General features: G+C 35.8%; 6 protein-coding genes, 1 long non-coding RNA gene and 1 pseudogene across 12 annotated transcripts; 4 read left to right on the top strand and 4 right to left on the bottom strand.

Moving 5' to 3' along the window:
* Nucleotides 1-14,811: 14,811 nt before the first annotated feature.
* Nucleotides 14,812-17,539, top strand: LOC122037188. Its single transcript, XR_006127553.1, has 6 exons — nt 14,812-15,132; nt 15,416-15,683; nt 16,643-16,731; nt 16,824-16,852; nt 17,043-17,114; nt 17,292-17,539. It is a non-coding gene; the product is annotated as an uncharacterized LOC122037188 (long non-coding RNA).
* Nucleotides 17,540-20,361: 2,822 nt separating this feature from the next.
* On the top strand, nt 20,362-20,540 carry LOC122039164 (annotated as a pseudogene).
* Nucleotides 20,541-21,504: 964 nt separating this feature from the next.
* LOC122037154 (ubiquitin-conjugating enzyme E2 4-like) lies at nt 21,505-26,265 on the top strand. Of its 3 annotated transcripts, none has more exons than XM_042596641.1 (6): nt 21,505-21,725; nt 21,816-21,895; nt 22,369-22,483; nt 22,639-22,691; nt 22,874-22,942; nt 24,365-25,728. In XM_042596641.1, the coding sequence occupies exons 1-6, from the start codon at nt 21,682-21,684 to the stop codon at nt 24,454-24,456; spliced, it is 453 nt and encodes a 150-aa protein (XP_042452575.1). In that variant the 5' UTR covers nt 21,505-21,681; the 3' UTR covers nt 24,457-25,728. The 3 variants fall into 3 exon arrangements, with proteins under 3 accessions (XP_042452575.1, XP_042452567.1, XP_042452561.1); XM_042596633.1 differs by having other exon boundaries at nt 21,514-21,725; nt 22,814-22,942; nt 24,365-24,471; XM_042596627.1 differs by lacking the exon at nt 24,365-25,728 and adding an exon at nt 25,985-26,265 and having other exon boundaries at nt 21,521-21,725; nt 22,814-22,942.
* LOC122037125 (protein LOW PSII ACCUMULATION 1, chloroplastic-like) lies at nt 25,872-28,680 on the bottom strand. 3 transcript variants are annotated; one of them, XM_042596626.1, is made up of 5 exons: nt 28,349-28,679; nt 27,382-27,957; nt 27,146-27,196; nt 26,779-26,943; nt 25,872-26,288 (listed from the first exon to the last, which is right to left on the bottom strand). In XM_042596626.1, exons 1-4 carry the CDS (start codon nt 28,579-28,581, stop codon nt 26,802-26,804), a joined length of 1,002 nt encoding a protein of 333 aa, XP_042452560.1. In that variant the 5' UTR covers nt 28,582-28,679; the 3' UTR covers nt 25,872-26,288; nt 26,779-26,801. The 3 variants fall into 3 exon arrangements, 2 of the variants coding, with proteins under 2 accessions (XP_042452560.1, XP_042452557.1); XM_042596623.1 differs by lacking the exon at nt 25,872-26,288 and having other exon boundaries at nt 26,672-26,943; XR_006127523.1 differs by lacking the exon at nt 25,872-26,288 and having other exon boundaries at nt 26,807-26,943; nt 27,028-27,196; nt 28,349-28,680.
* A 208-nt stretch (nt 28,681-28,888) lies between these two features.
* Nucleotides 28,889-31,416, bottom strand: LOC122037179 (60S ribosomal protein L21-1). The gene is made up of 2 exons (XM_042596646.1): nt 31,089-31,416; nt 28,889-29,269 (listed from the first exon to the last, which is right to left on the bottom strand). The coding sequence occupies exons 1-2, from the start codon at nt 31,323-31,325 to the stop codon at nt 29,012-29,014; spliced, it is 495 nt and encodes a 164-aa protein (XP_042452580.1). The 5' UTR covers nt 31,326-31,416; the 3' UTR covers nt 28,889-29,011.
* Nucleotides 31,417-31,726: 310 nt separating this feature from the next.
* Nucleotides 31,727-42,306, top strand: LOC122037113 (nuclear transport factor 2-like). Of its 2 annotated transcripts, none has more exons than XM_042596615.1 (9): nt 31,727-32,041; nt 32,132-32,263; nt 37,143-37,449; nt 39,529-39,785; nt 39,859-40,015; nt 40,394-40,512; nt 40,602-40,667; nt 41,165-41,240; nt 41,908-42,306. In XM_042596615.1, the coding sequence occupies exons 1-9, from the start codon at nt 32,003-32,005 to the stop codon at nt 42,066-42,068; spliced, it is 1,314 nt and encodes a 437-aa protein (XP_042452549.1). In that variant the 5' UTR covers nt 31,727-32,002; the 3' UTR covers nt 42,069-42,306. The 2 variants fall into 2 exon arrangements, with proteins under 2 accessions (XP_042452549.1, XP_042452540.1); XM_042596606.1 differs by having other exon boundaries at nt 32,132-32,266.
* Nucleotides 42,307-47,004: 4,698 nt separating this feature from the next.
* LOC122004454 (WAT1-related protein At5g07050-like) lies at nt 47,005-48,221 on the bottom strand. The gene is made up of 5 exons (XM_042559341.1): nt 48,078-48,221; nt 47,754-47,991; nt 47,518-47,676; nt 47,289-47,440; nt 47,005-47,143 (listed from the first exon to the last, which is right to left on the bottom strand). Exons 1-5 carry the CDS (start codon nt 48,200-48,202, stop codon nt 47,005-47,007), a joined length of 813 nt encoding a protein of 270 aa, XP_042415275.1. The 5' UTR covers nt 48,203-48,221.
* Nucleotides 48,222-50,940: 2,719 nt separating this feature from the next.
* On the bottom strand, nt 50,941-52,563 carry LOC122004445 (WAT1-related protein At5g07050-like). The gene is made up of 7 exons (XM_042559334.1): nt 52,496-52,563; nt 52,239-52,430; nt 51,974-52,153; nt 51,661-51,898; nt 51,434-51,592; nt 51,197-51,348; nt 50,941-51,079 (listed from the first exon to the last, which is right to left on the bottom strand). The coding sequence occupies exons 1-7, from the start codon at nt 52,561-52,563 to the stop codon at nt 50,941-50,943; spliced, it is 1,128 nt and encodes a 375-aa protein (XP_042415268.1).
* Between the last annotated feature and the right edge of the window lie 18,171 nt (nt 52,564-70,734).

Raw genomic sequence — 70,734 nt, 5'->3', positions numbered from 1 at the left:
TTGTGAGGACGTGTCCCGGTTAAGGGGACAGTAGGCGTCGGTTCAAGTTAGGTCCATTTCGGATCCCTAATTTGAGACCTTGACTAGTTCCTGGTCCTAGGAGGACAGGAACTAATTAATACTGCTCATTATTATTGTGCTAACATTTATCTTACAGGTTATCATTTTTGGTTACTGGACTAACGTTATTTTGCAGGATAAAGGAGCAAAAATTACCTTCGGATGAATAGTATTCGAAGGCGTCTTTAAACTTAATGAAAGACGCCTTTATACTGTTCATAGAAGGCACATTCCAAGGGTATGGAAGACGCCTTCCGCAGGATAAACTTTAGACGAAGTCGCGGTTAGAGGTCGTGCTGTTCGAGATCAACTTTCTCAAGTTGGAGGCACCTTCAATGGCTATGGAAGACACCTTCAATGCCCTATATAAGCCAGTCTCGAGGAAGATTCAATACACAATACTTATATGAGCTACTACGCGTCCATTTGATGTTTCGACTGCTCCGGACTCCTACTACGACTCAATTGAGAAGCTACTACACCCTATGACTGTTCTGAGAACTTCTGATCACGGCCGACAGACCAACATCGATACAAGAACAAGTCACTTCAATCCTAAGTGTCGGTAACATTTTTATTGTACTTAAATTCTACAAACGGAAAGTGCAGTCTGTTTAACTTCACCTCTCCCGGAGGTACCGGAAGAGGTTTTTAGTGGATTACTCATCGATAGGTCTGCGAGACCTGAGTCTTGGAGTAGGAGTCACTGAAGTCTCCGAACCAAGTAAAACCTCCCGTGTTTTCTTATGTTCTCATTCCACTTTAATTTTCCGCCATGTACTTAATTTTTAAAAAGTTTTTAAGACATGTGATTCCCCCCCCCCCCCCTCTTCACATGCATCTCGATCCAACAAGTGATATCAGAGGTAGGTTCTGATATGAATTAGTACAACCACCAATCAAGCCAGGGGAATCATTTTTTTTGTTATTTTTCACATTCTATTTGAATTGGTAAAACTTTACATGTTCAGATAACTTTTTGTTTGATTTTAACTTGAAGTTGGCGCAACATCTCTCAAGCTCTTTTATATTTCTTAATCTCAAACTCTACTATTCCAAGACCAAGTCTTGGCACCTCATTTAGTTTTCTATGTACAGCTGTGAAATGGCCCAAAATAAAGGATACAAGATCGTCCAACCTCCCCTCTTCAACGGTGATGACTTCCCGTATTGGAAGAAGCAGATGAAGGTATACCTAAAAACGGATTTCGACCAGTGGTTCAGTGTCACCAAAGGGTACAAAACACTAATGGACAACACTAGAATTCTAATGGACCCGAAAAATTAGAATCCTGAAATGAAGAAAAAGTATAAATTGACTTTAAGGCCCTTAACACAATCCAGTGCGAGCTAACAAAAGAAGAGTTGAATCGCATCGGCCCTCACGAAAACGATAAAGAGTTATTGGACAAACTCATAGAACTACATGAGGGGACCAACGACACGAAGGTAACGAAAAGAGACTTATATCTAAATAAATTGTTTAATATAAAATTATTGGAAGGTGAGACTGCCAGTCAGCTGCACGCGAGGATAAAAGATATCCTTAACGGACTTCACATCATCGGCCACCAGATGAGGAACCGGGATCTAATCAGGTATGCTCTAAACGCATTTCCTCAAAATACATTGCGGGAATCCATTGTGGATGCCTATAAGATTTCGAGGAATTTGTCAAAATTAAAATTAGACGAACTATTTTGTGAATTGGAGCTACACAAACAAACTAACGCTAAACTCAAGAAAGATATTGCTCTTATTGCAGGGACATCAAAAGAAAAGTCCAGAACTAAACCTGAACCTGAAATTGAGTATGACCAAGACTCACAGGATGAAGAACACCTGGTGAACCTGGTAAGAAAGATGTTCACCAGGAGAAAGAAGAATTTCAGTTAAAAAGGACCTATAAAAGATCAACTCCACCTCCAATTCTAACATAAAGAATGTGACATGCTTCGGATATAACAAGAAGGGGCACTACAAGACCGATTGCCAGAATCTAAAGAAAAAGAAGGCCCTCAAAGCGGCGTGGGATGAATTGTCCAAAGACTAATCAGATGGTGGAGAATTGTAGCACACCAACTACCTCGTGCTGATGTCTTTCGAATTAGAATCGGAGAACGAATCAGAAAATAGGTCTAAACCTGAATCGAGCCATGAGTCCACACTCATTTCCGAAGGTTCTGATGAAGTATATGTTGGACCCCGTGGTTGTTTTGATGTGATCAACTAAGTTAGGTTATGTCTTATTTGTTATTTGATCCCTGTGTCTAGCTAAGTGTGCAGGAGCTTAGGAGCACAGGAAGTCGAGCGGAAGACACGGCTAGCGAGAAGGACGACACGGGAAGGGAGCCGACAGACTCGGTGCGTCAGAAGGACGAAAGAGCTGCGGAAGAGTACACCGGTGGATGAGAAGAACGTGAACAACCTTCGAGAGACGAGAAGCTGGGATGGAAGCCTGCTCGAGGAGAAGGTCAGAAATTGAGTTCGGATGAGCCCTATTTCGGTTGACCGAAAAGAAGGCAAAAGGAGGTGGAAAAGCTAGCTTGATGCGCCTTCAACGAAGTGTTGAAGGCACTTGCGTTGCCTGTAGTGCTGGAGGCGCCCTCATGGCCTTAAGGGCGCCTCCAACCATGTCCGAGGCCTCCTCAAGGCCATTGGAGGCACCTCAGACCCAGTCTAGTGACCGTTTTCACAGATGGATAAAGTTTTATCCATCTACTCGGCTGGAGGCGCTCTCAACCTCTTTGGAGCCACCCTCAAGGCTCGAGATAAGTTTTCCAGGAGCTATATAAAGGTCCCTGGAGTTAGGAAATTAATGAATCAACTTTGAATCAATTCCTAGCAACTTGTAAGAGTTTTTAATGTGTAAAAGACTTCTCCGCCTTCAGAGAAGGAAACTTTTCTAGTGCGCTTGTTCAACCACCTTGGATTAACAACCTTCTTAGTTGTAACCATGTCAACTCTTTGAGTCTTCTTTCTTGGTCAACGGAAAGGCGGAATTTCACCTGCTCAGCGTTTTGCGGCCCCAGGAGGTAAGTCGGATTGGAAGCTACGACTCCGCCAAAGACCTCTAGGAAAAATTCCTAGAGCTCCACGAAGGCACATCAGAAGCGAAATTAGCAAGGCGCAACATCCTCCGGACTCAGTTGACTAATCTCCGGTTGAACAACGATAAAAAGGTTGCGCAACTTTAAGCAAGAATTAAGGAGTTGATAACACAATTGAACAACCTCGGAGAATCGATAACAAACTGAGACTCGATCCGATACGCACTCAACACCTTCCCAAGGTCTCCAGAATGGGCGTCCTTAGTAGATGCATACTACATCTCTAAGGACTTTGAAGTAAGTACTTTAGAAAATATGTTTTCTACATTCGAACTTCACGAGTCTCAAATTGCAGAGCCTAAACAAGTACAGAAGCCAAATCTCAATATTGCCCTACAAGCCAAAAAGGATGATCCCGACTCTGAAGCGTCGATCGATGAAACTGAAGCAGCGCTATTGGTAAGGAAGTTAAATAAATTTATTAAAACTAATAAATTTAGATCGCAGTCAAGGAAACAACAACGCAACAAAAGGACGATCCGATGTTACAACTGCAACGAAGAAGGGCACATCAAGGACGATTGTCCGAAACTAAAGAAAAGGGACAAGGAGAAGTCTCAAAGGCCGACGTCCTCGAAGCGCAAGAGTCTGAAGGTTACATGGGATGAATTGTCATCCTCGGAATCAGAAGTCAAAGCATTCTCGGGATTAGCACTGATGGCCAACCATCTTTTCGAAGAAACTAGCTCGGAGATGAGCATAGATGAAGAGAGAGGATCATCAGAAGAAGAAAGTTGCGATGAAGGTGGTGCATCAGATATAGAGGTAAGTGAGGTACATAATCTGACTCCCAAGTAGTCCTTTCAATTCATAAAAGTTCTCACTAAAGACTTAGTTAAATTAGAAAAGGAGAATAATGAGTTGAAGTTAAACTTAACGAAAGCATGCTCACTAGAAATGTACAATAATTTAAAATTACAGAATGAGAAATTGAAAAATAATTATGCATGCTTAAATAAATTCCCAAAATCAAAATGCAAGTTATATGGAAAATTAAACTAGTACATTAGAAAACATCAGGGACAACTTAAGAAAGTTCCCAAAAGTTATGTACCCCCTAAGTTCTTGATTAATCTAGTAGGAAGGAATCTTTACTGGATTCCAAAATCTTTTCTAGACTAATTTTTTTTTAATTTCAGTGAGAAAATTAAATGTTAATTTTTTTTATGAGGCTTTGTCTAAGAAAGTGGTTGTTGCTCCAATAACCAAGAAGGCATAATGCCTCGCCACGACTTGGAAGCCAAAATATTGAAATAAAATGTTTAATCAACTTTTTGTTAAAGCATTAAAATTAGAATTAAATAATGCTTTAAAATTTTTTTCAAACATTTAAAAAAATTATTTTTATACTTAGAAAAATGATTCATGCATAAAATTTTTACTTAGAAAAATTCTCAAATAATATTTTTTTTCAAAATTAAAATTTCTTCTGAAATTAGAAATTTTTGTTTAAATCTTACCTAAGTTTCACTTAGAAAATTTTCAAAAGAAAAATTTTTTAACATAGAAATTATTTTGAGATTTTTTTAAACTTAAACTTTTCCTTAGAAAACTTCTACTTGAAAATTATGACCCCATTTTTTTTCTGTGATCGAAGGGGGAGAGAGAGAAACAAATTTAGGGAGAGTTAGTTTAGGGAGAGTTAAAATTTTAAAATTTCTTTTTCTTAGTGTTGCAAATTCTTTTATTGCAACCTTTCTGCTTAAAATGTTAGTTTAGTAATTTCTTTAAATTACTATTTGTTTGTTTTTTTCCCTAACTTGAACTTGGGTTGATGCATATCAAAAATGGAGAGATTGTTGGACCCCGTGGTTGTTTTGATGTGATCAACCAAGTTAGGTTAGGTCCTGTTTGTTATTTGATCCCTGTGTCTAGCTAAGTGTGCAGGAGCTTAGTAGCACAGGAAGTCGAGCAGAAGCCGCAGCTAGCGAGAAGGATGACACAGGAAGGGAGCTGACGGACTCGGTGCGTCCGAAGGACGAAAGAGCTGCGGAAGAGTACACCGATGGACGAGAAGAACGTGTGCGACGTTCGAGGGACGAGAAGCCGAGACGGAAGCCTGCTCGAGGAGAAGGCCGGAAATTAGGTTCGGGTGAGCCCTATTTCGGTTGGCCGCAATCATCCAGGCAATCAGAGCTTCGGATGACAAAAAGAAGGCAAAAGGGGCTGGAAAAGCTAGCTTGAGGCGCCTTCAACGCGCCTGCGCTGCTTGCAGTGCTGGAGGCACCCTCATGGCCTTGAGGGCGCCTTTAACCATGTCCGAGGCTCCCTCAAGGCCATTAGAGGCCCCTCAGACCCAGTCTAGTGACCTTTTCGTAGATGGATAAAGTTTTATCCATCTACTCGACTGGAGGCGCCCTCAACCTCGTTGGAGGCGCCCTCAAGGCTCGAGATAAGTTTTCCATGAGCTATATAAAGGTCCCTGGAGTTAGGAAATTAATGAATCAACTCTGAATCAATTCCTAGCAACTTGTAAGAGTTTTAGTGTGTAAAAGGCTTCTCCGCCTTCTGAGAAGGAGACTTTTCTAGTGCATCTGTTCAACCGCCTTGTATTAACAACCTTTTTGGTTATAACCATGTCAACTCTTTGAGTCTTCTTTCTTTTCTGTTATTGCCATTATTTCTTTTATTATTGTTGCTAATTTTTGAGTTGAAAGTTTGAGGAGGGTATTTTCATTTACAGGCAATTCACCTCTCCCCTCTTGTCGGCCCCGCTGCACCAACAATATACTTTACTTTAAGCAAAAGATTTTTCAAAATTATTACATGTTTAAATAAGAAATTAACTAACTCTAAAAATTATATAAATGAACTAACAAAATAAAATAACAAACTTAATGAATAATTAAAATCAAGTTCAACAACTGAACCAATTCAAGCTGAAATCCCAACTCAAGTTGCAAAACTTGAGGAGGATAATCTCAGATTGAAAAATGAAATAATTGAACTAAAAGAATTACTACAAAAATTCACAACTAGATCCAAGTATCTCGACATGATACTTGGGTTACAAAAAGCTGAGTACAATAAGTCCGGACTCTGATACAAGTTCAGCTCAACCAACAAATCCTTTATATCATTAGTTAATCAAAATAAGACCCAAACTAAAGCTTGGATTCCAAAGCGTGCCTAACCACGCAAGTAGGAATCAACCAATATTATATACCTAAAAATGAGATCCATTACATAAAATCAAATCCAACTAAAACCTTAAAGTTAAACCAAAATAAATCTTCAAAACAAAAATTCTAAACTTAAAAATGAAATAAAATCAAACAAATCAAATTACCACTATAGTTATAAAAGTAATCGACACACACCCAAAACTTAAAAATCAAACTCAACAATTCAGGGGGAGGCTCCAAATTAGTTAGCACATCCAAAGTAATAACCTATCTGGATAATTTGTACTAGCCTAAATAGGGATAACAGTTTAACATAACAAATGTACTGGTAAAATTTTGGATGATAGTAGGTTAGAGAAACTCTGTCTAAGCATGTCTAGGAAGATATGACTTCGACCTGGTGCATTTGACTTAGTGGAATGCAACTAACTAAAGCTACCCCTTACAAATCCGAACTAGTTAGACCAAGGTTTTGTACTAAGTTCAGTGGACAAGACTATTTGAAAAATCTCGAAGGCATGGTAACTCTAATGATGTCCAGGTGACTCACCATAGCCTAGAAGTTTATCCAAAGAATATCTGTTTATTGAACCCAAAGCTAAATCTGAATCTAACACAAAGTTAAACTAAACCCTGAAATTAAAATTAACTCATCTCACAAAATTATAAGATTCCATGATTGAAAACGTAAATCGGGTGATATGATTAAGGACTTTAAAATTATATTTAAAATTAAAAATTTAAAAATCAAACTTAAGACTTAAAATTAAGATTAAACTTAAAAACTAAAATTAAAAATTAAAACTTAAAGTTAAACTTAAAATTAAAACTTAAAGTTAAACTTAACTTATTCACCCTAATCAAATTCCAAATCAAGTTTAATCTAAATTGGTTTTTAACTCCTACCTGTTATAGGAAACCAAGTGGATATTAGACAGTGGTTGTTCCAAACACATGTCTGGGGATCACACCAAATTCACTCAATTAACATACAAAAGCTTAGGAATAGTTGCATTTGGAAACAATGACAAACTCAAAGTAATTGGGATAGGTAATATTGAACTTAAAACCAATTTTACTATTAAGAAAGTATTACTTGTTGAAAATCTCAAATACAATCTTCTTAGCATTAGTCAATTGTGTGATTCTGGATATAAGATTAGGTTCCTATCCTCTGAATGCTTGATTCAACACATAGATACCCCTACCATAAAACTAAAAGGGTTTAGGAAGGACAATATCTATGCAATTTGTTGGCGTAGCGGGGCCGACAAGAGGGGGTGAATTGCCTAAAATAGAAAAAATAAAACCCCTTCCCGATACTTAGACTTAAACTAGAAACACAATTAAAAATAGAATTAACAACTTAAAGAAATAAGTAAAAGATAACTATTTACTTGATTACAACATAGTTGGTTGTTAATCCAAGACGGTTGAAAAACTCACTAAGAATCTCCTTCTATAAAGGCGAAGAAGCCTTTTACACACACTAAAAGCTCAGAAATAACTACAAAAGTGATTATAGAAGTTGTTCTTCTATTTCCTAGCTCCAAGGGCTTTTTTATAACTCCTGAAAATTCTATCCGTAGCTTGAAGGCGCCTCCAACGAGGCGCAGTGGATAAAGCTTTATCCACTGCCAACGATAACTTTTCCTGGTCGAAGGCGCCTTCCATGCTCATGGAGGGCGCCTTCCATGCTTACGGAGGGCACCTTCCATGCTCATGGGAGGTGCCTTCCGTCTGAAGGAAGCGGAGACGCACAAAGTGTTGGAATGTATACTAAAAGCCTATTTTTTTGTATAAACATTTATTTAAAAATAAGAATCACATTGGTCAATATCTATATTTATATGCTAAGTGTTGTTGTTCAATTAATTTATATTATAGATAACATGGCGTGTGATGTCACACACAGAAGATCATGTTATCAATTCCTTATAAATTATAAACAGTAACTCACGATTGAGATGGAAAGGAACAAACCATTGAAATAGTCATAGTGTAATTAGGTATTAGTTTATCTTGACTGATAAATTACACTAGTACACTCTGAGTATATTGAGTAGAACCATTTAAGGTAAGTTCTTTTTTTATATTGACTTAATAAAAGAACAAGACCTTAGTTATTATGGAAGTATGTACTCTTAATCCTAATAATAACAAGCACATATATTTAGTATTTATTTATTTGACTTATCAAAGGGTGAAATTTAGCTCGATAAATCAAAAGACCCGATAAGTTGAGAAATAATATTACTTATAGTGTGTGTTGTTGATTATAGAAGGAAACTACGCCCTATAAATCTAGGTTGATAATGTCCTCAAGAGGAGCTCATAAGGATTATCATGTTAAACCCTGCAGGTGGACTTAGTCCGACATGATAATAAGGTTGAGTGGTACTACTCTTCGACTAAGATATTAATTAAAGTTAGTTGTTAGTAACTTAATTAATTAGTGGACATCTGCCATTTTAAATACAGGGAGATTAACACATTCATGATAAGAAGGAGCGCAAAATTTATTTTGGGATTGATGCGGTAGTTCAATAATAATTCATTAGTGGAATGAATTATTATTGATGAAATTAAGTTGGGTGTTCGGGGCGAACACGGGAAGCTTAATTTCATCGAGAGATCAAAACCAATTTCTCCTCTCGGTCCCTATCGTAGCCTCTTGTATATAGAGAATTATATCTACCTATACCCACTTCCTTACCCAACCTAAAGGGGTCGGCCAAGCTAACTTGGAGCCCAAGTTAGGGCCGGCCAAGACCAATAGGATGAGCTAAGTAGGTGGCCGGCCAATGCTTGGAACCCAAGCATAAGTGGCCCACCCTAAGCAAATTAAAAGGATTTTTATTTTAAAATTTTTCTTATGTGGATTCCATGGTTTTAAAAGAGAGTTAAAATTTAATTTTTTTTCCTTTTATAGCTTTCTACAAAAAAATTAAGAAAAGATTTGATATCTTTCCTTATTTGTATATTGAAAGGAAGATTTTAATTTTAATAAAACTTTCCTTTTTGTAACCATGTTCATGATTTAAAAAGAGATTTTTAAAATTAAATATTCCCTTTTATAAGTTTCTACCAAAGATTAAGAAAAGATTTGATATCTTTCCTTATTTGTAGATTGAAAGGAAGATTTTAATTTTAAAGAAAACTTTCCTTTTTGGAAATCATCCACATGTTTAAAAGAAAGATTTTAATTTATAAATTTCCTTTTATAACCAACCATGAAGGGAAAAATTATTAGAGTAATTTTTTATAAATTTCCGGAAACAAATTAGGAAGTTTAAATTCTTGTATTATTAAAACTTTCCTTGTTTGGAGCTATGAGGTGGTCGACCATTATAATTAAGAAAAGGAAATTAGTTTTAATCAATTAAATTTTCCTTTTCATGGCAAAGAAAATAAGGAAGGTTTTATTTAAAATTTTCTTATTTGCCAAGACCAAAGATTATAAAAGAGGGGGTAGGGGTGCCTTCATGGGTGCTACCTCTATTCTATTTTCCTCCCTCTCTTCCTTGGTGGTGGCCGGCCCTAGAGCTTCTTCTTCTCCTCTTATCTTCTTCTTTAGTGGCGGATTTCATCCCTCTCTTGGAGCTCTTGTTGGTGGCCGGTTCTAGCTAGGAGAAGAAGGAGAGATAGGAGGCTTTGTTTCTTGCATCCCTTGGAGCTTGGTGGTGGTGGCCGAACCTCTACATCCTTGGAGGAGTTTTGGTGGCTGAAACTTGGTGAGGAAGAAGAAGGGCTTGGGTGATATCATCTAGGTAGATCGTTGCCCACACAACGTCTGAGATAAGGAGAGGAATACAGTAGAAGATCAAGAGGTCATTGCATACAAAGAAAGGTATAACTAGTAATTATTTTCCGCATTTTTCTTTGTATGAATTCCAAACACAAGAGACATATGATTCTAGAGTTTCGAATTTGTGATTCGAGATTGTGTTTTTTTTGTTTTTCGAATTTGTGATTCGATTGTTCCTTTTGGTTAAACCTAGAGTTATATAAGGAAATTAAATATTAGATTTCTTTAAAAGATTTTGTCTAGGCGGTGGTGGATGATCCCATACCCAAGAAGGGCTAGTGCCTTGCCATGCAGTCCTGGAAGTCAATTTTAGAAATTAATATTTAATTGAATTTATAACATAGGTGGATTTGGATCAATAATGTTAAGCATCATTTGCGATCCAAGTCTAAACCATTAAGAATAGATAAGTTAAATTTGGAATCAATAATGTTAAGTTCCGTTTGCGATTCCGAATTTAATTTCTAAAGAACACAATAGGTTGTTAGGAAATGTTCGATACTTATACAAAATTTTTGTACAGTGGAACCGGTACGATCTTCCTAGGACCAACCAACACAGGGGTGCCTTGGAGGCGCCTTCAATGCTATTTGAAGGCGCCTCCAGCAACGTATGCCTAGCTCCAAGCCTTCTTTTGGATTTTTCGCTGCTCTAATCGCCTTGGTGATTTCGATAAATCGAAATATGGCTCACTCGAACCCAATTTTTGACATTCTCCTCGAACAAGCTTCCTCTGTGGCTTCTCGGCCCTTGAACGTCGCGTATGTATTCTTGTCCACCAGTGTACTCTTCCACATCACCTCATCCCTCGGATGCACTGAGCCCGTCGGCTCTCTTCCCGTGCCATCCTTCTCGCTAGCTACGTCTTTCGCTCGACTTTCTATACTCCTAAGCTCTTGCACACTTAGACACAGGGATCAAATCAAAACAGGACCTAACTTAACTTGGTTGATCACACCAAAATAATCACGGGGTCCAACATAATCAACCTAACTTATTCCTCACTTGAGTGTCACTTGACAAAAAAAGAAGAAACCTGGTTATGACATAGAAGAATGTCACACACAAACTTTATAAATCTAAGTAAATTAAATGGATTAGTTGAGGCTTACTAAAGTTATCCAACTTAGACTTAACAATTTGTAATGCCTGTCAACAAGGAAAACAAACAAAGTTAACTCACAAATCAATAAATTAACTTCAAACAAATTCTATAATAGAACTATTACACTTGGACTTATTTGATTCCCATGGAATCAAATCAATAAATGGAAGCCTTTACTGCCTGGTAATAATAGATGATTAGTCTAGATTCACCTGGGTAAAATTCTTAAAAAATAAAGATGAAATATTTGAAGTCTTTAGTAATTTTTACAAACAAATTGAAAATCAAAAAGACAAAAAAAAAATTAAATGAATCAGAAGTAATAATAGAGGTGAATTTAGAAATCATAATTTTAATCAATTCTGCCTTGAAAGTGGATATTATCACGAATTTTCATGTCCTAAAACACCCCAACAAAATGAAATAATAGAAAGAAAGAACAGAACTCTACTTGAAGCCTCTAAATGAGTATAAACTACCAAAATATTTTTGGGTAGAAACTGTTAGCACAACCTGCTATATACAAAACAGAATCACAATAAGTAAAACTTATAATAAAACCTCATTTGAACTCTATTATAATAAACAACCTAATATTAAATACTTTAAAGTATTTGGATGCCTAACCTACATAATAAATACAAGAGAACACTTATGAAAGTTTACCTCAAAAGTAGAAAATAAAATCTTTGTAGGCTATTCATCGAACAGTAGAGGTTACAGAGTATATAACAAAGTCACACTAAAAATTGAAGAAACCTCAAATGTAAAATTTTAGGAGACCAATCAAAACTTAGAACAAATTCAGATTCAAACTATTGATTTTGTTTGAGGTCAAGGGGGAGCCAGTGAAAACCTAAGTCACGAATACGAAGAAGAAGAACAACCTCAAGTAAATGAACCTACTAGAACGTTAAGGGCTAACCCAAAACATCTAATTGACCAAATAATTGGTGACTCAGGCCTAAGAGTTCAGACTAAATCATTCTTTAGAAATTTAAGTCAAATATCTTTGATCTAAAAAATTGAACCCAAAATGATAGTAGAATCCTTACTTGACCTAGACTAGATCATAGCCATGTAGGAAGAACTAGCCAGTTTGAAAGAAACGAAGTTTGGGACTTAGTACCACCACCTAATAATAAAAAGGTAATAGAAACAAAATGGGTATTTAGAAATAAACTAAGTGAAAATAGAAAAATTATTAGAAACAAGACTAGACTAGTGGCTAAAGGGTATAATCAAGTAGAAGGACTTGACTATGATGAAACATATGCCCCAGTAGCTAGACTTGAGTCTATTAGAATGCTACTTAGCTATGCAACTCATAAAGGATTTAAGCTTTATCAAATGGATGTTAAATCCACCTTTTTTAATGGGCTAATAAAAGAAGAAGTTTATGTAGGTCAACCACTTGAGTTTGAAAGTTTAGATCATCCTGACTATGTTTTTAAACTTAAGAAAGTCTTGTATAGTCTTAAACAAATACCTAAGTCCTGGTATGAAAGGTTGACCTCCTGCCTAATTTCCAAAGGATTCAACCAAGGATAAATTGATCCAACTTTATTTGTAAAATCAATCAACCAAGATATCTTTATAGCCCAAATATATGTTGACGACATAATCTTTGGTTTAACCAATTCAGAATTTTTACAAGAATTTATAACCTTAATGGAATAAGAATTTGAAATGAGTTTATTAGGTAAACTAACTTATTTTTTAGATTTATAAATTAAACAAACTAGTGAAGGAGACTATGTTTACTAACAAAAGTATATTAAGGAATTACTTAAAAAATTTGGAATGAAAACACCAAGGAAATAAAAACACCAATGACAACTAACACAACCTTAGATAATGACCTAAATGGAAAACCCGTAAATCTAAAATACTATAGAAGTGCAATAGGTAGTCTTTTATACTTAACCATAAGTCGACCTGATATTATATTTACGGTTAATATGTGTGCTAGATTCCAAACTTGTACTAAAGAATTCCACTTAAATAACGTAAAAAGAATTTTCAGATATCTAAAAGGAACATCAAATGTAGGAATTTGGTATCCTAGAACACTCGACTTTGAACTCATAGGTTACTCTGACTCAAACTATGCTGGCTGTAAACTAGACCGTAAGAGTACAAGTGATGAATGCCAGTTACTTGGACCATCACTTGTCAACTAATTTAGTAGAAAACAACATTGTGTTGTCTTATCTACTATTGAGGCAGAATATATAGCAATACGAGAATGCGTTGCATAATTATTATAGATGATGCACACTCTAAAAGATTTTAATCTAAACTTTACAAATACAAAGTACTAATTGATAATGTTAGCTCAATTGATTTAACAAAATATTCTGTGCATCATTTAAGAACCAAACACATCGAAGTTAGACACCACTTTATCAGGGATCATGTCAGTAAAGGTGACATTGAACTCAAGTATATTAAGTCCAAGTCAAACTTAGCTGACATATTCAGCAAACTCCTCCTTGAAAGTGAATTTAGCAACTTACGTCGATAATTAGGAATGTGTTTCATAGACTAGGACTAATATTTTCAAAATTATTTTCAAATCATTTATAAATTCTAGGGTAAATTTTTTTTCTTACATTTATCTCAAAATTCTCTTATTTTTAGAATTTTTAAAATCAATTTTAACCTTAGTCTATATCAACTCCAAAAAAAATATGTACCTATAGATTTAAGACTTGAGCATCTCACCAACACATTAAGGCTACCTTGTTTGTGTATTACCAAACTTAGAAAGGGGTGAGATGTATAGGTAGATTGCCTGGACTTAAGATATTTACACTACTAGAAAACTAGCCTTTTGAGACAACAAGTTTAAGACAGTGACAAAATTTGTCTCAAATACTAAGTAATTAAGACAGTAATAATAGATGTCTCAAAATTTTATATTGAGACATTAAATTTAAGACAGTATTTAAGATTTGTCTCAAATTCAATTAATAAGACACCTAATTAAGACGGTTAAAAATATAATTATATAAGACATTCAAATAAGACGGTAAAAAATATCTGTCTCAATTTATCTTGAATATGATTCATTGGAACGGTTGCGATAACCATCACAGACTTTGCTATTCTAATTTCATATCATTTCATAGAATGATCGCGATGTGGATGTATATACACAATAATAACATTAGAAAAAAACATTTACAAATTTAACTTAATTAAAATTTTTAATTATAATTTGTGATTAAACATTGATAATTTAAGAATTATGAAAATAAATTATATTAAATATTTAATGACATACTAACCTTTTATGAATATGTCTAAAACACTACCATAATAATAAGAATAAATAATAAATTTATTATATATAGAGAGAGAGGATGATGATATTAATTACAATTAATTAAAATTTAATCTAATTACATTTATTTAGGAAAATAATAATAATATAATTAATAGTTAATATGAAAATAAATTTATATGATTATATAGAATTTTTTTAGATTTTTTAAAAATTTAAAATGAATTTTTATATTATATTTTTTAATAATTATATTTTAGAAAATAAATTATTTTATCAAAACTAAAACTAAGTCCTAAATTTCTATTAACACGTCTCGTCTTCTCATCTTCTCACGCGTCGAAACCTAAAAGCCATCGTCGTTGTCGTAGTTTCTACCGCCGCTGCTGCCACCGCCTTCGTCATCTTCTTCTTCTCACCTTATCGTGCCCGCCCGCCGCTACCGTCGCCGCTTCCACCGCAGTTTCCTCCGCCGCCGTTGCTGCCTTCTCTTCTTCTTCTTCTCGCCCTGTTGTGCCTGCCCGCCGCTACCACCGCTTCCACTGCCTTCTTCTTCTTCTTCTTCTTCTCGCCTTGTCATGCCCACCCCGTGAGTTGCCCGATCAGGCCACGCCGGAGCGCCGATTCATCCAGAGGTAATCATGGCTCTATGTTTATATAGGATATATGCCTCTAACCTCAAATTATGCCTCCGACAGCTTTTTTTTTCTGGATTTTGATATAGGATATTGGACTTGGAACAATTTTTAGAGATGAAACAATAAATCAATTTACATGGTATTTTAATGTCCAAAAATGATGCATTTTTGGAACCTCTAACATAGTTTTGGAAATTTTGATTTTTGGAGTTTCTTTATCTAGTTATGAAAGACCAAACTACATAAAAATTTGTTTTGATTTTTGTCTCTGGTACTGCAGCTAGTTGGTAAAGATGCATTTGCAGAAACAGATAAGATTACCTTGGAGACTGCTAATCTTCTGTGTGAAGATTATCTTGCCCAGAATGCATTTACTCCATAAGTTGTATTTGACACAATCAGTCATTGGCATAACTTTACCATAATTGTTTTTGTCTCGTCAAGTACCAATCAACAACTTCTGCAATAGAAATGACAAGTTCTACCCATTCTACAAATTAGTTTGGATGATGCGTAACATTATTCACTTCAACACTTTGGCGAATCAGGTACTCATCTGCTCTATTATACTAATTTGTAGTAATTTATGATCTATTGTTTTGATTATTAGCTTATCCTTGTTGCTCTGATTTGATGCTCAATTGTGACCCCAACATTAGTCAGTTGACCTCCGAGTATAATAGTGCCCTTTCATTATCAGACTGACATGTAACTTCATGTGCTAACAACATTGAAGTATTGTCAAGTTTAATCAGCATTTTATTACATCATTAACAATTTTATCCTGTGATGGAATATAGCATATAGGTTAGAGGCCTCCCAAGAGATCACTCATCCTAAAATTGCACCACATGGAATGTGACTCCAAGTTGATGAGCTTCCTATGAGATCACCCATTCTGAAATTGTACCATCCCAAGCACACTTATAACTAGAAAGTTCTTATATAGAAATGAACCAATTCCACCAAAATACGTGTCATTTTAGAGAATACATACATACATAATCCATTTAACTCAAGTCACACCAATGGACCAGTCCCACCTTTCTAGTTTTTGTGTGTTCTAGGTTCTAGGTTTTGTTCCTACCAGAAATATGTTAGAAGCCACCTTGCCCAAGCTCTTTGTTTTGACTATCACTTCTCACCCTCCTCTGACCGTATCATTAATAGGCTCACATGAATTTGTGGGATAGTTAATTCAGCTTATGATATATTTTACCATTTACATGAAAGAACTGACCAGCTATCATATCTAACTACTAGTCCAAAATACTTGAGCTAAGCTAAAATTAATAGTAGCTCGCTCATCTAAATTTATGAAGCTTTTTTTTATCAAACCACAACTCACAAGATAATTTGAATTGTCGCAAGATTTTCTATTACAATCATATATTGGTCTCTTGTTTCACTTTTCAACTAGTAGTCCAAGACTTCCAAACTACTTCCTGTTTTAAATCTCGTGGATCAAGATTTACAGTTGTTGTATATTTTATTATTTTTTTACTAGGTCGTCGAGAGAGGAGCAGGTTCTGATGGTCAAAAGATCACTTATAGCATCATCAAGCATTGATTAGGTGACCTCTTCTATCGATTAGTGTAAGTAGTAGACCTTTAAGACCCTATTTGTGCAAGTTGGTCGTAAAGTGGCTGCTAATTGAAGGCTCGATTATGTTGTTTGCCTTTGTCAGGTCCCAAAAGTTTGAAGACCTTGCCGAAGGTGAGGAAGCTCTTGATATACGTACACTATTTTTTTATTTAGATTGTAGATAATACTATTTTACATGTATAAAGATTGGGTAACCAACAGGTACATTAGTAGTTGTTTTCACAAGGTTTTTTTGGTTTTATTAACAATTTTGGCTATATAGTGTACATATTTTTATGTTGTAAATAAATCTATTTTACAGGTGCAACAACTTGAAAGGCACAAAGATATTGATAAACACATGAACCATCATTTCTTATTACGAGATGAAGAGGTTTGTTTAACTTGGGGCTATTTGTGTTGTGTATATATATATATATATAGTTTCAAGAAAGAGGATTATGTGTTAGATGATGAGATTTCTTATTGAACAATTTTGTTTATTGATTTTTCTGAACAATATATATTCTAAATCATCTTTATCTCTAATAAGAATTTTTTTAGTGTTCAGGATTATGATGACGAAGTATTATAGAAGTTATCTCCAGATGACGAGGAGTTGTTCTTTATGTTTTTTCTTCTGTAACTTTCATGAGAATATTAGTTTTTTTTATTATCAAATTAATGATGGATATGTAGATATTTTTATTATTGGATGAATGTTGACATGAAACCTATGTATTAACTTGTAAGTTAAAAAATATTAGAATTTTGTTTATGTATATCACTTTTAATTTATGAAAAGAGAGTTTTTCCTTTTGTTTTGAAATGATAATTCAATAAATCGGATCGGATCTAGATTAATTTGTATAGTAAATGTTCTTTTAAGATTATTAATTTTTGTTATAAATGATGCATCTAACAAATTAAAATATTAGAGACGACAATTTACTGTCTTCACTTCTTTTTGAGACGGCACATTATCGTCTTAATTTAGTGTCTTTAGTTATTTTTCACAAGATAAGACATAACATTTGAGACAAAAAATAACTGTCTTAAATATTTTTGAGACAATTGAACAACCGTCTCATCATCGTCTTAAATAACATTTGAGACGATACAACTGTCTCAATATTTTTTTGAGACGCTTGTATTGGAGACGGCTACATTACTGTCTCATAGACGTCTCAAAAGCATTTTGAGACATCAAATTTATAATTTAAGACATATTTTGTTGTGTCTCAAAAAGTGTTTTTTCTAGTAGTGTTATATCAGTGCATCAACATAAGTCTGGGCGTTAAATATCAAATTTATAGTGATCAACTTAAGTAATCCATGTTAGTCAAACACTAACTAGATAAAAAAACTTAACCTGACTAACCAAGTGAACACTGTTATTTTCTGATAGTTAGTTAATAATTAACGGTTAGACAGTTAAGGATAATTTATAGTTGATTAGATTAATTTGAAATAATATCGAATTCAGGGGGAGGATATTTAAAAATGACTTTCAAATTTTTACTTTGAATAGATATTTTAAACATACTTATATTTTTCAAAAACATTTTTTCAAAATATTTCTAAAAGATGTTTTTCGAAAGCACACCTATACTTTTCAAATTTCTATTTTGAAAATCATTATTGACATATTTTGAAATATTCAATGTTTTACAAAATTCTGATGATTTTGAAAACTGACTACTTTAATTTTTGCAAACTGTTTTTAAACAAACTTGAAAAGTTTTTTCTTTGAATTTTTTTAAAAAAGATTCACTTTTGTGAAAAATTAATCTTTTAACACTTTAAATCTTGAAAAAGGTTCATCCCTAATTTTTTTTTGCAAAACTTATTTATTTAAAGTTTCTTAATAACTATTTAAACTTTACAATTAGTTTTTTAAAAAACCTACAAGTGTTTTGCAAACCTTCATTTTTTTTTGTAAAGTACATCCCCCATAACTCTGAACCTTATTTTTGTCACCTATTTTTTGAACAAGTTTTTGTTTCATTGTCTTAATTATTAACTCATGTCTTTTTAATGAATGTCAAAAGGGGAGGGTTAGAGATTAAGTTAGCAAATAAAAGAAAAATCAGAATAACTTAAACCCAACAACAAAAGCTAATTTACTCATATTTTTTATGCTTACTTTGTATATTTTTTCCCAACTTAACCTAGGTTATCATTGCATCGAAAAGGAGGAGATTGTTGGTGCAATTTTCACTAACGATCTAACTCAAGTTTTGATGAATGACAAGTAAGTTAAGTTAGGTTCTGTTGTGATCTAACCACATGATTAAGTGTGTAATACGAAGTCTAGATAGGTCGACGGGCCGACCGGATATTTGGCAGGAAATCCAGCTAGGTTAACGGGCCGAAACGATAGCCGGTATGAAGTCCAGATAGGTCGATGGACTGACCAGATATCTGGCGAGAACTCCAGCTAGGTTAACGGGCCGACTGGATAGTTGGCATGAAGTCCAGACAGGTGTACGGGTTGACCGGATGTCTAACAAGTTGGTAAGTTAAGGTAAGTCACTGGAGAAGAGTGACCTTGTGAGGACATGTCCCGGTTAAGGGGACAGTAGGCGTCGATCTAGGTTAGGTCTATTTCAGATTCCTAATCTGAAACCTTGACTAGTTCCTAGTCCTGAGTGGACAGAAATTAATTAATATTGCTCATTATTATTATGTTAACACTTTTCTTGCAGGTTATCAATTTTGGTTATTGGACTAACGTTGTTTTGCAAGACAAAGGAGCAAAAATTATCTTCGGATGAACAGTGTCCGAAGGCGCATTCAAGTTTAATGAAAGGCACCTTCATACTGTTCATAGAAGGCGCCTTCCGCAGGATAAATTTTGGACGAAGTCACGGATAGAGGCCGTACTCTTCGAGATCAACTTTATCATGTTGGAGGCGCCTTCAATGCCCTATATAAGGCAGTCTCGAGGAAGGTTCAATACACAACATTTATACGAGCTACTACGCGTCCATTTGAGGTATCGACTGCTCCAGGCTCCTGCTGCGACTCTGTTGAGAAGTTGCTGCACCTTACAACTGTTCCGAAGACTTCTGATCGCCGCTGGCAGACCGACATCGATATACGAACACACCACTTCGATCCTAAGTGTCGGTAATATTTTTATTGTACTTAACTTCTACAAATGGGAAGTGCAGTCTGTTGCACTTCACCGTTCTACTTTGTACTCAATTCCCTCTTCCGGAGGTACCAGAAGAGGTTTTTAGTGGATTACTCATTGATAGGTCCGCGGGATCTGGGTCTTGGAGTAGGAGTCACCGAAGGCTCCGAACCAAGTAAAACCTCCCGATTCTCTTGTGTTCTCATTCCGCTTTAATTTTCCGATGCTCACTTAATTTTTGAAAAGTTTTTCAGACACTTGATTCACCCCCTCTCGCGTGCATCTCGATCCAACCGAATGCCTCTCACGGTTGTGCAAGGTATCATTCTTTTATATATATATATATAAAATAATTTTAAAACTTATTAGTAATTTTATCTGGTTGTTTTTTATATAAAAAATATGTACTGTCACGGTTCTCTTTAGTCCCACATCTTAATATTGACAACACCGCAGGCGGAGAACTTTCTATAAATACTTTGGGCCGACAACATTAGAAATCATACCTTTCTCAACCTTTTTGCTAAGATCAAGTGTAGTATTTGTTCTTATCAGTTTAATATCTAATATAAATAATTAAATTAATTTTTTTACGAAGGAGAGTCCGTTACAGTAGCTTGTTGTGGGGGTTTCGAGTATCGCTCTTGGGTTGCACTATTGCATGGGTCTAGTGCACCTTACCAAGTCCAATTTATGGGCTTGAGTACTAATTTACACGTATTCATATATTATATTACATATGCAATGCGTGTGTGCGATGACTAGTATATAGAATAAATAAATATAATTTATCTAAAATTTTTAATATATATATATATTAAAGAATTCCGACCGTATACTAATTTACACGTATTCATATTTATGGGCTAGATCGCGGCCGGATTCCAACTGAATGGTGGCTAGAATCGGTCGTTTTGTGGCCAAAATCGGTCACGACGCTAGCGAAAGCAGCACTGTTGATTCCGGCCACGATTCGTCCGGAATTCGATCGTGATCGGATTCAGGCAGGATCGCGGCCGAAATTCGGCCGTTTCGTGGCCAGAATCGATCGTGACGCTAGCGGACGCATCACTGCTGATTTTTGTCATGATCCGGTCGAAATCCGGCCGCGATTCGGCTGGAATCCATTCACGATCTGGTCAGAATCCGACCGCGATCCAGTCGGAATTCGGTCACGATCCCACCAGAATCCGATTGCGATCCGGCCGAAATTCGACCGGAATCTGCTCGCGATGGAATTCCGACTGGATGGCGACTAGATCGCGGCCAGAATCGCAACTGAACCGAACCCTTGGGGTTCAGATTCCTTGTAGGTTGTAGTTTTGGTTTGGGCTGGCGACGGGAGGCCGTTGTCGGTGGGCGCATGTCGACGATGGGTGGACGATGGCCGGGCGTCTAGTGGAAGGCCGGCGAGCAGACGGTAGTCAGTGGCTTGGATATATATATATATATATATATATATATATATATATATATATATATATATATATATATATATATATATATATATATATATATATATATATATACACACACACACACAAAGTTTTGGACACATGTGGAAATTGTGAAGTTTAATTGTAAAACTGTATTTGTTGTTAGTTTGGAGTGGAAATGTGGAATCCCTTGGATTTGCCTTTAAAAAACGCATCTCTGTTTTACTTTTAGCGTGTCTTGCTTCCCTTTGTCGTCTTGGAAACCCTTTTTCCTGATTTGCTCGCCTTCTTTCAAAGAAGAGAAGGCCCTAAAAGGAGGAATTTTTAGACCGACGCGCCGATCTCGTCCCCTTCGCCTCGCGATTTCTCGAGGCAGCTGGATCAACATGTCGTCCCCCAGCAAGCGCCGCGAGATGGACCTGATGAAACTGTAGATCTTTTGAATAAGAAACCGGCTTCATCTGATAAATATCGAATTTCTTTGGGTTTTCCCATTTTGATTTTGGGGGGGTTTTTGTAGGATGATGAGTGACTATAAGGTGGAGATGTTGAACGATGGGATTCAGGAATTCTTAGTGGATTTCCATGGCCCCAACGAAAGTATGTTTTCTGTTACTTGTGAATCTAATCGTCTTGTTTCGGTTCTTCAGGATCTTCTGATTTTTTTGGGGAGATTATTTTCGCCTGTGGATCTGTGTTAACTGAGAGGTTACTGATAGCAAACATCGAAAATCGTGTGGAAGATGGACTAGAAACTGCCTCCACCTACAATTTCTGATTTCTTTCTCCATTAATATCTTGTTTATTGTTCAAGACGTTCAGAGAACGCACTTCTTCATTTCTAAGTTTTGATTCCTCCTTTTCAAAAGGGGAAAGAAAAATCCTTTTGGTAATAGTGTTGGTAGTTGTGGTTTCTTGATCAACTACAATTCTTTAGTTCGGGTATGCAACACTTCTAATTAATCTTCTAATGGGTGCTTTATGTAGTTTTCTATCAACGCTCTTTGATTACTACGATTACTTTTTGGTGTAGTTCACTGTTGATCAGGTAAGTTGGTTGTTGCTCATGACAGGCCTTTATCAAGGAGGTGTTTGGAGGGTAAGGGTGGAATTACCAGATGCTTATCCTTACAAATCTCCGTCCATTGGATTTATCAATAAGATGTATCATCCTAATGTAGATGAGATGTGAGTGTACGTGTTATTTTGTGTTAATTAATTGTTTTTCCAAAATCATGTCTCAATGTAGCCAACTGTTGTTGTGTTAGCAACATATTTTTATTCAACAAACTTTTAGCACTGGACTTTTAGGCAATTGACTGGTTTGTCCTGCAAATTTACAGGTCTGGTTCAGTTTGTTTGGATGTAATCAACCAAACTTGGAGTCCCATGTTTGGTAATATAACATTCCCCTTACTTTTTTCATCCTACTTTATGATTGGCTCATATGGAGTGTGCATAATAGAAAAATAGCTGATTCTGAGTATGTTATGTGTACTAATCTGCAATATCTGCCAGATCTTGTTAATGTATTTGAGGTTTTTCTTCCACAACTCCTTTTATATCCAAATCCTTCAGACCCATTAAATGGGGAGGCTGCAGCATTAATGATGCGTGATCGACCTGCTTATGAGCAGAAAGTGAAAGGTAATTTTGTGCTTTAAAATATTCTATCATAGACTTTGGATACTAGTTGCTTGTTTCTAATCCCTTCGATATCAATCTCCTTTTTGCTTAGTTTCCTATGAAGTTGCAGTTGGAATGAATTTTGGATTGGTTTTGAAACAGAGAAACAACACATTATGTGACGTCCATAGCCTTCTCAACGTAGTGTTTATTCATTTAAACATGCAGGCAAGAGTATATGAACTGCTTTGAAACCTGGATACTAATTTGGGAAGCTATCACTTAAGATGCATTTTCCTCGAATGAGACTAACCTGCAAATGAATTTCAATGGAATCAGCTCCAAAACTGAAAATCAAAGTTTGCAACCTGTATAGGATCCCGTAGGTTTAGATTTGCTTCCCAGGTCCCTTGGTGACCTATTGGAACTTCAGTAAAGATGGAGAATGAATGGAAATTTTGTGAGAATATATGCTTTTATATTGAAACTCAAGCAACTATGTTCTGTGGGTCAAACCAGCCATGATTTCCTCAACTGTTGGAACCCAACTGGAATTTAAGGTCGACCTACAAAAATCTTAAGTTGCCTCAGCCAACCTAGGGTCAACTCACAAGACCCAACTTAATTTCTATAGGCTTAGGCATCCAAGCTTGTCTACCTATCGACCACTTTTCTTAGGTTGACCTATCAAAAAGTTCAGGTTATGCTACCCACCTTCATCCTAAAGGCTACATTTGATCGGGGCTACCTAAGTCTTAGACTGCTTACTACTAGGATGAGGTTTCCCAGATAACAATTCCTACCTACTAAAAAAATAAACACAAAGGATCACAATCCAAACACATTGGCATGGGTGTTTGGGTACATCTCCAAGATTGACAAAACATCCTTGAACTTGAAGCTCCACACAACTCCATGCTCAGTTCATTGAGTTCATTGTCTATGGTAGATCACCTCAATCTCCAAAATCTTGAACCTCTACACATTCAAGGAGATTATCAAAGACAAAAGCTCCTAATTTGAAGTGCATTGCTAAATCATCAATAAAATATGATTAGAGATCTAACCATAAAGGTGAAACCAATGTTCCAACACTTGGTGTTGTGATGCTTCATAGAATTGTTTAGCAAGTAAACAAGATGGAGTTCTAAGTTGTTTCCTAATTGATCATGTAGTTTATAATACGATCTGCCTTTTTGCCTAGAGGGAATGCTTTCTTTTTGAGAAAAGTTAAAATGAATCACCTGTCCAAATATTATAATATAGAAAACTTCAAAAATACATATAGAAACCAAGTAATAGAATGACTAGAGTAGGAAAATACAATCAACAAGCTATGAGTATCAATTATTTGGGATCGGCTACATTGATCTTATGCTTCAATTAAACATTAAGTAATTTTTATCCAGATCTAAATAGATTTTTTCTCTTGTCTCCCTTTAGGCCTTTTACCCCTCATGCCGTCAACTCTAATCTATTTAACTCATTGTCAACATCAAGTTGTGTCTCCCAAATATTTGAGATCAGGTACATGAATCTTATTACTCCATTAGACAGTTTATCAATAGTATCACACTAGTGGTATCTGAATTTTTAAAATAATTTTTCTTTATGTTTACGAGAATTTTGTTTGATTTCTCTCTTTACACTTCACATATTCTACTATAATCTATTGACTTGTAGTAAAAGAATTTATTAGTCATCTTTGACATATTTTCTCTCAATTAATCATGCATTAGAGCAACACCTAATAGTATGTTTTTTATTGCAACTTCTTTAGTAACTCTAAAAATCCATTGTTGTCTCTGTTATACTATTGTGCATGTTTCTAAAAGTCCATTACTTGACAAAATACAGATGGTCATATAGTCTTACTCTTATCTGTTTTATTTTAGTTTAAAGGACACATGTCAATCACACATCGTCAGTTTGCTTTCAGTCTATCATTTTCCTTGCTAATTATCGCATAGGACCACTAAAACATCAAAATCAGTTAGACTTGGCTCAGGAACAAATTCAATCGATAAATAATTTATATTTTTTAATTTTTTCAAGTTGATATTAGGTATCTAGCATACGTCGACTAATCCTAGGAGTGATTTGCCCGACTCACAAAAATTTTTCAATGGCTATCAGAATAAATCGGGAAGTGCTCGCAGCGGACAACCCATTAATCTAACGTTTTTAGGTCAATCGGCCAAAAGAAAAATCTATCCATTAATTTGTCGAAACTGGGACTCGATCCTTAGATGTTTGGGAAATTGAGAAAACGTTCTGTCACTTACAATTGCCGACAAATAATTCAATCATTGGAGTAAAGGTGAAACCATCACTTTAGCGGTCTTTCCAAGGCAATCTCACACTCTCTGGAATGAGATAAATCATAGGGAACATTTATCCTAGCACAACGATCCTTTGTATGGGAGGTCAGACACCTAGCAAGGCATTTTGTATCCATTAAGAATTGCCCCCAAGATCTATTAGAGCAACTATTCATATAAATACCAATTGCGTCAATCTGTGGGGGTAACGTAAAAAAAAAAGATAAATCCAGTTAGTCTCATCGACTTGCCCTGGGTTGATTGGCCCAGTCCTACGGAGTTTTTCCACCGGCTATTAGGTAAATCGGGAAGCACTTGTGACAGGCGACCAAAAAGCCCAGCATCTTTTGGTTACGCCTCATTTGGAGGAAATTTTTTTACAAATTCATCATAGTTGGGGATTGAACTGTGGATGTTTGGATAACAATCCGAATAATTACTTGGGGGTAAAGTAGATGACACGACTCTTGTTTCATTACAATTATTAAATTTCAAACACAAAGTTCCTTTGCTTGTTTTAAATACTTGGAATTAATTAAAATATCATTCTACCTGAATAATAAAACTTGAGAAAGGGACGGTAACGAACTGTTGTTAATCTAATTCTCATCCTTTACTATGCTGTGATGGAATGACGGGCTAAATCGGAGCTGATGCATTTAATGTTCAGTAGAAAATGTGATGATGCTGACTTGTTCTTTTACATCTTTAGTTTCTGATTCCCCTTTTTAATATCATCCAGAATACTGTCAAAAATACGCCAAGCCTGAAGATGTAGAGGCTTCCCTGGGAGAGAAATCAAGTGATGAAGAGCTGAGCGAAGATGAATACGATTCTAGTGATGAACAAGTGGTCGGGAAACCTGATCCTTGATGAACATTGCCTGTTGATTGTACATTGTCTCTGTACCAGCTACTGGAAATATCAAACTCTTCATTTCATGTGCCGCTACTGTAAATAAGCAATACTAATCATCAAGTTGTTTATGTCTGTTGGATTAATGGATCTAACGATCATTGAATATTTGATGCATCACGTCATCATTTCTGCAATCAATCAACAAACATTATTAAATCTTTCCATCTCTATTAAAAGAGCAAGGCCACAGTTTGACTTGATCGTGAAATGCCCTAAACACTGTTTAGGGAGATGCTCGACTTTAGTTTTTCTTGTTAGTTTTAATTGCGTGTGGCTTTTCTTCTTGATTCTGTGGAAGCGTTTTCATTGTTTTCAATCTTCTCTCTATATAAATAGTTTTACTCGAGTTTAACAAGTCTGTACAGCAATTAAAAAAAAAGAGCAATGTTTTTCCTGCAATTAGGCATTGTGAAGCTGCTCTACCAAGTTTCTTGTTTCACGATTTATATTAATTTTAGGTTCTGAATTGTGTTTCTTAATGTGAGCTTTCATATTCATAAGACGGAGAGAATGCTTAAACAGTCACCATTTATAATCAGATTATAAACATGAACTCCACTGACAAGAAGGCAAATCTCCAGAGGAAGCAAAAAAGAAAACTGATGCAGGTTAACTAACCATCAGTAAGGAGAGAATGAGATCTAAAGGACTCTTCCATCCATGCCATCAAGAAGACCTGTCCAAAGCCCTCGCACTGGTGGCAACTGTGCAACTAAAGCATTCCAAGGAGGGTAGCCAACACCACTACCCCGAACTCGTCCATCCATTCGCAAAGAGAGATAACTGCAAATTGAATGATTAAGGACAGAACTCGGCCAAGTTAAAAGTATAAGCTGCACAATCAGTAGTAAGAACAAAGAAGCTTACTCATGATGGTAGTTGATGAAACTTTGCAAGACTAGACAGACAAATAAAGGCACATAAACAGATGTTCCTCAATTTTTCCTAGAGACTGGTTAGAGATAAAACAAACTAGAAAACTCACACTGGAGACCCGAGTTCGACATTTGCCAGCTTCTTTTGTTCCTCCACCCATCTGCATGATAAGCACAAGGAGGGTTAGTTCCTGGAACTCAAAAGTGAAGGTGCAGCACAACAAACACGTTTCATTCTCTGAAGGATCAATTCTTAGCACAGAAACATGTATAGGATGCACAAACTTCCGTAAGGCCAAATTTTCTGGAAAAACCAAAACTTCAGCTTCCAATTACTATCCCTTACTTGGCCCACTCAGAAGTGTAAAGAGGAGTAAGCTGCCAAAGCCTCTTCTTTCTGTCGTCAACCTTCTGATCCTCATCACCAATCTCTTCAAACTCAAATGTGGGTACATTTCCATCTGTAGCGAAAGGTACGATGAGAACTCCTCGTTCCACCAGTCCTTCGACATAGGGTTTACTACGCAAAAATGAGTCAGTAATGTATGAGGCAGGACCAGCAAGAATGACCAGACGTGCAACTCCCCTTAGATCACCAATTGAGATGGTTTTATTGTCATCCACCCGCAGCTTCAGTTTTGAGAGGCTCTCCTCTCTAGATAACTTTGCTATCTGAGCATTTTTAGCATTGTTTTCTCTTGTATAAAGAAATCCAAAGAATAGAACAGCTCCAAGATCTATCCCAAAACTCTTCAGCATCTCAGGGAGATTTGCTGCTCTTGATGTATTGCCTAGAGCAGGAACCAATTGCGCGAGTGAGATCAGTCCTCCTAAGGAACCACTCGCAATGAACACAAGATAGAAGAACATCCGCACCGTACGAAAAGGTGAGAGGACTTCACTTCTGATCTTTGCTGTTGAACTGTATTAAAGAAAGATGAAATTTAATCGCAAGGAGACATTACTTTATGAATTATATAAATAGCCATTATTCTTTGCACACTTTGCAGAGTATAAATTCATATGTAACACAGCGAGATAAAAAAAAAAATATATATATATACAAGGAAAATAGAACTAATTGAAATCAACAATGGAAAGAAAAGACATTTGCAGCAACTAAGATTCGTGAATGAAAATCTAACGGAAAGTAGAACTACAAATAGTTCACAGTGACTTAATAAATCTTCTAATGAGTTACAAAACGCGCCACAATTTTCCATGAAACATGGGTAAAAAGCCCTATTAAATTTTCTTGTCCCAGAATTACAGATATAATTTGCTCGAAACAGAGACGAGGATCTAAGAATTACCTGATCTCAGTTGAAGGAGAGGGTTTGTTGGCAGCTGAGAGGCGGATATAGCAGGGCCGCCGTTTCCTGATCAAGCGAAACCGCAGCACCGGGGAAGAGGGAAAAACAGAAGAGGAAGAGCCCCTCCATCTTCCGATAGATTGAGATGTTGGAAGCGGGGAGTGGGTAAAGTGGCGAAGGCGATGAGGAACAGCGTTTGAGGCGAGGAAAGAGACGAGCGCCGCAGCAGCCATGGCCGATCTCTCGGCCCGCTCCTCCTTCCCCGGCCACGCACCGCGGCAGCTGAAGTACGTCGTGTGGCTAAGGTTTTTGTGTCATATAAAAATTGTGGCTTATATATATATATATAAACATTTTAATTAACAATTTTTTTCTTTTTAACTGACAACTTTTTAAATTGAAATAATCATCAAAATATTTTGTTAAAACCATCTTGCGTAATGGAATATCGTATCATACACTATCAGAGATTCAAGAGCAAGTTTGGTTAAAGCAAGAAGGATATGACATCATTATAAAGAAGAACAAATAACCCTAGTCTTTCCATGATCAACAAAAATAAGAGCGAAATCAAGCATTCAGATACATTAGGTTCGATATTATTAATCTCTAAAATTAACAAGACTGAAAACCGAGTCTTTGGATCGGAACAAGGATTCGATACTAATAGCCACCCTTGAGGTCGTTGACCACATCATATGGAATAGGTGTGACAGTCTCAAGTGTAGCACCTTCCACCATGAAGCCAGGCTTAGGGCCTTCTGGCTGGCGCTTAGTGCTGATGATTTCACCTCGTGCCTTTGCTTCAGCCTTCAACTGGTCGTTCTTCTTCACCCTCGCACGGAAGTCTTCTTGGCACCGGGAAGGCAGTACATGCTCCACGCGGACATGAATTCTCTTCCTGATAATCCGATTTCCAACCTACAAAGACAAGACAGTTGTTTCGCCGTCGGTGTGAAGCATTGGACAGGAAAGTGGGAATCTAGTTAAGCCACCTACTTTGCGGAAAGGGATACTATGCACCTCGTATGTAAAGCAATCTCACCACAGGACTTATTTAGAATCATCAATTTACTTACATGTGTTACATGGAGACAATATTTTTCACCCTAAATTCAAAACAACAGACGGACGCAGCGAATGCAATATAGCTTCAAAAGAACCTATCTTCAGAAAGTTATGAGAACCAACAATGGTCAAGAGGAAAGTATTAATCAACTGCAATAATAAGCAAACAGAACTAAGCTTGGATTATGAAACAATTAGGCTAAAGAGAAGGGAGTTCAAGGACAGACTTGGATCATGGAAAAGAATTTCTTGATGACCGGATTAAACTAACTTACCTAATAGTAAAAGGATAAGACCTCAAACCAACATTGATCAAAACCAAGACAGACTTACTAAACACCTATGAGCTGATTGGAAAAATTAACAGAACCAACTAAATCATCTTTGCATTTTTTGTCTTAAAAATGTTAGATGATGACATAGGTGTCAAAAAATATGATTGACTGAAATAAAATTAAAATAAATAGTAAAAGTTTACAAGCAAGGAGGGTATAAAAAACACTGGAAATTTAGTGCCTTAATGATATAAACTCCACTAACAGCAATATACTCCTCATCCTTATAGTTGATCCAAGGTAACATCTACATGTCCACATTTTCAGTTAGCATCATAAAAAAGACAGCTTCATGACAAAGGCATTTCCTAGATTCTGTTCCATATAAAAAACTTCTTTAAAGGCTTCTGTGAAAACCTAATTACGAGTGACAAAGGCCATCTTCAACAATGTGGCAATAAGACAAAAATGAAGAAAAAAACGCTTTGTTTTGGACCTAACTACTGAAAAAACAGAATTCAGTTCCTTAATAGAAAGGGATTACTTACTGTGATTCAAATCTTGTGTTCAGAATAACATGGGATGGAAATGAGCATTTCATTCTAAAGATACTTGACTAAAATATTCAGGAAAATGTAATTTCTTGTTTACGGTGCATGTCTCATGCCCAGTCCCAAGAGGCAAAGAGAGTCATGTTGCTCCTCTGGGTGATGGTATATGAAAGAGCTCACAAAGAAACTCCTTTAACTGTCTATTTGGCATTAAATTACTAATATATAACCATTATGCACCATAATTTTCTTGGAACATACAAACAAAACTTGATTGCTCTAACAAGTAAAGAATATTTTCACCAAGAAAGTTCCCCTTATCAAGATTATGCAAGTTACTTGGTCAAAGAAGAACAAATAAGTAAGGGAAAATAAATTGAAATTTTAGAAAACTTTGACAATTAGGATGCTACTTCCTGAATTTGTATGGTACCCAATGAAGTAATTCACTAAGATTAAAAAAAAAGACCTGAAATTCCAATACATATTGTTATTTGTACCAAACAATATGGCGTTGTTGATACAAATCGGATTCAAGTTCATGGATGAGAATTGATGAAATTTGAAATTCCTCCTTTAGAAGTGGTGCCATTTTCAAATAAATTCCTAAAATAAATGAGTATCAGCAGTTTGACCAACTTCGATCAGTCCTACATCCAGGCATTTCCCATTGCTGCGCCTTTCCAGCAAAACATATCTTCTACGTCTTATGAAATGAAAATTTCGTGTCTACTTATATTGTAAAGAACACAATCGAGAAATATTATTATTCACATAAAAAAAAGTTTTCTTGGAAGCATAAATAACCAGAAACAAAACATGGATAGCGGAAGAATGAGTATAGACCTGCTTGTTTATTTCGACGCCGATGGCGCGCTTAGTGACGTTCCAGACCCTACCGGTACGACCGTGGTAGAACTTATGCGGCATGCCTTTGTGAACGGCACCATTCACCTTGACGTCAACATAATCTCCGATCTTGTAGGTACGAAGGTAGGTGGTCAGGGGGATGTACCCCTTCTTCCGGAAAGGACGGGAAAAGAGGTCCCTAGTGCGGGAACGAAGCCCATGACCAGCCGGCATCCTCTTCGGCCTTCTTTGCTTTTGCCTTTGCGATGTACCGCCAGCTGCGGCCTTGAGGACGAAGAGTGGAATAGAAAGAAGAAGCTAGGGTTATCTATGTGAAGCAATTTATATAGAACTGTCGATCATGGACGATATTGGGCCCTCTCGGCCCGTCAAACGGGCTGGAAATGTTGCTTGAAATAAAAGGGAACTTTTTCGTGTTGCCTCTAAAATTTATTTAAGGGAAGTTTCTTATTGCACTATTTAATCTAGTTTTTTGGCCGCGTAATTTTAAAATGGAATATAAACGACATGCGTAGCACGTGCATGCGAGTGGGTTCAATTGGTGCTTGAGCGGGCACCACCAATCCAACGGCTAGCGTCGCCCAATCTCCGGCCGATCTCGTCACCGATCCCCACCGTGCTACCTCGAGATCTCTCTTTCAACTTGTGGTGAAGCCGAAGCGGAGACAGCAGGGAGAGAATCGAAGGGGCAGTACTCCCCCATCTACTCTACTCGGTGGAAGCGGTGGAAATCTAGAGCGGATCAAATAGTCTCACTCCCCCCCGGATTTATCGTCCGTCATTTCTTTACCTGGAATTATCCGATCGAATCCAGAAAGTGGTTTTGTGGTTCGATCGCTGTGTTCTGTCGTCTAGGGTTGCAAGATCGATCCTTTTTTGCATGCGGAGCGATGGCTTCTCTGTACCCGGCTCACTTTAGTGCGGTTCAGGTACTCCAATCGAGTGCATGGAGTGCGTTTCGGGGAGGTGTTTCTGCCTTGCTTTTTTCGAGTCTCCGCTTGATTTCTTTATTGATGCAGGTTGGCGCGTATTTTTTGGAGCATTACTATCGGATTCTTCAGAAGCAGCCGGAACTAATACACCAGTTCTACACGGAAGGGAGTTCCATGGTGCGTGTTGATGGAACTGCAACCGAGTCGGCGACTGGGATGGTGGTACTATTCAGAAAATCTGAGCTTTTTTATCCCCTTTTGATTCATTGGATGGATTCTCTTCTCTCTGTATATAGCGCACTGGAAAAGTTGTGTCTTCACTACTGCATGAGAACAAAAAGATTTCTCAAATATGAGATTTTGGATGAGTATCTAATTTTAGTGTAGTATTTATTTTCACTCGTAGCCTTTTCGGTAAGGTTCTTTGCAATCTAGATCTTTTACTCTATGCTTTGGGATGATTTGCTTTCCAACAAAGCACAAGTTTTCCAAGTTATGGTATTCATAGGTTCCTATTTATGTTTTTGAGTTATTTTATTCTTAGAGATGCAGTTTTCTTTAAAAAGGCGCATTGATTTCTCCTAAATGAAGATCATTATGGATTTGTGCAAGAGCTGTCAATATTGTTAATATTGGGTGCGACATTATAATAGATCATAGCATGCCTTGAAACATGAATTCTATACTAAATGATTTAATATTTATGTGAAAAATATGATGGAAGCTAAATTGAGATGAATTTATGCATAGATCAATCTTTCAAAGCCTTTGAGCATTTAACTGTATTTATATCATGTAAGTTGTCTCCTTAGGAAGTGCACTAAGTTCATGTAATTGCATCAGATATTTTAGCTAACTTGTATTACTTTATTCCTTTGATAATGCCAAAAGTTGATGACTTGATTTTGACACCATAACACGAGTTTCACCCTTGATTTACTCATCAAACACTTAGGGTGTGTTTGGTTCAGGGATATCACAAATAACCAAGGTTATCCAGCTACGATAATCTAGGATAATCATGTTTGGTTTGAGGTTTTTCTGGATTCTGAAGTTTTTCTCGATTTGAAACGTTAGCAAACGACATCAATCTCAACATTGATCCCGGAATCAAAAGCCATGGGTCACCCAAGGTTTTTCTCGATTTTGGAGGTTAAGCAATTTTTTTCCAAAATTACTCTCGGAAGGATCGGAGTTGTCGAGCGAGATGGGTGGTGCCAGATCGGCAACAGGACGGTGCGGAGGTGACAACAAGTAATTCGTTGCAAATCTTCGTGTGGCGTGCGGAGGAGTGGTGGCCGGAGGTGGCAGCGGCGGGCAGGTCGGATCGGCAACGGGCGGTGTGGCAGTGGGCGGCGGGTGACAAGTAGGGCTTTTAATGAGCCGAGCCAAACTTTGGGGTGTTCAAACTTGTTTGATAAGGTAATCGAGCTGAGCGAACTAAAAATGAATCAAGTTTTTGAAATGATTGTTCAATCTTGACTTGATTTATTTTTTATGAGCTTGAGCTTGTTTGAAGCTTGGCTTGAGCTTAGTTCGTTTAGATATCGAGCTCTCAATTCAAGTTTGTCTTGAGCTTGATTCGTTTAGATGCTATCGAGCTTTCAATTTAAATTTGTTTGATTGTTTAAAAATTTTAGTTGTTTGATTGGTTATTGAGCTTGATAATTCAAACTTACTTGTTTATTTTATTTTATTACTTATTTAGCATATTGATAAGAGTTTTATTCGGCTGGCGACAAGTTATTTTCTTTTATTACGTATTCATTTACAGCCCTAGCGACAAGTTGCGGCTGGCGGCACGCAGCCGGCAAGTGGGCGGTGGCAGTAGAGGAAGATGACAATGGTTTTTTTTAAACTTAGGTATTTGATTAAAACGTTGGTTAATTAAATCAATCAATTCCTAGCTATAGTTAGAATAAATTAAATAGACATAATCTAGAGCCCAATAAAATTATCTAAAAAATTCTAAAATAATAAAAAAATATCCAATTTTATTTATTTATATATATCACTATTAATAATAATAATATTATCATTATTAAACCAAGGACAATATGGTAAAATATTGTATTAGGTTATGTACTAAAACTTTCAAATAAATGAGGTTTTATTGCATTAAAATTGAACCAAACATCCTCGGGTTATGTTCCATTCCTTATAACCTTGGTTATGTGACTAAGGTTATGTGTGATAACTACCAAACACACTCTTGGCTTAATTAATATAGACATGTTTCCAAAATAATGAATAACTGAACCTAATATGTTTGTTTACGAAGACATAATTGTTGTGGTTCTGATATAACGGGGTGCTAGTTTTAAAACACTAATGAAGTCCAATGGCCATACCAAAAATTATACATGCATCAATGCAAATTATAGGCGAAACATTAAACAAAGGTCTTGGTAATGTGACAAAAAAATAATGATCCAAAACCGAAAGGGAACTTAAAATTTTCATTGAATGATTATGTTGATCAACATAAAGTTATTAGTATTTCTCAAGATTTTATCACACAATAGTTCTAATGGCAAAGTACTATTGACTATTCATTCTTTCCCTGCTTACATAACTGCAATAATTTAATCATCCTTAATATATTCTCAACTCTAAGCTTTTGGTATATTAAAGTCTTATTTATTTGTTTGCTCAAGATATAGAAGCAAAATGAATGCCTGTGCTTTTGGAGCCTCGGTCTTTTAATTTTTCAATTATTCTTTATTCAAGGGGAGCCTTGGCGAAACAATAAAATTGCTGTCATGCTACCTTGTGGTCACGGGTTCGAGTTGTAGAACAACCTTTTGCAATAAAGTTGCGTATTCAACTTAGTTGTTTAGCTGAATTCATAGATTCTCTCTCTCTCTCTCTCTCTCTCTCTCTCTCTCTCTATATATATATATATATATATATAAAGTTTTGTGTATGTATGTATGTATATATTGCAATATTTCCTCTTTTGATTAAGTAAACCATGGTGGGATAGTCAGCTGATCTTTATCGGGATCGGTGATTAACACCAACCATGTCTGATCCATTTTTTTCTTAATTTCATGGGTAAATGATTGAAACTCTAAGGGGTAATGGGGAAAAGACTTGTAAAACATATGATTGGTTAGATCACAAAGTAAATTGAAGAATCAAACTTGAATCAGCAAAGAGTTGGATGAATCAATTTCAAATCATTGAACTTTCGTGTACAACAAGGAACTAAAGAAGAACAAGACTAAATCGAGAAGAAATTGAAATGTTATATCAAGAATACTGTCTCAGACAATGGAAGAGGAACCTTCATCGGATGGGATTGGTGGAGCAATAACATAGCATAAGAGTGACGCTTTGATGCAGCATGGGGAGGAGTTACAGCAATGAAGCATTTGAGGGGGAGCAGGAGCGACAAACAATTTGAGGGGTATTCAAGTGGTAACAAAGCTGTTTTTCAGCAGCACCCACTGCCATCAACATTCTGTGGGTGGTATCAAATGCGTGTAGGCAACATTTTTTTAATACATTAAGTATATAGATAGATATATATCTTATGTTATGTGTGGCGAAGAATTCAATTTTTTCGGCCCAGCAAAAGTAGCAAGTAAAGAAAATAATGATTACTATGTTCTATCTTCAAGAGTAGTCATTATGGCAAATATAATATAGTAACTATATTAGGGAGAAGTTTAGTGTCCCTTAAATGTATGATATCCTTGCTATAATTGGTCAGATTTGATTCTTTCCATAATTTTGGTTTGATATTATGTTAAAATGTAATTAGCATATATAATAATATACGATAACAATTTGATTGTAAATTAAGTATAGTTGTTAAATTAATGGTATTTGCTATTAATAACTTATAGTATTGACAATTTGATCATGAAATCATTAATTAATCATTAGAAATGCTCCTATACTAATACGGTATAGAGATATGATAACTAATCAGTAAGGATACAAGAACAAACATCTAAGAATTCCGGAACAAGAAGGATTAGTCCATCTAACTTAAACTCAGGTTTAAGATTAAACAAAAACATAAAGCTTCAGCTAATGTATTGAGCATTAAGGCTATTGTTAATGTCAGCTAATAGTGTTTTGGCCTGTTAACTGAGTTCCAACTAGCTAATGAGCAACCTTGACTAACTTGTCCCCATCTCATAATAACTTCTCAGCTTATCCACCTTATTACCCATTTGGGCATTCGTTAAATTGTTGCTTGATAAAGGAGAAGATGAGTTAAAACTGAATTGATTAAAGTGAGCCGACCACCTGAGTGTCTATGTTGTGAGGTAGTCAATCTGTTTTCAACTTTTTGAATGACTGGTCTCTAAAAATCTTACTTTGGTTTCATATGATCAAGCATAAAACTCAAGGGCCTAGTATTTTTAATTTAATATATTATATTGCTATCTAATATATTTTTAATTTAATAATGTTATACTCATGTTTATAAATAAATATTAATGCATAACCTTACGATTTATAGTATATTTGGATGAATAAGTTGAAGGATGGATGGATGAATGAAGGGATGAATCTATATGCCCATTTGTTCAGTTGTTTGGTTGAAAGGATGAATCAATTAGTTGGGATAAGTCGAGGATAAAGATTCCAATTTGACCTTGTTTTTTGCCTGCCAAATTGGGCTAACCAAGGGAGGGGCAGAAAGGAATGATTAACTAATTACTAAACTGAAGCTACACTTCTTACACAGACAAATTAAACATAAGTTTGTTGTCTTCTCGTGGAATTCGCTTGCACTTCGCCACCACATATTCATAAAGTATTCCCTCATGCATCGCTGCTTGCTCCTACATTTTTTGCTGCCTAAGCACCAATTTCTGCTGCCCACAGCATTAATTTTCGCTGCTTAAAAAATAACATTGATTAATTAATTGCATGCCCACATGTTTGACGTGTAATCTTCATTTGGAAATGTAATCTAATTGTCATATCTTTTGCAGTAGTAGTTATCTGATTATTATGTTTCAAGTAATTGTATATTGCTCCATTCATTCGTTCATTTTTATTTTTTTTCGACTTCCTTGGATAGACAAGGTGTAAATCTGTACTACTGACTTCCTCATGTGGTAAAATTTTGCAGCAAATTCATAATCTTGTCATGTGCCTGAATTTTAAGGGGATCGAGATTAAGTCTGCCCACTCTTTGGAGTCTTTGAATGGTGGAGTATTGGTGATGGTTTCTGGTTACGTGCTGTTGGAGGATTATAGTATTAGGAGGAAATTTGTGCAAACCTTTTTCCTTGCTCCTCAAGAGAAAGGATACTATATTCTCAATGACATTTTTCACTTCCTTGAGGAGGAACAAATTTATGAGCACCCAGCAGCCCTTGTGTCTCAGACGGTCTTTGAATCCAAGTTAAACATGTCCAGTCCTGTTCCAGAAGCAGGTAGTATTCTGTTTGTGAAAATCATGTCATTTTCATTCTTCATGGACGCAATGTTTAATGAAGGGGAGCCTTGATGCAATGATAAAGTTGTTGCTTTGTGACCTAAAGGTCATGGGTTCGAATCCTGGAAACAATCTCTTGCAAAAAGTAGGGTAAGATTGCGTACAATGGATATTTCTCCGGAATCCCGCATGGCGGGAGTTTCGTGCACTGGGCTGTCTTTTTTTTTTTTATTTTTTTTTATGGACACAATGTTTAATAGACCAGACTAGATTTCCCATCTGCTTGGGATCAAATTTGCTGGGATTCCATTTCTTTTCCTATTTTCTCTCAGGTTGAAAAATACAAATACTTATTATGGATGTAAAACTCTGTATATGAATGAAGATATGCTATATTGATATATGACATAACCGTGATTTCTGTTTCTCAGTGAAGCATTATTATTAGCAAAGACTATCTATTTTTTGCTTAGGACTCATAGTTTCTTCCATGTCAAAGTTGTTCCTTCCTTTGGGGCATGCTGAAAAATAAAAAACACATATGTATATATGTGAACAATAACAAATTCTGTATGATAAGGTGTCATACACAAACTTCATGATGAAGATGACTCGTAATTGAAACTGTATCATGATATCATCTATCCAATTTGTATATGTGCCTATTTAGTGGTTACATATATATACACCCTGATTGATTCTCTCTGTACATCAAGAAACTCAAGTACATTCTGTAGCATGCTTAGTGCTTTAGTTTCTATAGAATCGGATTATAACATTCTATTGGACTATAATTTCCTCAAATTACTATTTCTTGAATGACTATTTCGACTATTAACAAAAGTGGCACTTGCATTTTTGTAAATATTTGGATGTCAGTTCTATGTTAGTACATGCTCAATTTGGATTATCTTTCTATTATTTCGTGGTGGCTTGGTGCAGTTAAATGTCAATGGCTACACAAAAACTTGAGTGAAATGCACCAGTGACAACAGTTTCTACAATGAAAATGGATTAGGGAAACATGTTTTAAAATTTAACTAATATATCAACATAGCTATAGCTTCAAAAACATCATCAAGCCATATTTTTTCAACATTTTGGGATGGCTACAGAAATCTTATCTATCTGTTTAGCTCTCTCTATGTAAGGCTAGATCACTAGTATAAACATAACTAGATACATCATCTAAATCTTTTGATCGTCCCTTCCTAATTAGTTGAGATGATACAAGTGTGTTTGCTGGGATTCTTATATATTTGAATCCCTTCTAAATTTGTTAATTTTGTTAGTTGTTTACTGCATGAAATGATGGTATAGTTGAAAGTAAACCACTGGCAGGTTTATTTGTTTGATATAGATGAGAACTTGTTCTTATAATTATAACAGGATGATCTTGTAATTGTTGCAGGTTGGTTTTGTTCAAGATTGATATGCTAACGTTGAGATCTTATTGTTCACTGAGCTAATTTCACTAACACATGCAGTTGTTAATAGAGTCAAATTGTAAATTTATTGGTTATTGCCTTTAGCCTATTTGAAATATGTAGAGGCAGTTCTTAGAGGCATGAAAGCCTAGTCAGAAGCAATAAGTAAGAAAAGAATCCTTTCTTTAATTTTACTGGTGTACCTAATAGGCTAATGCATACAATTTAGAGTATAAAGGAAACAGATTAGAGGTAAGTGATCAGAATGTGAGAATGCGAGTTATAGCATGTTGGGTGGTCAGCTATTTTGCTGTTCATTATTGGTGTTATTGACCTATATTAGTCACTGTAAGAACTCTAACTTTCATGTAATTCCTAAGAATTTTCTGACATATGTTGTTTGCCACTATATGACTTTTGTTTTGTTTTAAGAGTTGGAAAATTGTGTGAATGGACAACAGCTCTTTAATGAATTTGGATAGACAAATGAATCAATGAACTTGAATCTCCTATTTTTACTATGTCTTTTTGATTTTCTTTTGTACAATGAAGGTCTACAACCTTTATGGGTCACAAAAATATTAACTCCTTGTCTAGACATCTAATAGTTTCTTTCTTTTACTGAATGTAATCTTGTTTGATTTTGACAGTTCCTGACTATATGCTGCGAGATGAAATTCAGGCTCAGGATTTGTTGCCTCCAGTGCATGGGGAAGAAAATGACATAGTTGAGAATTATAGCAACTTTGAAACAGCACAACTTTCAGTTTCTGATGAAAGATTAGACGAATCTCCTGCTGAAGAGACTGCTTCATATTCAATTGCCATGGAGACTACAAGAGACCCACTTCCTGCTACCCCTGAGGAGCCTATTGGGGAGCCAACTAAGCATACATATGCCTCCATTGTATGCAACGTTTATTTCTGTCATATTTTCTTACAAGTTATTCCTAAGGAGACTGATGTTCTTTATGTCTCAGCTTCGAGCTAAAGGCCAGTCTGGTCCATCTTTGCATTCAGCATCTGTAGTCAAGACAGAACATGCTCATCCTTTTTCCCAACAATCACATTCTGTTGTTGTTCCTGAGAATTTTGGCTCTGTGGCAACTGAGGAGGCTCTGGTAGTTGAGGATGAAGGTTTCTCCCCTAATTTCTGTATTCTCTTTTTGAAAGTTGTTTGAGCAATTCTCATTTTCTACTTACACATGAAAAGGTTGGCGCTCCTGTTTATATTCAGGCCTTCTAGTCTCTCATCTTATGAAAGCCGACTGCTTATTATTGTTCAATTTTTAGTAACTTATGTACAATGATTACAAGATCTTGGGCATCATTATGGGTTTTTTGTTTTTTACTTAATAGTTGAGTAGCTTTTAGCTTTATTGAAAATTCAGTTTGGGTTCCAGTTCAATTGCTTCTATATTTTTTTATGCATTCACTGGGATTTTATCTGGTACACTGAAAAATCTATTGATCTTTATTTAAGCATGTTTGAGGATCATGGTTGTTTGGTCGCAGGTGATGCCAGATCTGTCTATGTTGGAAATCTTCCTTCTGTTTCAACTTCGGAACTTGAGCAAGTCTTTAAGAACTTCGGTAGATTGAGACCAGATGGTGTTTTTATTAGAAGCCGAAAGGTTGAGTCCATGTAACCTGTTGTATTATTTTGTCTTCTATTTATCTAGATTAATTTTTAACTCACTAGTATTCTATGTAAAATTTGCAGGAATCTGATGTTTTTTATGCTTTCATTGAATATCAAGATGCCATTGGTGTACAGAATGCACTTAAGGTATGTTGTCTTATTCTAGTTTATTCTCACAGGGATCACAATATCTGAATGTATTTTGTAGTATTTGCACTGCCCTTGACTATTGCAAGTCTAGTCCGTACCAGTCTGACCAAGGTTGAAATCAGTGTAAACTATATGCTTTTATTGTTTCATCTTGTTTATAAAACCAGTTCTCAGTTTTGACCTATTTGACTGATGATACTGGCAGATAAATTTCCACTGTTGTGTTTCAAATCTACTTAAGTTCCAGCTCTGTAATCTCTACCTTAATTTGTTTGATCTTCATTATTATTTACCTGGTGATTTTGTTTATGTTAACTACTTCTAGATTCATGTCCTTGTATCCTGCTGGCACTTTTGTAACTTTTTTTTTAAAAAATTAATTTTAAAATTTTTATATTCTGTGCAACTAGATTTTGCTTAGGATAATATTCAGCTATCTTATTATGTTTTGTCTCTAAAATTACATAATTTACGGATTGGTTTTTCATTTGTAGGCATCTCCAATACAGTTGAATGGGAGATTGATTCACATTGAGGGGAGAAGACCTAACAGTGGTGTATCACGAGGAAGTAAGTCCCAATTTCATGTTGTGCACCTCTTTTGAAATCACTTAAATGTCCAAATTTGAGAACGGATTAAATATATACAACAGTTTTTTTTTTTTTTTAAAAAAATTATGAATATTGATGTTTTTATGGTCTCTAGATTTTAAGTTTTTGAATGAACGAAAGGTAAATGGAAGGGTTTTTGTTTGGATGTTTCAGAATTATGCAATAGTACGAGTCTCCTGTTATGTGATCCTCCCTGACCCCTAAAGGGAGTATACATTTGTGGTGCTACCTGATGTAGGTATTAAAATTTAAAATAAAAAGAAGAAAACCCGTTAAAAATTATAATGAAAAGCAATATGTGAAGTATATTCATCGTATCAAGTTTAATTTCCAGTGGGGCCTTTGACATAATTTCCAGTGGATGTCAACAAACTTGTTAAATTTGCTTATCTTGATGTGTAGAGGGTACAGATTACTCTTGCATATGTTAAAATGGAACTTTAGAATGAACAGAGTAGATAAGAGCCCAGAAACTGGCCAAAGAGCTCAGCTAGCAAACCAAATTTACTGGACAACTGAGACACTTTTTTCTTCCTCTGATTATCCACTGAGCTTGACTACATACACCTGGAACACTAGTCATTAGCCATTTTTCTTCAAGATAACTGTTAGTGTTCTTCTTTAGGAAGGGGCAGAGGCAGAGGTTACCCATCTGAGTTCCCAAGAGCACGCCCTGGTGGTCGGATTTCTGGTCGAGGTATCAAGCGAGAAGGCAATGATAAGGACCATATTAGTCAGGCAAGGGGAACTGGATATCCTCAACGAGTTCAAGAAAGGGATTATTAAATGCCCCGACGCCAAAAGAAGGGACGATGGCAAGCTTCATTAGGTTCTTCCCAGGACATGAGGAATTTCCTGATGTCTTACTCGAACAATTTCAAGACTAGCCGTTTGTTTCTCGTAGTGTAATTCAATCATTTTGTGGTGCCAGACGGCCCATTAGAATAGAGTAACTTGTTCAGTTTTGAACAATGTTTGACTTGAATTGCTGAGTATCTGATTACTAACACCATCGTTTTATTTATTTATTTATCCGCTATGCTTTTGGCTACGAATCTGTCGATTTCTTCCCACTCTAGACCCACCACGCCGTAGGATGATTCGGCATCACCATGGTTTCATCCACCGCCTCCGCGGGAACACGAAGTAGCACATGGTGTCGAACGTCAACGTCTTTTAAGTCGACGGCAGCCCCTTGCCGAGACAGCTCGCCGATCAAGGGGAGCAGGCTGCGCTCCACATTGCTCCTAGCAGAGCTCGCAGAGGATGGCGACCAAAGACAGATCGTCCGTCGGTTCATTTTCATGTTGTTTTGCTTGTTTTTTCTTTCAAACGTCATGAAGCAATTCATTCCGCTCTGCCTTTGAAAATTTGAAGTCGTCGTTGCACTTCACCTCTAATGTCGTTTACTATGTTTCATCAATCCAAAATTTAGCAAACGAATTGATGACGTGTTCGTTCACCATTGTCTGATTATTTGACAGAACTTGTGATAGAGCTGACATAAAACTTCCAAATGGATTTGGAAGTAGTTTGACTTTTGCCCTAAACCTTGTTTTACAGTGGTTAGATTATATATTTATTTGTTTATAATTTTTAGGGTAATTTATATTTTTTGTTATAGAGTTTAGGGTTTCTAACTTATATAAGATCTTATACTCTATATTAATTTGAAGATCCAATAATATAGTTAATTTTTTCCTTCTCTTAATTTCTATATGGTATTAGAACGGTTCTCATTCTCTGACCAAATTTTTTCTATCACTCCCTGTTATTGCTTCCTGTTGCTGCTGCCATCTCCTACTGTTGTTATTTATTTTGATGCCGACATATATTTTCTGTCCTGTTGTTATTGATTTCGGTATCGATATCTATTTTTCGTCGATTTCGGCGCCAACGTTCTACCCTACCGATTTTGGCGTCGACATTATTTTCTGTCGATTTCAACGCCGACGTTATTTTCTGCCGATTTCAGCGCCGACGCTCTTTTCTACCGATTTCGATGCCAAAGCCCTATGTTGCCAATTTCGACATTGACGTTCTTTTCTACTGATTTTGACATCGACGTCCTGTGCTACTGATTTCTACATTTGACATCCTTTTCTGCCTCAGATTTTTGATGTGACCACGGGTCGTCCTGACATCAGTTTTTGCAGATTATATAAATGTGTATCCTTATAGTTTGGTTATTCCGAGAATTATTCATTCTGTCATCATGCCTGGTCGTGCAGATGTTTCATGGAAATCTCATTCATATATGTTTAAGCAGTTTCAACAGTTCCTTGGTTCACAACCCTCTGTCATGTCAGCTTCCTCTCATATAGGTTTGGCGTCGTCTGATATTTCAGGTATATCTTCATCCTTGTGGATTTTTGACTCTGGTGCCTTCCATCATATGTCATCTAATTTGTCATCTTTTATTTCTTTTTCTCCCAGTTCATCTATATCTATTGTGTCTGCTGATGATACTCCTATGTCATTAGTAGATGTTGGTTCAATTGTTACATCTTTTTTATCTCTTACTAATATTTATTATATTCTAAGTCTTACTTTAAATCTTGTTTCTGTTAGTCAATTATGTGAGTCTGGATACCTAGTCTCTTTTCTTTATCTAATTGTTATGTTCAAGACCTGTAATCTCAGAGGCTGATTAGGACGGACCATAAGCAAGGAGGACTCTATGTTTTAGATCAACTCAAATTAACAGAAGTTGTAGCTTCGAGTGTGGATTTATCGTCTTTTCATCTAAGTCGTTCATCTTCTGATTTTTATTTGTGGCACTCTTGCTTAGGCATGTTTCAGCGTCTCGTTTGTAGTTTTTAGCCTATATAGGATCATTAGGACCTTTAAAAAGTTCTGATATTTTTGATTGTAGTGGTTGTAAACTGGCTAAATTTTCTACCTTACCATTTTCTAAAAGTCTTTCTTTTTCTTCTACTCTAGTTGATCTTATCTATTCTGATGTGTGGGGACCCTCTCCTATTCCTACAAAAAAGGGGGGGGGGTCAAGGTATTATGTTTCATTTATTGACGTTTGCACTCGTTACTCTTGGGTCTATTTTATGAAACACAGGTCTGATTATCTTACAATTTTCAATAACTTAAGAGCTCTTGTGAAAACTCAACATTCTAGTGTCATAAAGTATTTTCGTTGTGATTTGGGGGGTGAATACACTTCGAATCAATTTTCACATTTACTTGCTTCTGATGGTACTATTCATCAAACCTCATGTACAGAGATACTACTGAACAAAATGGCATGGCTGAATGGAAACATAGACATCTTGTTGAAACAGTCCGTTCATTTTTATTATCTGTCAATGTTCCTAGTGCATTTTGGGGGGGAAGCAATCCTTACTGCTGCTCATATCATTAATAGAATTCCAACCTCACATAATTCAGGTTTGTCACATTTTGAAAAATTGTATGGGTATGCTCCTATTTATTCCTCTTTACGTGTTTTTGGTTGTACTTGCTTTGCCCTTCGTCCACATGCAGAGCGTAATAAGTTAGCCTCTCGGTCTGCTCTTTGTGTCTTTCTGGGTTATGATATTAGTCAAAAAAGATATCGTTACTTTGATCCCGTTAGTTAAAAATTGTATGTTTCTTATCATGTTGTGTTTCTTGAGCATATTCCATTCTTTTCTATTCCGGCTAGTTCGCATAATATAATAAAGTCAGATCTACTTTGCATTAATCCTTTCAATACTGATACTGAGGAAGATTCACCCACAAATCCTATTGGTAGTTCAACTGAATCTGATACTTTGGGTCCCGAGATATCCGCTCCACATGTTCCTCCTTCTGCCACTACCTAATTATTTCCTGAGGTTGCGGATGATCCTTCTCTCCACCGTCGTCAATCCACTCATGTTCGTAAGTCTACTAAACTACTAGATTTTGCTTACTCTTGTTATTTTCGTTCTTTTGCTTCATTTGTTACATATATTCATTATCTTTCTGAGTCTGAATCCTATAGAGAAGCTGTTTGTAACCCACTTTCACAAAGTGCTATGACTGAGGAACTAACTACTTTGTATCAGAGTCATACATGGGATTTGGTTCCATTGTCACTAGGAAAACATACTATTGGTTCTCGTTGGGTATATAAGATCAAAACTAAATATGATGGATCTATCGTACGATACAAACCTCGTCTTGTTGCTAAAGGTTATTCTCAGGAGTATGACATGGATTATGAAGAAACATTTTCTCCTGTTGCAAAAATGACAACTGTTCGTACTCTGATTGCTATTGCTTCTGTTTGTCAATGGAGAATATCTCAGATGGATGTCAAGAATGCATTTCTAAATGGTGATCTTCATGAAGAAGTTTATATGACACCTCCTCCTGGTATTTCACACAAACCCAGTGAAATTTGCAGGTTTCGTAAAGCGCTTTATGATCTCAAACAAGCATCTCGTGCTTGGTTTGAGAAGTTCTCTATAGTGATTACTTCGTTTGATTTTCATCCTAATAATCATGATTCAACATTGTTTGTTAGATGTACGAGTGCAGGTCGTATTCTTTTATCATTATATGTTGATGACATTATTATTACTGATGAAATTGCTTCCTTGAAGTCTGAGGTGACTCATTGTTTTGTTATGAAAGACTTGGGTATACTACGCTACTTTCTGGGCATTGAGGTTGCTTACTCCCCGAAAGGTTATCATTTATCTCAGTCAAAGTATATTTCTGATTTGTTTGAGCGTGCTCGTCTTACTGATAATAGAATTGTTGATACTCCTATTGAGACTAATGCTCGATATTCTCCATCTGATGGCTCACCTTTGTCGGATCCTAGTTTGTATAGAACTATTGTTGGAAGCTTGGTTTATCTCACCGTGACTCGTCCAGATATTGCATATGCTGTTCATATGGTTAGTCAATTTGTCGCTGCACCAACTACAGTTCATTGTGCTGCTGTTCTTCGTATTCTCAAGTATCTTCGGGACACTCAATTTCAAAGCCTTTTATTTCCTTCTACTTCATCTCTTGAGTTGCGTGCATACTCTGATGCGGATTGGGTTGGTGATCCTACGGATCACAAATCTACCACTAGTTTCTGCATTTTTCTTGGTGATTCCCTCATTTCTTGGAAGAGTAAAAAGCAAGATGTTATTTCTAGATCTTCCACAGAAGCTGAGTATCGTGTCATGACCTCAACTACTTGTGAGATAGTTAGGTTGCGTTAGTTACTTGCGGATATGAGTGTCTCTTTTCATCAACCTACTCCATTATATTGTGATAATCAGAGTGCTATTCAAATTACACGCAATTCAGTTTTTCATGAGCAGCCACCATCTTCAGATTGCCACAATCACATTGTCTTTTGTTCCATCAAAGCTATAAATTGCTGATATGTTTACCAAGACACATTTTGCTTCACGTTTTCGTATCTTATCCGACAAACTCTCAATGCTTCTAGCTGTAGCATCGTGAGTTTGAGGGGAGATGTTAGATTATATATTTATTTGTTTATAATTTTTAGGACAATTTGAATTTTTTTCTTTTTTTATAGAGTTTAGATTTCTTAACTTAATTATATAAGACCCCGTATCAATTTTAGGATCCAATAATATGATTAATTTTTTTCTTTTCTTAATTTATACAGTGGTATCATGTTAATTAGAGAGTCAACTACTCTCCCTGAAATGAACAGTGCACCCTCCTTGTTCGGCAAGACAAATCCAACAGCAAATCGTATATATTTTTACATCTAAACATCGCACGGATTCTTTTCAGCTCCTGGATCCTTCTGTGCTTCACAATCCTCGTCACCATTCTCACTGGAATCTCTACTTTTTCCCCAGAGGACGCAGTAGAGTCCCAGGATTATGATCACCGCTCCGATCAAGCTATAAACAAGTACAACAGGGGATAAATAACGTCAAGAAGGCAGATTTGTTCATATTGCAGAAGTTCAAAATAAGTTTTTAAGAACTTTTCTTATCTGCGAGCACAATTGATCAATTAAATATGTAGCCATATATATATATATACCTGCCGACATGAAGTTGTTCAGCAAAGACGAAGGCCGAGACAAGAGCCACGACCAACATTCCGAGAGGTGTGAAGATGGCACAAAATACAGGTCCCTTCTCGCTAACACAGTATATTTGCATGTAGTATACAAGGCCAGATACGACAGTTCCCTGCGTACATTTATATTGACTTCATAAAATGCTCAACTCTCCTACGATAGCAACTAAATCATTAGTTATCGACATACGCTGTATATGATGGTCATGAGCTGCACGTTCCAAAACATTCTCCATGACGAGGCATTCCTTTCAAAGATGAGGGAAAGTGCAGAAGATTGCAGTGCTGCGAAGAAGCACATCACGGCGTTCATGGTGAGTTTGGCTGGGTAGATCTCACAGATGGATGCCTGAGAATACTCATGATGAACACAACGTAGTAATTAAAAGGGAAGTGACAACACACGGGACACCATTGACGCAATACCTGAAGAACAAGCGATACACTGCATGCAAAATAGCCGAATAGCATAAGAGCAGAGCCTTTAAGCCAGGCATCGCCTTTCTCAGGACTTTCGAAATGAAGTTGGATCAAAGGTGAAGTAACAAAGGCCCCCAACAAATGACCTTTCCAAAATGTGAAGATCAGGGCACCAGTAATGCAGAAGATGGTCCCTGCAAGCCTGGCCCTCCCTCTTACAGTCTTCAAGCTGAGCTTTTCCATCCTGAGCCAAAAAAGACCAAATATAGAATGATATTTGAATGAACTAAATTCACTGTAAAATTACTTAGAATTAATATCTGAATCAACCTCAGTACAATTGCCAATAAGAAAGTAAAAGCAGGAATGACATTGCCCAAGGCACTGGCAACAGTTGGAGAAATGAGATGGAGTCCAACGTAGTATACATTTTGCTGAATTGTTATACCCAACATAGCAAGAATGAATATTTTTAGCATGATACCAAATGAGAAGCTGGGTCTTCGATTCCTACAACCATGAGATGAGTTTAAAAACATTCAATTTGTAGTCATATATCTTGTTCTCAACAATTCTAATGAGACATGATCCTTGAACCTTTCGAGCACATAAGCAAGAGGAGCCAAGATGAGCATGGCAATAAGGTGCCTGTACACTACGAAGACAAGCGCACTTAGTCCTTGTCCTAATGCAAGCTTGCCGAGGATGCTGGATCCAGCATACGCGAACTGGGACACAATCATATAGAAGTATGGAGCACATGCTTTCACAGAGGCCATGATCTCCTCACCAAATTGTTTGTGACAATTTTTATTGTCCTTGGTTCTTTATAAAGGAAGAAAACCCCACAACACTTGGTTTGCAAAGGTTTGGAGCTTATCAGCATCACTTTTCATGGTGGTGTTCGGATTCACAGGTCATTATTTTCAAGTTATTCTATATTAGATACTCCTAAAGGGACTCTATTAAGGAAGAGAATTGTGTTCCTTTTTGCTGAATTTGAAGAGGGGTCAACTCAGGATGAGATAATGGGGCACTTAGCATATAAAGTCAAATAGCATGGCCACATAAAAGACCCACCTTTGTGCATGATACCTGAGAAATCTTCTCATCTTTGTCACCTATCAGGCATATCAATCTATAGTAACTCAGTCGCAGCTAACTACACTTCATTCTTCTTGGTAGAAATGCATGTGTCAATTGGATCTGTAAACTTGGTGCGGTTTCTTACCAATCAGAGGCAAGGACAATTCACTGAGTGCTCGCAAAGTTGATGGGTAAAACAGTGGCAAGAAGAGCCAGAAACTAACTTTGATTGTTACAAAATTAAAGCATTTACCATGCACTTTTCTGGAACTAATACCAGCAGTTTGATTGTTTTGCAGATGAATCATCCTCAGGAATCCTTCAGTTTCTTTCATTCATCATGCCTTTTTCTTTCTTTTTTTCTATTTTTAAAAAAGGAGCATTCACCATGCCAATTAATAATGTTGGATTTCAATAAAGAAAGAAAATCCAAGTAACTTACTGAAACGTCAATATTTCTTTTGCGGATTACAGTTAGTCCCCATCCAACCAAACGTTGAGGATGTCGCATTCTAGAATTTTGAAAAAGCATCGAGTCTCACCATATTCTGTCAAGAACTGAGATGATCAATGCAAAAGATAGTGCTTCGTATATTGCTCACTTTACTGAACTGTGAGGGAGTTTCCAGTCAAATAAAGGGAAAGGGTTTCGAAGACGTAGATTCCTTCATACTTGCTAATCCTTGAACGATCGTAAGTAATTTACCATTATATTGCTCTTGTTGGACAATAAAAGTCTTCGAGTTCTTTTAAAAATGAGCATCTTCTCAAAGAGGTTTGGAAAGAAGTGCTTCCAGAGATTGACTCGGGATCCAACCGCTTAAATCTCAAGTGGTTAAGTACCTTGATCAAATTCCCTTGTGTCAAAGGATTGTAGACAAAAAGAAAAAGAAAAATGACACTAGATTAACCTTAATTTGATAACGTGGTTTTGGTTGAGTTTTTATTAGAGTTGTTTCTGTCCGTGCGCTGAGTCGATGAAAACTGAGGACGGGGTGCTCTCTGCTGTTCTCGGGTGATCTCCACAGTGACGTAAGCCTCCGATGATCCTGCAACAAAGCCGGGCCGGGAAGGAGTTCTCGGCGACGACCCACGCTTAAGTCAGGCGATGGCGAGAAGAAATAGAGGCAGAATAGAGAGACTGTAGCTACAGAAGATAAGGAGAGAAATCATACCTCCGTCGAAGTCTGGGGGTCTTTATATAAGACCCCAGAGAGGCGCGTGCACGTTTTCCGAGACATGCACGTTCCTCAAAATATACCTCAGAATGGTTGTGTCAAAAAAGCATGTCTGACGCTATACCGCAACTGTCCGAGCATATCTTTGCCACGGCAGCGGAAACTTTCCCCGTACGATCCTCGGTACGGCTCGACCGCCGATCCTGCTGTTTGTCGGCGGCAGGTGTCTCGAGAATGATATCACAAGCTATCATTTTTGTCCTCTTCTAAGCCTTTTGTCGCTACTTGGGCCGGACAGGCTAGTTGCTCGGACTCTAGGGCGCTCGGGTATATATGCGCCTCGGACCGGGCGAGACGGCCGCTCGGTCACATACTCGGACAGGGCACCAGCTAATTGTTCTGCAGTTCGACCGAGCGGCTCGGCCACTCGGCATAGCGACTCCTTTATAAGGGAGCTTGTGAGCGTCGGAAGCTCGACCCGAGGTCGAGCTGTCTTCGCGCCGGCCCGGGATCTACTCAGGCCGATCGGCCAGGAGACTTCCTGCCCATTCAGCCGGAACTTTGACTCTCCTGTGTCATTGACCCCCTTCTCTGTGGGCTTCCGATCTTTACCACCGGATCAAGAGTAATTATTGGTATTGATAAAGTTGTTGGTGCGACGGATGTAGGCCAACATAAATATTTTAGGTTTATAGAAATATCAAAAGTCCTACATTTGAGAGGAAGTATTAGTTCTGTATTGATAGGAATGAAGATCATACAATGGCATCAAAATTTTTATTCATAGTAATTTTTAAAAGACAACCATGCAAAACAATTTCAGTAACTATTCCTCTTTTTCCATTTCATTCACTTTAACTAGGGAGTCATACATTCCTCAAACTGCTACCAATATTTTTTTTCTTTCCAAGAAAAAAAAACAAAAACAACTAATTATGCCAAGGGCTCATTTCAGCTTCCGAATCCCTCTGCGCTCCACAATCCTTGTCACTTTCCTCAATGGAATCTCCACTTTTTCCCCAGAGGAAGCAATAGAGTCCCAGAATTATGATCGATGCACCTATCAAGCTATAAACAAACCCCAGCTAGCAAAGGATAAATGAGTTTATTTTTGAGACTGAAGATCCCTTTTAAACGTTTCTTCTTATCTAAGAACACAGTTGATCAATCAAAATAGCTACGAACCTGCCGACATGAAGTCGTTCGGCAAAGATGAAAGCCGAGACAAAAGCCACAATCAACATTGCTAGAGGTGCGAAGATGGAACAAAATACTGGTCCCTTCTTGCTAATGCAATATATTTGCAAGTAGTATACTAGGCAAGATATGACAGTTCCCTGCATATGTATATCGACATCATAGAATTCTCAAAACTCTCCTATGATAGAAACTAATTACTGAACCAAAAGATACGATACGTACGCCATATATGATAGCCATGAGTTGTATGTTCCAATTCATTCTCCATGATGAAGCATTCCGTTCGAAGACGAGAGCAAGTGCAGAAGATTGCAGTGATGCGAAGAAGCACACCAAGGTGTTCATGGTGAGTCTGGCTGGGTAGATCTGGCAGATGAATGCCTGAAGAATACTCACTCATGAATTTCATTTAACAAAAAGGATTAGCTTATTGTGAAGTAATCCAGGACCTGAAGAACAAGCTTTGCACTGCCTGCAAAACAACTGGTTAAGATAAGAGCAGAGCCTCTAACCCAATCATCTCCTTTCTTAGAACTTTTGAAATGGAACTGGACCAAAGGTCTTCTAACAATGACTCCCAACAGATGACCTTTCCAAAATATGAAGACCAGAGCACCAACGATGCAAAAGATGGCTCCTCCAAGCTTGGTCCTCCCTCGTGCTGTCTTCAAGCTGAGCTTTTCCATCCTGATCAAGAAGACCAAATATAGCATGATATGAAATTGTTAGATGAAATTACATGAAACTAATGTCTGAGTTAACCTTAGTATCATTGCCAATATGAAAGTAAAAGCAGGAATGACATTGCTCAAGGCAACGGCAACAGTTGGAGAAGTGAAATGGAGTCCAACATAGTATACGTTTTGCTGAATTGTTATTCCCACCATAGCAAGAATGAATATTTTTAGCATGATAGCAAATGAGAAGCAGGGCCTTTGGTTCCTACAACAATGAGATGAATTCAGAAGTATTAATTCATTTGTAATCATTTATTTACAACAATTCCAGTGAAGCGTGATGCTCGAACCTTTCGAGCACATAGGCAAGAGGAGCCAAGATGATCACGGCGATGAGGTGCCTGTAAACAACAAAGACTAGCATGCTTAGTCCTTGTTCCAATGCAAGTTTGTTCAGAATGCTGGATCCAGCAGATGCGAACTGGCACACAACCATGCAGATGTAAGGGGCACATGCTTTCATGGAAGCCATGATCGCCAACCTGAATCGTATGTAACAATTTTTATCGTCCTCAGTTTTTTATAAACGAAGAAAGTCGCCCGAAACCTTGTTTGAGAAGGTTTGGCGCTTATCAGCATCACTTTTTCATGGTGGAGTTCAGATTCATTGGCCATTGTTTACAAGTTCTTCCATATTTGACACACAGAAAGGGAGTGGAATCAGGAAGAGGTGTCAGGTCAGGAGCACTGCTGAGGCAAAAACAAAAAAAACAAAAGGAGAAAAAAGGTCACATAGCATTACCAATTTACCACAGAAAAGACTTCGCTTGGTGCATGATACCTAAGAAATACTCTCAACTTTGTCAAACATCAAGCATGCATGCCTATTTGTCAAACAAATAAACCTCTTCTCAAAGTTGGTTGTCTGGAAGATAAGTGTGTTAGATATTTCCTTTAGGTGCATTTATTTATAAGTTTGTACTTATGAACACGAATTGAATCCGTTTAAGTAATCAAATTTAAGTTTATTGGATTTCGGAATATTAGATATGGATTTACCGTGTAGAGTCTGTTAGTTCGATCCGTTATTATCTATAGGCTGATAATGGATCAGATTCCCTTATATATATTGTTGGTCTCCAAGGGTTTAGGGATAATCTTTTGATGGCTCTTCATTCCCCATTAGACGAAGAGGATTTGGCACCGTCAAATCCTAAACGTCTTGGATCAACCTTCTTATCCCACAAGATTGCCGAATCAACGAGTACTATACAAAGAACAATGTCAATTCTGCTGTATTTAGGTTCTTCGTGCACTAAAAAAAAGTTCTAATCTGGGACAAATTTAGGGACGAATTTATAAAAAAAAATTCGTTGCAAAAAAATTTGGAACGAATTCTGGGACAAAAATATTTTCGTCCCAAAACTGTCGTTCCCAACTTTGGGACGAATTCTGGGGCGAATTCTGGGACGAATTATCTTTTTGTCATCAAATTCGTCGCAAATATTCTGCAACGAAACTTAGATTTTGTTGTCAAATTTAGCAATGAAGTTTTGGTTTGTCTCCAAATTCGTTTATGATTTTGCAAAAAAAAAATTTATCCCAAATTTAGCAACAAAAAATATTTTGTCCTTGAATTCGGGTAGGCAAAATTTAGGGGTGAATAAGAATTTCGTTGGTAATCTGCAACGAATTAATTTTCGTCCTAGAATTTGTCCCAAAATCTGGGACGAATCTGAGAATTCGACCCAGATTCTGGGACGAATCTGTGGATTCGTCCCAGAATCTGGGACGAATGTGGATTCGTCCTAGATTCTGGGACGAATTCAGAGATTCGTCCCAGATTTTGGGACGAATTTTAGGACGAAAATTAATTTGTCGCAATATTTATCATTTCACAGTATTTTTAATAAATTGGCAACGAATTATTTTCGTCGTCAAATTTGTTCCTAAATTTGACTAGAGTTTATTTGTTTCCTCAATTTATCGTGTTAATACAATACAACACACTTGTTTACAATAGAAACATACTACACATCCAATTTAACATATCACACATCCTAATTAACATTTCACACATCAAATAAATCTACAAAATGATATCAAATCTTAAACTAACATATCAAATACATACAAGTTCCATACCACAAAGTTTGTTGTACCATACAACAAAGTACCATAAAAATCCATACAGGTCATGATAAAATACACATCTAACAAGTTAAGTTCACAATAAACTACACAAAAAAACTTTAAACTAACAAACTTCTTCTTAATCCAATCTTATTTTCCTGCATCAAAACAAACAAACAAACAAAAATTTCATTTCTAACTAGAAAGATATTTACTTAAACTAACAAGAAAAATAATTATAATATGCAGAAACAAGTATGACATTCACAAGATATATTGAAATAAACAAACAAACAAAACATTTCATTTCTAACAAGATTACTTAAACTAACAAGAGAAATAATTGTAACATATAGAAACAAGATATATGCAATAAATTTCTTATGTTTGTAAAAAACTTAATACTTACCTTCTCCTCCGACATAGATTTCGCCTCACAAACTCTGTTCAAAACAAATAAACAATATTAATAAAAAGATAAAAAATTGAAAAGTTCACAATCCATATACTCAATATTACTAGTTGTAAAATTCAAAATAAAGCAAGAGAAATTTATGTTCTTCAAAGTATAAAGACATGCCAACTTATCACCTGAAATTAAACACAAGATATAAAACAAAGCAAGAAAAACTTAAAAGAGCAAATTCCACTAGTCCTCCAATTATGTTCAATATTATTTCAACCATAAAGGATAGATACCACTACATCTCACAAACGAAACAGAAGAAAAAGAGTTACCCCAAGCAAAACTTCAAAGATAATGTAGATCACAAGTTAACAATAATGTGTATTTAACAAGAACCTATATATGTTTAATCCACTTGAAATTTTTTATTTATAAAAGAGAAAACTCCAATAGTACTCATCCAAGTATGTTTTCTATTGTTTTGACCAAAAAAGATAGAGACCACTTCATGGTATCCGCCTCACAGAAGATAAAGAGTTACTCCAAGCAAAACTTCTATGTTTAGTCCACTTGCGAAATTTAATTTTACTAGAACTTAAACATTCAGAAATTTAGCCAAGGAAAAGTTTTAAAGCAGACTCAAAATATTTGCATGCTAAGATCCTTTAAGTATCTAGAAAAGCACAAGAATATAAGTTAAAATGTTAGGATATATGAATGCAATTATTTAAAGTACAAACCTTATCATCTTCTCAACTAGTTTTGTGACATTATATTCCAAATCTGCATACTTTTGTTTCGCTTGTCCAAATCACGTGATTTACAGCTTATGTTTTTCTTTGTCATGCCATGATTTCGTAGTAACAAGATCCTGCTAATGTGCTTGTATTTTCCTATTAGAATTCTTATTTGGTTCTTAGAATTCATACGACATAGGATTCAAGTCCTTTCAATTTATTTTCATGGCATTAAAGGTTAGGGTTCTTCATCGTTGTTTTATTTTAACAATTTGATCATCAAATTATTGTAATAGAAAAACTAGGAAACGTTTGGATTTTTGACTTTTTTGTATTTTTGTGAAGAACATGAAGAACAACGAGCAAAGCATCGCGTTTGATCTACACGATGGCTTAATCGATTGGCTTAGTTGGCCAACGAAGATAATTGATGGGAATTGATTGTTCCAATCGATTCAGTTGACACCAATTAATTAGTGAATTTCGCAAATCGATTGGGACGATAGATTGAATACAGGATCGATTTTTAATCAATCAAGTCAATCGATTCAATGCTACCAGTTCAAAATCATGGTAAAATCGATTGGAATCGATTATCTTAATCGATTGATACCTTCAATTGATTAGGAATAATATTCAATCGATTAACCGAAGAAAAATCATGATAAAATCAATTGGAATTGATCAGCTTAATCAATTGATGAAATCAATCAATTAGGATTGAAGTTCAATCGATTAACAACCTTAAACTTACAACTAGGTTAATTTTTAATCGATTAAGATCGTTTTTAATCGATTAACGGTGTTTTGTAATTGATTAAAATGTTAAAGCAATTAATTAAACACCATTTCTACGTGAAACAATGTTTCATACATAAAAAATTAGCACTATTTCAACGTGAAACAAATACTATAACAATAATCAAGTATTATCCTACTAGATGGAGTCGGCTTCAATGTGAAACAGTGAAAGGAAAAAAAACACTACCACTATTTCAACATGAAATAGTGAACAATGATTAAGGGATTAAATGATATCAAATAATGCTATTTAATTATAGAACTTAAAGGAAATTTTAGCTTCTAAAGTGAGGGTTCTATATATAATCATGTAGTCACATACAGTAGACTTTCTGATCGATTGAGATAATGGATTAGATCATATCAATCGATTATCATAAGGTATCAATTGATTAATAAGCCTAATTTTAGGTTGTTAATACTGATTAAGTAATTTATATTTGAATTAAGTTCTTAAATTTTTTTGGAGTCTATCTACATAACGTGCTACTAAGTTGAATTATTATGTCAACCCAAAGGAAGACATTTAGTAGGTTTAATGCATTTTGTGTTGGTAGATGTATGCACAAGGTAGCTTACAATTATAGAACAAAAAAAATATTATTTTGTTCAAATTATGCACAAAATATATCGGCCTAAAGGAAAACATATTATGTGGCTGATTAACGTTGTTGTAAGCTATGTACCAAAATATGACTCAAATAAAGTATCATATTATGTGCACAATAGATTGGTCCAAAGGAAAACACATTGTGTGATCAATTAAACTTTGAGTTAAATTAGAGAGTACCACTAATAAATTATATTTTAGTCCATACAGTAAAATGCAATGTTGTATTTGGTATCTCATAAAGAGCCCGTGTATATGCATTTAAATTTTATTTTATTTGCATAATCTTATGTTATTATATATTTATATGTTCTTGGCTATAATTAAATTGTAAGCTCACATTATTTTCTCTCATTTATTATTCTAGTACAATTAGTAACTGTCAGTGTTAATAATATCCCCACACTAACTGATTTGAATTTTGCTGAGTGGAAAGAAAACATTATCATAGTCTTAAACTGCATGGACTTAGACTATGTATTAAGAAACGATCACCCCGCACCTCTGACCAATGTTAGCACTATAGAGCAGAGGGTTGAATTTTAGCAGTGGGAGAGATCAAATCGTATATGTATAAGTATCATGAGACTTTCTATACTAGCACAACTTAAAGGCTCAATAACTGAGGGAGATGATCCTAGGAGTTACCTTAGCAAATTAATAGATCATTTCATAACAAACAAAAATATCAAAATTACCACACTTTTTTTGAAGTTGGTAGCCATGCAGTATAATGGCAAAGGAAAGATAAGGGAATACATTATGGAGATGTCCAATATCGTCACAAGTTTGAAAACACTTAAACTCAAAATGTCCGAGTCTATGTTAGTGCATTTCTTCTTGATATTTCTGCTTGCATGGTTCACTACTTTTAAGATTTCTTATAATATTCAAAAGGAAAAGTATGCATTGAATGAGATAGCTCAGTGTGTGCAAGAGGAGGAGAGACTGAGGCGTGAGACACCTGAAAGTGCTCACTTTGTATCTGGATCCCAAGGTTCAAGCAAGAAAAGGAAAACGATCAATAAAGAAAAAAAAAAGAAAACAAATTGCAGCTTCTGGAGGCAATGGTCATAAGGAGCACAAGAAGCAAACAAAGAGGAAAGGTTATATGAAGAAAGACTGCTTTAAATACGCCAACTGACGTGTAAAGAAGGGTAAACTTCTCAACTTTATCAGTTTGGAAGTCAATTGAGTGATTGTACCCATTGACAATTGGTGGATAGATATCGATGTAACTACTTACATAAGTGTCACTATATAGGGTTGTCTCAAGAACCAACTTCCGCTTGATGGTGAAAGATATATCTATACGGGGAACAGAAAGAAGGCTAAAGTCAAGCCAATTGGTGTTTTTAGGCTTTGTTTAGTAACTAATTTTTTTTGTGATTTAGAAAATATATTTATTATACCGTCTTTTCGACGAAATTTAATTTCAATTTCTTGTTTGGACAAATTAGGCTATTCCTGTTCATTTAAAAAATGAAATTTTCAATATTTTCTTTAATTCAATGTTGGCGGGCAATGGTTCCTTGGTTGATAAGTTTTATAAATTGAATACCTTTACTCCTACGGTTACCAACGTAATAATGCATAGTATAAGTATGAAACGTAAATTAACCGAAGAGAATTCTTCCATTTGTGGCATAGGCGTTTAATACATATATCCAAACAATGCTGATGTGGAGATGGAGGGAGGCCTACCTAGCGCGGGGTCAATTGCCAGGGTGGAGGTCAAAGTCAAGCTAGTCAATGCTCAGGTGCTGAAGGACCGAACGGAGGACAATGACAATGGCCAGTCGGGTAGTTAGGGCCTGACCAGCGGGAGACAGGTTTGAGCAGACCTCCAGTGTAGCTCGGGATAATGCGTAAGACAGCTGACGCTTGATATGGAGCTAAGGAAGACCGGGTAGCTTGTCCGAATGGGGGAACACATGTGCTACAAAACCATCGTATAAAAGAGCCACTGAGGTAGACATAGCGGAGGGGTCCCGACTGAGCTGTTACCCCGCTTGACCAAGCAAGGGGACCTGGCTATAGATGGAGCGGGGAGTCCTACCTAACAGCTATGCCGCTTGGCCCAGCAATGGGACCACTGGAGTGTCTCTCGACATTCTTTTGGGAGGTAGTGCCGCTGACACAAGGCATTGTCGACATGCAAATCGTATGGCGGAATCTACTACTGTCTTGTCAGGGATATACATGCCCTGTTAAGGTATGGTGTCAGAGGTACTTCTTAACAAACCCCTTCATGGGACACATTGGAGAGCGTGCCCATGTCTCGAGAAGCGCGTACGACTCCCACTAGGGCTCTATATAAAGGAGGTCCATTACGGGTGGAGGTACGCGTTATCTATTGTTTGCTCATAGTTCTACAGTTGCTCCACTTTTCTCCACATTCCGGTGACTGACTTGAGCGTTGGAGGGCCAACCCGGAGACCTCTTCCCTGACTCGGCACTGACATTACTTGTTTTATAGAGTGGAGCGAGGTCCATAGCCGGTCAGCAAAGCTGTCACATCTCCAGCATTCCAACTTCTCGCTTTCAGACAGGATCAAATATCTAGAAAGGTTAATGTCATATATAATTCTCAATTCCCTTGACATGTCAGAGTTTGATGTCTGCATATAGTGTGTTAAGGGGAAGACCACTAACAAAAGGAACAAGGAGGCTAGCCGTCATAGTGATTTTTTAGAGTTAATACATACAAACATTTATGGATAATTTTCTAAGGCATCTTGGAATGAACACACATATTTTATTAGCTTCATAGATGACTATTCCAGATTTGGCTATCTGTACATTATTAATGAGAAGTCGTAATCTTTGGACATGCTTAAAATTTTTAAATCCAAAGTTGAATTTCAATTAGGAAAGAAAATTAAAGTCGTCTGATCCGACCGTGGAAGTAAATATTATGATCGATATGATGAATCAGGTGAATAATGTCTAGGACCTTTTGTGAACTATCTTGTTGAGTGTGTGAGTGTGCCTCAATATATCATGCTTGGTACACTCGGTTAGAATGGTGTAGCTGAGCATCTTAATCAAATCCTAAAAGACATGGTGAGAAATATGATGACCTTTACTTCTCTACCAGAATCTTTGCGGAATGAGACATTCAAGACTGTAGTTTACATGTTTAATAGAGTACCTGTAAGACAGTAACTAAAACCCCATTCGAGATGTGGACGGGTAGATAACCTAGCATTAGACATTTACACGTCTAGGGTTGTCCAAATGAAGCTAGACCTTACAAGTCTAATGAAAGAAAATTGGACTCAAGAATAGTTAACTATAATTTTGTAAGTTACTCTGAGAAATTAAGGGGGTATAAATTTTATGATCCCTCCAAGAGATCCTTCTTTGAAAGGGGAAGCGCCAAATTCATTGAGGACAGTGAGAATCATTAAATTATAGATGTATCTTTTGAGGAAAATGTTAGCGATCCTCATGTGGTCACTACAAGTGCGATCAATTGCGGTATGGTTGTCATACCGCAATTATGGATATTACACATCTAGTAAGTATAGTGAACCAAAATATTCCGATGACATGTCCAATGCAATTAGAGGAGCCTACCACTAAAGTTGAGGTATTGTCTCATATTAATGAGAAAGTATCTCAACCATCTCAAACACAAGTGACTTTAAGGTGATCCATAAGGGAACGAAGAACCACAGATTCTCATGATTATGTTTATCTCCAATAGCATGATTTTGACATCGGGTTGGGAAGTAATCCTAAATCTTTCCAAGAAGTCAAACAATATTCTAACCCTAACAGGTGGATTAACGCCATGCAGGAAGAGTTGAAATCTATGGCAGACAATGACATTTGGGAACTTGTCGAATTATCTGAAGGTAAGAAGTCCGATGTTGTAAATGGATATTTAAACCAAGTGGGATTCAAGAGGCAATGTCGAAAAGTATAAGACTCGTCTTATTGCCAAGGGATTCACTCAGAAAAAAGACATTGATTACAAAGAGACTTTCTCACATATGTCAACGAAAGACTCCATTTGGATAATCATAGTACTTGTAGCTCATTATGATTTGAAGTTATACTAAATGGTCCAAATGGACGTAAAAACTACATTCCTTAATGGAGACATAAAAGAATCTATATGTATGGTGCAACCAAAGAATTTTGAGTTACCAGACTTAAAACACCTAGTATGTAGATTAAAGAAGTCCATTTATGGTTTGAAATAGACATTCTGTCAATGGTACAAAAAATTTGATCAACTGGTCATCTCATTTAGATTTAGAGAACCCCATTGATCAGTGCATATATGTCAAGTTTAGTTGGAGTAAGTTTATTATACTTGTTCTATATGTGGATTGTTGGATCGTAGAAGTCGCTAGATTGGGGTGGGGGTGGGGTGAATAGCGATCGTCGAGAATTCGAAAATCGAATCGAGTATGCAGCGAAAAAATAAAATGCACAACGCTAACACAAACCAGTTTTACTTGGTTCATTGGTTTGGAGCCTTCGTCGACTTCTACTCCAAGACCCACACTCATCGAGTGCTTTCGTTGGGCAATTCACTAGTAGTTCGAAGAATGATTACAAATATAAGTACAAGAACTCTTTAAAAAATACCGACAACGGGAAAATAAACTCGAGTAGCAGGTTGTCAGAGAAGCCTTGCAGCGTCGTAGGAGCAATGCGCAATAGAGCAGTCGTAGAAGAAGTTGCTATATTTTGCTCCAGGTGGTGGCCTCCTTATATAGGAAGCTCCGGGAGCTCTCTTCCGGGCGCCTTGAGCGTGACATCGGCCCAACTAATCAGCGTGTTCCATCTTGCATCGGGATAGAATTTTGCATTCTGGGTGCCCGGACCACCATTTTCCAGCAACTCAATTTCCTGCAAGAAAATGTTAGTTCGAGGAAAATGCAAATTATACTACCCTGTAAAACAAAGTGTTAGCACAATTATAGACTAGTAATTAGATTCCGTCTCACCGATACCGGAATCTAGTCACGATCTCAACTTAGATTCCCGAAATGATTTTAAGTTAGATCGACGCCTACTGTTACCTCAAACGAGGAACACATTCTCATTAAGTCACTCCCTTCCAGTGACTTAATTTTTTAAAATAAATTTTAAGATAATTTTAAATAAATTAATATTTAAAATAATTTTTAAAATAAATTTTAAAATAAATTTTAAAATAAATTTTAAAGTTAAAATATGTTGAAAAATAAATTTTAAAATAATTTTTAATATAAAATAATTTTTAATATAAAATAATTTTTAAGTTAAACTAATTTTTAAAATAATTTTTAGTTTAAAATAATTTTAAAAATAATTTTTAAGATAGTTTTTATGTTAAAATAATTTTTAAAATAATTTTTTTAAAGTTAAAATAATTTAAGTCAAAATAATTTTTAAGTTAAAATATTTTCTAAAATAAATTTTAGATTAAATAATTTTTAATTTAAAATAATTTTTAAAATAATTTTTAAGTTAAAATAATTTTTAAAATAATTTTTTAGTTAAAATAATTTTTAAGTTAAAGTAATTTTTAAATAATTTTTAAGTTAAAATAATTTTTAAATAAATAATTTTTAAGTTAAAATAATTTTTAAGCGAAAATAATTTTTAAAATAAATTTTAAGTTAAAATATTTTTAAAATAATTTTTAAGCTAAAATAATTTTTAAGTTAAAATAATTTTTTTAAAAAATAATTTTTAAGTTAAAATATTTTTTTTAAAAAAATAATTTTTAAGTTAAAATATTTTTTTAAAAAAATATTTTTTAAGTTAAAATAATTTTTAAAATACTTTTTATATTAAAATAATTTTTAAGATAAATATTTTTAAAATAATTTTTATGTTAAAATAATTTTTTAGATAAAATAATTTTTTTGAAAAAAATAATTTTTAAGTTAAAATAATTTTAAAAATAATTTTTAACTTAAAATAATTTTTAAAAAATATTTTTAATTTAAAATAATTTAACTTAAATAATTTTTTAATAAAATATTTTTTAAAATAATTTTTGGGTTAAAACAATTTTTAAAATAATTTTTAAGTTAAATAATTTTTAAAATTAGTTTTTTAGGATAATTTTAAAATTAGTTTAATTTTGACTTAGTTTAATTTTTACCTATTTTAAATTTTAATTTAATTTTAGTTTCAATTTAATTTTAATTTAGTTTAATTTAATATAATTTAATTCAATTCAATTTAGTTTAGTTTAGTTTAGTTTAGTTTAATTTAATTTAATTTAATTTAATTTAGTTTAATTTTAATTTAATTTAATTATATTTTGGTCTTTAATTAGTTAACTCACCTGATCTAAGTTTTCAATCAGGGAATCCTATAATTTTTATGAGATAAAGTTAAATTTAATTTTTAGGGTTTGGTTTAATTTTGTGTTAGATTCAGGTTTAGCTTTGGCCTCAACAAACATATATTTTTTGTATAAACTTCTGGGTTATGGTGAGTCATTTGGACATTATTAGAGTAACTATGTCTTCGAGATTTTCCAAATAGTCTTATCTACTGAATTTAGTACAAAACCTTGGTATAACTGGTTAGGATCTGTAAGGGGTAGCTTCAGTTAGTTCCACTCAGCCAAATACACTAGGTCGAAATCATATCTTCCTAGACATGCATAGACTGAGCTTCTATAACCTACTATCATTCAAAACTTCACCAGTACCATAGGTCAAGTTAAACTTTTGCCCTTTTTTAATCTAATTCTAATTATCCTATCGGGTAGGTTATTTTTGGAGGTGCCAACTAGTTTGGAGCTTTCCCTAAATTATTAATTTTCCTTTTAAGATTTTTAATTTGTAATTTAAAATTTTAAGTTTGAATTAATTAAATTGGTAAAATTATCCTTTTTAAAAAAGAGTGTATTTAACATTTAAATTTTCTTTCAATTTCAATTTTATTAAGTTAATTGAATTATATTTCTTTAATAGATTATTGTTAATGTTTATGCTTTTATTAGTTTTTAAATTCGAATTGATTAAATTGTTTGAATTATATTTCTTTGAAAATCTTTCTTTTAACTTGTTATTAATTGTTAATTTCAATTTTTTTTAATATTTAATTTTGAATTTGTTAAATTTGATTTTAATAGAGTGTTTGAATTTATCCTTATATTTTCTTTGTCTTTTATGTTCATATTATTAGTTAAATTTATTAGATTAGTCTTATCTTTAAAATTTTCTTCGCTTTGGATAGAATTTTCTAGATTAATATTGTCAAGATTATTAAATAATTTATTAAGGTATTTATTGATTTCATTTAAATCTATTTCGTTATTTTTTGAATTCAACTTTATTTTAATGTTTGAAGTAATTATTTCTGAATTAATTAATGTGTCTGAATTGATTTGGTCAATGTTTGACCAAATCACGGTTGATGTCAATTTGATTAAAGTCTATCAAAATTTAGTTATCATTTGAATTTTTAGGATTATTAATTATTTTCAAATTTTTCTAAATTTTCTAAATTAATTAGATCTGCTTTATCAGATAATTTCATAAGGGTATTTTTGCATGTATTGTCAAATATATTATTTTCACGTATATTTTCAGAAATATCCAAATTAACTTGTATATTTTTTAAACTACTACTAGCAGGGGTATTTTGGTAAATATTACTAATCTTGAGTGCAACCCCTAATTCAGTAGGCTTCTCTGTTGAATCTGACTCGAGTCCGGATTCGATTTTGACTTGATCGTCTAACTTGTGGGCATCCTTGACCTTTCCTATTCTGCAAGTAACTTTGTTATGTAATAATTCTGAACCTAACTTTATTACCTTTTGATTTGCTTTCGAGTTTTGTGTTGATCTTCTCAGTGCCATGCCACTATCGAAGTCGTTCATGAGGATAAAAGTTTCCATCTGCATCCTTCACAGATTGAATTCATGTTTCTTGTACATCTCATATGGAGGTGGTTCGTGAATGCTTCGTCCTTTTACTTGAGCCATTAAGCACTGATGATAGAAAACTAAAAAGAGGTGCCAAGTTTTGGTCTTGGATTAGCAGTATTGGAGAAAAAATATAGTATTTTGCTAATTTTAAAAAAATAATAAAATATTAATAAAAAATATTATTTCAAATTTTGGTAAATGCGATATTTTGTTAATACTAACCAACGGTGAAAAGATGACAATGAATTTTGAAAAATAATTTTGGAGGGAAAAAATGAAAGGCGTAAGGATATTTTTTAAACACAAATGATATTTATTATTATTTTAAAAAGAACTCCCCTTGCTCGATTGGTGGTTGCACAAATTCAGAGCGGTACTTACTCTGATACCACTTGTTGGATTGTAAAATTTGCTAGAGGGGGAGGGGAGAATAGCGATCATCGGGAATTCGAAAATCGAATCGAGTATGCAACGGAAAAATAAAAGACATAACACAAACACAAACCAATTTTACTTAGTTCGGATCCTTCGTCGACTCCTACTCCAAGGCCCGTACTCGTCGAGTGCTTTCGTTGGGCAATTCACTAGCAGTTCGAAGAATGATTACAAATGTAAGTACAAGAACTCTTTTAAAAAATACCGACAACAGGAAAATAAACTCGAGTCGTAGGTTGTCGGAGAAGCCTCGCAGCATCGTAGGAGCAATGCGCAATAGAGCAGTCATCGAAGAAGATGTTGTATTTTGCTCCAGGTGGTAGCCTCCTTATATAGGAAGCTCCGGGCACCCGGATCATCATTTTCCAGCAACTCAATTTCCTACAAGAAAATGTTAGTCCAAGGTAAATGCAAATTATACTACCCTGCAAAATAAAATGTTAGCACAATTATAGAGTAGTAATTAGATTCCATCTCACCGAGACCGGAATCTAGTCACGATCTCAACTTAGATTCCTGAAATGGTTCTAAATTGGATCGACGCCTAAGTTCCCTAACTGGATCAACGTCTAAGTTCCCTAATTTGGTTAGTAAACAAATTAAATATTACATACCAAATCTAATTTTGATAGGTAAAAAAATTACACAATACCGACCATATTAAACTTGTGTCAATAATAAATTAAAATTGCATGGCAAATAAATTTTTGTCGGTAATTAAAATTATTTACTATCCAAAGTACAATTTAGCTGGTAAATCTTTTATTTACTAGCCAAATTCAATTTAGACGGAATATTTTCGCTAGTAAACACAACTTTTACCATAGTCAAGATTGTATAGACAGGGATGCAATCGACCCACAAAAGAAATATTTAAGGGGGTTTCTGGCATAATTTTTGTCGCGGTTACATACTGCTACTAAATGTTCTCATTACAGCTGTAGGAGCGATTATAGAAGCAGATTCTAAAATATGCCTTTTGTCGCGGTCACAAACCGCTTCTAATATTGATATCATGTAGCGACCATATTTGGCAGCTGCAAATTATATAATTTAGAGTCGGTTATGTGAACCGCTGCAAATCAAGATATATAGCAACAGTTTCTATAAAATCGATTCAAGCTATAAGAGCGGTCATTTGACCGGTTCTAAAAAATCGATGCTGAAACCTCCATTTTTTTGTAGTATCACCAAGTCACTCCCCTCCAGTGACTTCCCTTAACTTACCAGTCAGACATCCGGTCAGCCCGTCGACCTGTTTGGACTTTATGCCAGCTATCCGGTCAGCCCGCCGACCTAGCTGGACTTGGTGCCAGCTATCTGATCAGCTCGTTGACCTAGCTAGACTTCGTGCCAGCTATCCGGTCGGCCCGTCGATCTAGCTGGGCTTCGTGCTAGATATCCGGTTAGTCCGTCGACCTATCTGGACTTCTTCTGTACACTCAGTCAAAGTGTTAGATTACAACGAAACTAACTTAACCTACTTTTTCATTTATCAAAATCTGAGTTAGACCGTTAGTGCTAACCGCATCAATAACTTACTGTGTAGAGCTTGTTAACCCGATCCGTTATTATTTATAAGCTGATAACGGATCGAATTCTCCTATATATAGGGTTGGTGTCCAGGGATTTAGTGATAATCTCTTGACGACTTTTCATTTTTCATTCGACGAAGAGGATTCGACTCTGTCAAACCTTAAGCTTCTTGGAAGATCAACCTTCTTCTTCTCCTATGGGATCGTCAGATTGACGAGCACTATACGAAAAATAATATTAATTCATTCAAATTCTTCATGATTTACAGTTAATATTTTTCTTTGTTATGCCATGATTTTTTTAGGAATAAGATCCCGTTCGTAGACTATTAGAATTTTTATTTGGTTCAAATTCCTTTCAAAGCTCGAGAAGACAAGCTTAAGTCGGTAGGAGTTCTCTCTTTGATTTGTGAACACAAACATGCTTCGGGAGGCAAATTTCTAAGGGGGAGATGACCTTTCATCTCTGGACAGGTTGTAAATACCAGTGCCACTAATACAGAAAACTGCATTGCTTGGAACTTGAAGTGCCTATCTGCAAATGGGTTTGAGCAAATCAATTAAGTGGCATGAAAATCCCATTCGAAAAAAATACCTGCAATGCAAGACAAGAAAGTCTCCACTAGCAAGTCAGTAATTTGCTGTCGTATCAATTTCTGGAAAGATGATCAATAACATAATTAACCATTCTTTAGTGGAGCAAAATTATAAGTTTGTAGGCTTTAGTCATTGATAAGGGAAGATGCTTGTTGTGCTTTCTTCATAGAAGTGGAAAGATGTCAGTGCCTGGCCGCCTGCAATGACATGGACGATGGTGCAACGCTAAGTCAGCTACATAGGAAAAATACAAAGAAGGCCGTCTATCAGGAAAAATCTGAAAAATACAAAAAGGCATCGTTAGTGTGATGACCGCAGGTCCACTACCAAAGACTTGGTGCAACGCTTTGGATCGTAAGAATTGAACATTTGAATTATAAAAAAAACTTGAAAGGGTATAAATTGTACTTAAATTTATCTGAAAGATAAATTATCGTCATTCTCTAGAGTTAATCGGGCAAAGCTCACATGCATCTGGATTATAAAAAAACCAGAAGGGACTTGAAGCTCTTAAATTAAGCTATCCGTGTTAATGGTCATCATATACCTATAACACTTATCATGCTAATTTAATTGTGTTTCCAAATGGGTTAAGTCATGTAGTTATTTAAAGCAAAAATGTCTTCTGTGTAGATGTGCAATAATTTTTTTATCATTATAAAAATGATTCATTATTTATTAGGTGCAAGATTTCCAATAAACTAAATATAAACATTATATTCTATTCTATAAATCAAATAAAAAATTTATTCTATTACCTTTCTTATTTTTTTTATTATCTAAAAAAAATCGGAAATTTACTAAACAACTAATTAGTTTTACTTATTACCTAAAAAGTAAAAGTGTACCTATTTTAGAATTAATCAAATGACTATTTTATAATTAATCAAATCACGTAGTTTTCCTTATTTTCTTTCTCATAATACCCCTTTTCTTTTCTTTTTTTTTTTTTTTCAAAAAAAACTTAATCTCCTAGATCTCCTTTTTCATCTTCATTTTCTCCATAGTCGAAGCATTGACAACGGTAGTCCATCGTCATCCCTTTACCTCCACCCAACAATGCAAAGAGACACGGTAAGTCGACGACAGTTTGAGATTAAGGTTGAACTTTGGACCTTCGTCACTCCTCTCCTCTAGTTGTTCAAGTAAGACGACGACATCATGGTACTCACCGACGTCTTCGCCCTAAACCCTAAACTGCCATCGCCCTAGTCTTCCATGTCACCCTCACTTGGCTCCTCGTCAGCCACTTCAACCTCAGCCTCCCCAGTGTGGCGATGTCGCTCAACTTGCAGCAAAAGGCGAAATCCTCGCCCCCAGGGCCCCCACCGACCGGACCCACAGTCATTGTGAGGGAGGTAAATCGCAGCACCTGAGCTAACATGGGACGGACCGGGTGGGATACAGGGATAGGGGATTTATTCCCCCATTGCCACTGAGTTTCGACCCGGCGGCCTCCTTGCAACAACTTCCGCCCCATGCCATATCGGATGATCCACGGGGTCACGATGTCGCTCAACTTGACCTAGTGGATCGTGGTGGGAGGCGAGTTTGTGTACATTACCATGGGGAGTTGCTAGCGCATGGAATGACTTCAGCTGGGCAGCTTTTGCCGAACTAGGCTGCATCACGTGGCTCTTCATTGGATCCTCCATAATGCTATGGTAATTAACCTATATAATGAAAAATGAATCGATTAATTTGAAACTGTAACTCGGTATCAAAAGAATTCTTTGCTACATATCCCTCAATTGCCTTGGTTTTTTTTTTTCAATTTACAACATCAAGTTCTAATACTACATGATATTGATCGTCGTGGTTGGCCATTTGAAAGATGCTCAAATTGCAATTGTCGTCGGATTATGATACTGTTGTTGTAGTGTTGTTATTATAAAACTCAATAAAATTCTTGTTGATATTATTGTTGTAATTTTATGGTATGACAGTTGGCAATTTTCAATTACTTCCTACATTCTACATTTGGAGATTTACTCCATTGCGAAGAATTTACAAACAAAAGACACAAATAAAATATTCTTACAATCCAAACTCGAGATAGAGAAGAAAAAATACTTATTGAAGAGATTTTCGATATCTTTGGGACACTTCCTTGCTCTGGAGATAGATAGATCGTGTGGATCGACGAAGATGAAAACCTTAGGATTCTTCCAAGGGGGAGAATTCTTTCCCAAGGAAAGGGAAAGAAACCCCAATCCAAAGATAAGTGAAAGGAGAGAAAAATCCTCTTTTGTAGCTGAGGGTACAACCCTCTCGCGTTCTCCGCCACACGGTCGTGCCTTGAGGCACGACTGGAGCGTGAGTCACCACGAATTGGGGAGGCACGATCCCTCCTTGGTTTGCCTCTAGACAGATGGAATGGCCGTGTGCTTCCCTAGAAATGGGGGGCACAATCGTGTTGTGTCACACGACTACCCTCTGGACAACATTTGGTGAGAGGTATGGTCGTGCCTCAAGGCACGACCTACTCCTATTTTTGTTTGAGAGAAGGCACACGGCTGTACCAGGGGGCATGGCCAGGTTGCTAGCTCTTCATAAGTTGTTTCAATGTACCTTTCCATTTTATTTTCTCTCCAAATTACGTTCTGTCAATCAAAACAAACAACAAGTAGATCTCCGAACAAATAAAGTAGAAGTAATGTATAATAAAAATAAATTATACTAATGAAAATGCAAGTAAATATGCATCAAATAATGTCTAAAAATATATATAACCTACTTACATCAAACACGTATTACAACAACAGTATCATGTAGTATCATAATACGACAACAACTGCAATTTGTTGATGGATGGCCAACCATGATGATCAGTATCATGTAGTACCAGAACTTGAGAGTATCATGTAGTACTAGAACTTGAGGCTGCAAATTGAAAAAGACAACAAGACAATTGAGAAATATGCAGCAAAGAATTAGCGTGATACCGAGTTGCAGTTTCTAATTGATCGATTCATCTTTTATTATATATGTCAATTACTAGAGAATTATGAAGGATTCAATGGAGAGTCGCATAAAGGAGCCCAGTTCGGCGAAGGCTGCCCAAGTGAAGTCGTTCCATGCGCTGGCAGTTCCCTATGGCAATGTACGTGAACTGGCCTCCCACCACAATCCACCAGGCCAAGTTGAGTGGCGCCGCTGCACCGGAGAGGCTGAGGCCGAAGTGGATGACGAGGAGCCAAGTGAGGGCGATGTGGAAGACTAGGGTGATGACCAGGACCTTGCTCTACGCTTGTAGGAACTTGTGTTAACGAGGCAAGAAAAACAAAAGACACTAAACAAAGGCTTCTACTTTGTATAAAAGTTTTTCTTACATCTTCAGAAAGAAAACCAGAGCCTATTTATAGGCTTTTACAATAGAATATTCCATCCACTATCTCCTAATTAATAGGATCACACTAAAACTAATCGATAAGCAAAAAACCCAAACAAAACCAAAAGACTCGGACAAATGATAAAACTTTTAATCTTATCACCCTCCCTTAAACTAAATGTTTTTTTTAAAAAAAAAACATTTGGTTTAAGAATTATCAAATGGGCATACTCCAATCAACCCCCTTAACATTTGAAATGTAGATAACTTCAATGGCTTGGTCATAATATCAGCAACTTGATCTTCAATTGTGCAGAAGTAAAGATCAATTACTCCATCCTTCGTTAAGTCCCTTAAAAAAT

This window comes from Zingiber officinale, chromosome 1A, assembly GCF_018446385.1.
Source record: "Zingiber officinale cultivar Zhangliang chromosome 1A, Zo_v1.1, whole genome shotgun sequence".
In the NCBI taxonomy this organism is placed as follows: domain Eukaryota; kingdom Viridiplantae; phylum Streptophyta; class Magnoliopsida; order Zingiberales; family Zingiberaceae; genus Zingiber; species Zingiber officinale.
Note: the sequence above shows the minus strand (reverse complement) of the source record. Positions and strands in the feature narration are given on the sequence as shown.

Coding starts and splice junctions, on each gene's coding strand:
- LOC122037179 (XM_042596646.1), bottom strand. CDS start 31,325: ATGCCGGCTGGTCATGGGCTTCGTTCCCGCACTAGGGACCTCTTTTCC. Junction 29,270..31,088: donor GCGTCGAAATAAACAAGCAG/GTCTATACTCAT, acceptor TTGTCTTTGTAG/GTTGGAAATCGGATTATCAG.
- LOC122004445 (XM_042559334.1), bottom strand. CDS start 52,563: ATGGCCAATGAATCTGAACTCCACCATGAAAAAGTGATGCTGATAAGC. Junction 52,431..52,495: donor GCCAAACCTTCTCAAACAAG/GTTTCGGGCGAC, acceptor CATACGATTCAG/GTTGGCGATCATGGCTTCCA. Junction 51,080..51,196: donor GAACGACTTCATGTCGGCAG/GTTCGTAGCTAT, acceptor GTTTGTTTATAG/CTTGATAGGTGCATCGATCA.
- LOC122037125 (XM_042596626.1), bottom strand. CDS start 28,581: ATGGCTGCTGCGGCGCTCGTCTCTTTCCTCGCCTCAAACGCTGTTCCT. Junction 27,958..28,348: donor TCTCCTTCAACTGAGATCAG/GTAATTCTTAGA, acceptor TCTTTAATACAG/TTCAACAGCAAAGATCAGAA. Junction 27,197..27,381: donor TACACTTCTGAGTGGGCCAA/GTAAGGGATAGT, acceptor CTTATCATGCAG/ATGGGTGGAGGAACAAAAGA.
- LOC122037113 (XM_042596606.1), top strand. CDS start 32,003: ATGGCTTCTCTGTACCCGGCTCACTTTAGTGCGGTTCAG. Junction 32,042..32,131: donor CTCACTTTAGTGCGGTTCAG/GTACTCCAATCG, acceptor TTATTGATGCAG/GTTGGCGCGTATTTTTTGGA. Junction 40,513..40,601: donor TTTTTATTAGAAGCCGAAAG/GTTGAGTCCATG, acceptor TAAAATTTGCAG/GAATCTGATGTTTTTTATGC.
- LOC122004454 (XM_042559341.1), bottom strand. CDS start 48,202: ATGTTGGGTATAACAATTCAGCAAAATGTATACTACGTTGGACTCCAT. Junction 47,992..48,077: donor TTATTGGCAATTGTACTGAG/GTTGATTCAGAT, acceptor TTTTTGGCTCAG/GATGGAAAAGCTCAGCTTGA. Junction 47,144..47,288: donor GAACAACTTCATGTCGGCAG/GTATATATATAT, acceptor ACTTGTTTATAG/CTTGATCGGAGCGGTGATCA.
- LOC122037154 (XM_042596627.1), top strand. CDS start 21,682: ATGTCGTCCCCCAGCAAGCGCCGCGAGATGGACCTGATGAAACT. Junction 21,896..22,368: donor TTTCCATGGCCCCAACGAAA/GTATGTTTTCTG, acceptor TGCTCATGACAG/GCCTTTATCAAGGAGGTGTT. Junction 22,692..22,813: donor AACTTGGAGTCCCATGTTTG/GTAATATAACAT, acceptor AATATCTGCCAG/ATCTTGTTAATGTATTTGAG.